This window comes from Zea mays, chromosome 8 (genome assembly GCF_902167145.1).
Source record: "Zea mays cultivar B73 chromosome 8, Zm-B73-REFERENCE-NAM-5.0, whole genome shotgun sequence".
In the NCBI taxonomy this organism is placed as follows: Eukaryota; Viridiplantae; Streptophyta; class Magnoliopsida; order Poales; family Poaceae; genus Zea; species Zea mays.
The window spans coordinates 23,438,064-23,509,563 of record NC_050103.1 but is presented as its reverse complement, the minus strand read 5'-3'; the positions used below and the strand labels follow the sequence as shown (position 1 = coordinate 23,509,563).

At 46.3% G+C, this 71,500-nt stretch overlaps 3 protein-coding genes and 2 long non-coding RNA genes across 25 annotated transcripts in view; 3 read left to right on the top strand and 2 right to left on the bottom strand.

Annotated features, from left to right (window-relative positions):
- The first annotated feature begins 15,004 nt into the window (after nucleotides 1-15,004).
- Nucleotides 15,005-24,302, top strand: LOC103634948 (uncharacterized). Of its 20 annotated transcripts, XR_004851915.1 has the most exons (16): nucleotides 15,066-15,691; nucleotides 15,759-16,814; nucleotides 17,252-17,316; nucleotides 17,399-17,499; nucleotides 17,717-17,817; nucleotides 18,171-18,237; nucleotides 18,323-18,476; nucleotides 18,761-18,919; nucleotides 19,001-19,119; nucleotides 19,684-19,749; nucleotides 20,387-20,542; nucleotides 20,683-20,764; nucleotides 22,003-22,106; nucleotides 23,480-23,569; nucleotides 23,662-23,704; nucleotides 23,963-24,302. It is a non-coding gene; the product is annotated as an uncharacterized lncRNA (long non-coding RNA). The 20 variants fall into 20 exon arrangements; XR_004851912.1 differs by having other exon boundaries at nucleotides 22,003-23,569; XR_004851913.1 differs by having other exon boundaries at nucleotides 20,387-20,581; nucleotides 23,662-24,302.
- Nucleotides 24,303-31,523: 7,221 nt separating this feature from the next.
- Nucleotides 31,524-34,849, bottom strand: LOC103634947 (uncharacterized). Its single transcript, XR_002264236.2, has 2 exons — nucleotides 32,578-34,849; nucleotides 31,524-32,025 (listed from the first exon to the last, which is right to left on the bottom strand). It is a non-coding gene; the product is annotated as an uncharacterized lncRNA (long non-coding RNA).
- A 14,555-nt stretch (nucleotides 34,850-49,404) lies between these two features.
- On the top strand, nucleotides 49,405-50,504 carry LOC100281143 (uncharacterized). Its single transcript, NM_001370716.1, has one exon. It carries the CDS (start codon nucleotides 49,616-49,618, stop codon nucleotides 50,252-50,254), a length of 639 nt encoding a protein of 212 aa, NP_001357645.1. The 5' UTR covers nucleotides 49,405-49,615; the 3' UTR covers nucleotides 50,255-50,504.
- A 14,390-nt stretch (nucleotides 50,505-64,894) lies between these two features.
- Nucleotides 64,895-69,254, top strand: LOC100279762 (putative protein kinase superfamily protein). Of its 2 annotated transcripts, none has more exons than NM_001152720.1 (4): nucleotides 64,895-65,254; nucleotides 66,209-67,527; nucleotides 68,133-68,588; nucleotides 68,706-69,132. In NM_001152720.1, the coding sequence occupies exons 2-4, from the start codon at nucleotides 66,547-66,549 to the stop codon at nucleotides 68,952-68,954; spliced, it is 1,686 nt and encodes a 561-aa protein (NP_001146192.1). In that variant the 5' UTR covers nucleotides 64,895-65,254; nucleotides 66,209-66,546; the 3' UTR covers nucleotides 68,955-69,132. The 2 variants fall into 2 exon arrangements, with proteins under 2 accessions (NP_001146192.1, XP_008654828.1); XM_008656606.4 differs by lacking the exon at nucleotides 64,895-65,254 and adding an exon at nucleotides 65,299-65,566 and having other exon boundaries at nucleotides 68,706-69,254.
- A 439-nt stretch (nucleotides 69,255-69,693) lies between these two features.
- The window catches only part of LOC103634946 (probable serine/threonine-protein kinase At1g54610), a 6,297-nt gene continuing 4,490 nt past the window's right edge, over nucleotides 69,694-71,500 (bottom strand). Inside the window, exons 7-8 of the mRNA XM_008657522.4 lie at nucleotides 71,160-71,500; nucleotides 69,694-70,319 (exon numbers count right to left, since the gene is read on the bottom strand). The exon at nucleotides 71,160-71,500 is cut by the window's right edge and continues 100 nt beyond it. Of these exons, the coding sequence (XP_008655744.1) occupies nucleotides 70,071-70,319; nucleotides 71,160-71,500 (590 nt within the window). The 3' untranslated portion in view covers nucleotides 69,694-70,070. The remainder of the gene's footprint in view (nucleotides 70,320-71,159) is intronic.

The window sequence follows — 71,500 nt, the reverse complement described above, 5'->3', positions numbered from 1 at the left end:
ACGGGGACTAAGTTCTTTGGAACCGAACCTTGGTAAAACAAATCACCGTGTTTACTCGCCTTGATTCTTGTTTGATTTGTTTTTCCTCTCTCGTCGGACTTGAATTTAATTCTAACACTAACCCCAGCTTGCATTGTGTGTTTAAAGTTATAAATTTCAGGTTTCGCCTATTCACCTCCCCCCTCTAAGCGACTTTCAATTGGTATTAGAGCCAGTGCTTCATTAAGAGCCTAACCAACTCGAAGTGGTGTCTGGAGATCACGCCAAGAGGGAGATCATGACCGACGACAAGCCCGCGAGCTCGGGGAGGACTCTCTCAAGGGAGTCCGGCAACAAGCATAAGGAGGAGTCCTCTTTCTCCATCAAGTCACATCGGAGAGGTGACAAGAAGAAGAACATGAAGAAGGTGGTCTACTACGAGACCGACTCTTCGTCATCCTCCACATCGAGCTCTGAGTCGTCCACTACTTCTAAGCGCCATGAGCGAAAGAAGTATAGTAAGATGCCCCTACGTTATCCCTGTATTTCAAAGCGCGCTCCATTACTTTCCGTTCCCCTAGGTAAACCACCATATTTTGATGGTGAAGATTATTGTATGTGGACTAATAAAATGAGGCACCATCTAACCTCACTCCACGAAAGTATTTGGGATATTGTTGAGTATGGAGTGCAGGTACCTAAGGTGGGGGACAAAGACTATGACTCGGATGAGGCCGCCCAAATTAGGCACTTTAACTCCCAAGCCACGTCTATACTCCTTGCCTCCTTGTGTCGAGAGAAGTATAACAAGGTGCAAGGATTAAAGAGCGCTAAAGAAATTTGGGACGTTCTCAAAACCACGCACGAAGGGGACGAGGTGACCAAGATCACCAAGCAGGAGACGATCGAGGGCGAGCTCGATCGATTCGTCCTCAACAAAGGAGAAGAGCCACAAGCGATGTACAATCGGCTCAAGACAATAGTGAACCAAGTGTGCAACCTCGGGAGCACCAAACGGGATGACCGTGAAATGGTCAAGGTTATTCTAAGATCCCTTGTTTTTCGTAATCCCACTCAAGTACAATTAATACATGGGGATCCTAGATACAAACTAATGTCTCTCGAGGAAGTGATTGGCAAGTTTGTGAGCTTTGAACTTATGATCAAAGACTCCAAACACATCGTCAACTTGGAGCAAGGTGCCACCTCTACACCCGAGGTGCAACCCGTCGCATTCAAAGCGACAGAAGAAAAGAAGGAGGAGTCTACACCAAGTAGGCTTCCAGTCGATGCCTCCAAGCTCGACAACGAGGCAATGACGCTCATCATCAAGAGCTTCCGCCAAATCCTCAAACAAAGGAGGGGAAAAGATTACAAGTCCCGCTCCAAGAGGGTGTGTTACTGTTGTGGTAAGTCCGGTCATTTCATAGCTAAATGTCTAATATCTAGTGAAAGTGACAGGGACGAAGACAAGAAGGGGAAGAAGGAGAAGAAGAGATACTACAAAAAGAAGGGCGGCGATGCACACGTATGCCGGGAATGGGACTCCGACGAGAGCTCCACCAACTTCTATTCCGACGAGGACGCCGCCAACATCGCCGTCAACAAGGGACTCCTCTTCCCCAGCGTCGGCCACAAGTGTCTCATGGCTAAGGACGGCAAGAAAAAGAAGGTACACTCTAAATCCACCTCCAAATATACAACATCTAGCGATGAGGGTAGCTCTAGCGATAATGAAGATGATTTACTTGCTCTTTTTGGCAACCTTAACATGGACCAAAAGAAAAAATTAAATGAATTAATAGAAACCATTACTGAGAAGGATGACCTCTTGGAAAGCCAAGAAGACTTCCTTGTTAAAGAGAATAAAAAATTTGTTAAATTGAAAAATGCTTATGCTCAGGAAGTAGAAAATGCAAAAACTTATCTAAGGAGCTTAGCATCTGTCATGATTCAATTTCAAGTCTTAGAACTGAGAATGCTAGTTTAGTTTCTAAGATTGAAAATTTGAATGTTTGCAATGATTCATTTTCCTGTCTTAGAGATGAGAATATTAAATTAAATGCTAGGATAGAAGAATTGAATGCCTACAAACCATCTACATCTACTATTGATCATGTTACTATTTGCACTAGATGTAGAGATGTTAACATTGAAGCTATGGATGATCACATTGCCATGATTAAACAACAAAATGATCACATAGCTAAATTAACTACTAAAATTGCCTAGCATGAGTTAGAAAATAAAAAAATTAAATTTGCTAGAAACATGCTCTACAATGGGAGACGCCCTGGTGAAAGGGAAATGTGCCTTTGGGCCATTTCTAAGTATTTTGGTGATTGAGTGTCAACACAAGTGCTTAAATGTGAATCTATGCCCATGGATGAACAAAGTGCAAATCACAAGCAAAGGAAGAAAAAGAAAAGGAATGAGGTGGCTGTGTACAGCCAAGGGGCTGTTTCGGTCTGGGGCACCGGACTGTCCGGTGGTGCACCGGACAGTGTCCGGTGGTGCACCGGACAGTGTCCGGTGCGCCAGGCTGCCTCGGCCGAAGTGGCCGCTCTCGGGAATTCGCCGACGGCGTACGGCTAAAATTCACCGGACTGTCCGGTGTGCACCGGACTGTCCGGTGAGCCAACGGTCGGCTAGGGCCAACGGTCGGCCGCGGATTCAGCGCGCGACACGTGGCCAAGCCAACGGTCGGAAGGGGGCACCGGACTGTCCGGTGTGCACCGGACATGTCCGGTGCGCCAACGGCTCCCAGATCAGCAACGGTCGACTGCACTGTTTAAGGAAAGAAATCGGGCACCGGACAGTGTCCGGTGTGCACCGGACTGTCCGGTGCGCCCGACGACAGAAGGCAAAGATGGCCTTCCAGATTTGTTCTCAACGGCTCCTAGCTGCCTTGGGGCTATAAAAGGGACCCCTAGGCGCATGGAGGAGGACACCAAGCAACCTTAGAGCATTCTTGATCATCCACACTCAGTCTTTGCGCATTCGTTTGTCATTTTAAGTGATTCGAGCTCCGTTCTAGTGAGAACTTTGAGATAGTCTTTTGAGCTCGATTCTTGGCTGTGTGTGTGCGCATTTTGCTGTGGATTTCTGTGTGTTGCTTCCCTCCCTTACTCCGTATTTCTTTGAGAATCTCAAGTGTAAGGGCGAGAGACTCCAAGTTGTGGAGATTCCTCGCAAACGGGATATTGAAAGGAAAAGCATAACACTGTGGTATTCAAGTTGATCATTGGATCACTTGAGAGGAGTTGAGTGCAACTCTCGTCCATTGGGACGCCACAATGTGGAGTAGGCAAGTTTTGTACTTGGCCGAACCACGGGATAAATCACTGTGTCTACTCTGTGTTGAACTCCTTGTGGTTATCATATTGTGCAAGATCTTCTCTCTAGCCACTTGGCATTAACTGTGCTAACACTTAATCAAAGTTTTGTGGCTTAAGTTTTCTAAGTATACAGGATCACCTATTCACCCCCCCCCCTCTAGGTGCTCTCACCTGGCATTAAGGAAGGCATTGGGTTCCAACAAGGGAACCAATCCAATGTCAAGCTTAATGCCCCTAAGAAATTATCTAATTTTGTTAAGGGTAAGGCTCCCATAGTTCAGGATAGTGAGGGTTACATTTTATATCCTGCTAACTATCCTGAGCACAAAATTAGGAAGATTCATGCCAGGAAACCTCATTCTGTTTCTCATCATGCATTTATGTACAAAAATGAGGCTTCTAGTTCTATGCATACCACTCATATTAAAATGCCTAAAAAGAAAATTCCTGCTGCATCAAATGAACATAATGTTTTTTAAGACTTTTGATGCTTCATATGTTTTAACTAAAAAATCAGGCAAAGTAGTTGCCAAATATGTTGGGGGCAAACACAAGAGCTCCAAAACTTGTGTTTGGGTACCCAAGGTGCTTGTTTCTAACGTCAAAGGACCCAAGACTGTTTGGGTACCTAAGAACAATGCCTAAAATTGTTTTGTAGGTTTATGCATCTGGTGGTTCAAGTTGGATAATCGATAGCGGGTGCACAAACCACATGATAGGGGAGAAGAGAATGTTCTCCTCCTATGAGAAAAATGAAGATCCCCAACGAGCTATCACATTCGGGGATGGAAATCAAGGATTGGTCAAAGGTTTGGGTAAAATTGCTATATCTCCTGACCATTCTATTTCCAATGTTTTTCTTGTAGATTATTTAGATTACAACTTGCTTTCTGTTTCTCAATTATGCAAAATGGGCTACAACTGTCTATTTACAGATGTAGGTGTTACTGTCTTTAGAAGGAGTGATGATTCAGTATCATTTAAGGGAGTGTTAGAGGGTCAGCTATATTCGGTTAATTTTAACGATAACAAAGCTGAACTTGACACTTGCTTAAGCTAAGACTAATATGGGTTGGCTCTGGCATCGCCAACTTGCCCATGTTGGGATGAAGAATCTCCACAAACTTCTAAAGGGAGAGCACATTTTAGGACTAACAAATGTTTATTTTGAGAAAGATAGGGTTTGTAGCGTATGCCAAGCAGGAAAGCAAGTTGGCGTCCACTATCCATATAAAAACATAATGACGACGGACAGGCCGCTCGAGCTACTCCACATGGATCTATTTGGCCCGATCGCTTACATAAGCATCGGCGGGAGTAAGTACTGTCTAGTTATTGTGGATGATTATTCTCGCTTCACTTGGGTGTTCTTTTTGCAAGAAAAATCCCAGACCCAAAATACCTTAAAAGGATTCTTGAGACAGGCTCAAAATGAGTTTGGATTAAGAATCAAAAAGATAAGAAGCGACAATGGGACGGAGTTCAAGAATTCTCAAATTGAAGGATTTCTTGAGGAGGAGGGCATCAAGCATGAGTTCTCTTCTCCCTACACTCCCCAACAAAATGGTGTAGTGGAGAGGAAGAATAGAACCCTACTGGACATGGCGAGGACCATGCTTGATGAATACAAGACACCAGACCGGTTTTGGGCCAAGGCGATTAACACCGCCTGCTACTCCATCAACCGGTTACATCTTCACCGAATTCTCAAGAAGACATCATATGAACTCCTCACCGGTAAAAAGCCCAATGTTTCATATTTTAGAGTCTTTGGGAGTAAATGCTTTATTCTTATTAAGAGAGGTAGAAAATCTAAATTTGCTCCTAAAGCTGTAGAAGGCTTTTTACTTGGTTATGACTCAAACACAAGGGCACATAGAGTCTTCAACAAGTCCACTAGATTAGTTGAAGTTTCTTGTGACATTGTGTTTGATGAGACTAATGGCTCCCAAGTGGAGCAAGTTGATCTTGATGAATTAGATGATGAAGAGGCTCCATGCATCGCGCTAAGGAACATGTCCATTGGGGATGTGTGTCCTAAGGAATCCGAAGAGCCTACACAAGCACAAGATCAACCATCATCTTTGAAAGGGAAAAAGGGAATAACCTTTTCCTAAATGATTTTGGTGGTTGAAATGCCCAACACAAATAATTTGACTAACTAGTTTGCTCTAGATTATACATTCTACAGGTGCTAAAGGTTCAGCACAAACCAATAAAAAGATCAAGTTAGGGTTCAAAAGAAAGGAGCAAAAAGTAAAAACCGAAGAGAACCCTGGTCTGGCACACCGGACTGTCTGGTGGGCCACCGTACAGTGTCCGGTGCGCCAGGGTCGATCGACTTCAAACTTGCCACCTTCGGGTTTCAGAAGCGCCGCTTCACTATAATTCATTGGACTATCCGGTGTGCCACCAGGCTGTCCGGTGCACCAGCGGAGCAACGACTAGCCAGCGCAACGGTTGACTCCAATGGTCGCCTGCAACGTGAACAATGAAGAACAGTGTGTGCAGAAGTCAGAGCAGCCGCACGAGGCGCACCGGACAGTGCACAGTACCTGTCCGGTGTGGCACCGGACTATCCGGTGCCACCAGAAGACTAAGCTCCAACGGTCGAAACCGTCAGAACCCTAACGGTTGGGTGACGTGGCTGGCGCACCGGACTGTCCGGTGCGCCCATCGACCGCAGCCTGCCCCAACGGTTGAATTGGTGGTTGGGGGCTATAAATACCCCACAACCACCTCCACTCCAACCATCCAAGCATTCACTACTCCTCATTCAATACAAGAGCAATACACAATGCTCCAAGACACAAATCAAAGCCTCAAATCCAATCAAAGTCCACAACTCAACTCTAGTATTTTAGGACTTGTGAGAAGATCGTCTTGTGTTTCTTTGTTGCTCTTGTTGCTTGGTTAGCTTTCTTCTTTCTCTCATTCTTACTCTCAAAGCCTTATAAGCAAAGCAAGAGACACCAATTGTGTGGTGGTCCTTGCGGGGTCTAAGTGACCCGGGAAATCAAGGAAGAAAGCTCACTCGGTCTAAGTGACCATTTGAGAGAGGGAAAGGGTTGAAAGAGACCCGGTCTTTATGACCACCTCAACGGGGACTAGGTTCTTTGGAACCGAACCTCGGTAAAACAAATCACCGTGTCATCTGCTTTATTTTCTTGGTCGATATGTTTTCCTCTCTCTTCCGGACTTAACTTTTATTCTAACGCTAACCCCGGCTTGAAGTGTGCTTAAAGTTTGTAAATTTCAGTTTCCACCTATCCACCCCCCCCCCTCTAGGCGACTTTCAATTGGTATCGGAGCTTGGTGCTTCATTAGAGTCTAACCACTCGAAGTGATATCAAGAGATCACGCCAAGAGGGAGATCGTGACCGGCGACGACAAGTCCGCAAGCTCGGGAAGAACCCATTCGAGGGAGTCCGGCCACAAGCATAAGGAGGAATCCGCTTCCTCCATCAAGTCACAACGGATAGGTGACAAAAATAAGAAGATGAAGAAAGTGGTCTACTACGAAACCGACTCCTTGTCACCCTCCACCTCCTGCTCCGAATCGACATCCGTCACTTCTAAGCGCCATGAGCGCAAGAAGTATAGTAAGATGCCCCTCCGCTATCCTCGCATTTCTACGTATGGAGCGCAGGTACCGAAGGTAGGGGACAAGGACTACGATTCGGACGAGGCCGACCAAATTCGACACTTTAACTCCCAAGCCACAACTACACTCCTCGCCTCCATGTGTTGAGAGGAGTATAATAAGGTGCAAGGGTTAAAGACGGCCAAAGAAATTTGGGGCGTCCTCAAAACGGTGCACGAAGAGGACGAGGTGACCAAGATCACCAAATGGGAGACGATCGAGGGGGAGCTCGGTCGATTCGTCCTCAACCAAGGAGAGGAGCCATAAGCCATGTACAACCGGCTCAAGACCTTGGTGAATCAAGTGCGCAACCTCGGGAGCACAAAATGGGATGACCATGAAATGGTCAAGGTTAGATCACTCGTATTTTGTAATCCTACTCAAGTTCAATTAATACGTGGTGATCCTAGATATAAGCTAATGTCTCCCGAGGAAGTGATAGGAAAGTTTGTGAGCTTTGAGTTGATGATTAAAGGTTCCAAACAAATCATCGAGCAAGGCGGCACCTCCACACCCGAGGTGCAACCCGTCGCATTCAAAGCGACGGAGGAAAAGAAAGAAGAGTCTACATCAAGTAGGCTCCCCATCGACGCCTCCAAGCTCGACAATGAGGAAATGGTGCTCATCATCAAGAGCTTTCATCAAATCCTCAAGCAAAGGAGGGGGAAGGACTACAAACCCCGCTCCAAAAGGGTGTGCTAGAAGTGTGGTAAGCCCGGTCATTTTATCGCTAAATGCCCTATGTCTAGTGATAGTGACAGGGACAACAACAAGAAGGGGAGGAAGAAGGAGAAGAAGAAATACTACAAGAAGAAGGACGGCGATGCCCACGTGTGTCGGGAATGGGACTCCGACATGAGCTCCACCGACTCCTCCTCCGACGAGGACGCCGCCAACATCGCCGTCAACAAGGGACTTCTCTTCCCAAACGTCGGCCAAAAATGCTTCATGGCAAAGGACAGCACGAAAAAGAAGGTACAAGCTAGAACCACCCCCAAGTATACTACATCTAGTGATGAGGGTAGTTTTAGTGATGATGAAGATAACTTGCTTAGTCTTTTTGCCAACCTTAACATGCAAAAAAAGAAAAATTAAATGAATTAATAGGTGCCATTCATGAGAAGGATGAACTCTTGGATAGCCAAGAGGAATTCCTTATTAAGGAAACAAAGGCATGTTAAGGTGAAAAATGCTTATGCTCAGGAGATAGAAAATGTGAAAATTTGACTAAAGAGCTTAGCATTTGTCATAACACTATTTCCAACCTTAGAACTGAGAATGTTAGTTTAATTGCTAAGGTTGAGAAATCAAATGTTTGCAATGATTCAATTGTCAATCTTAAGAATGAGAATGCTAGTTTAGTTGCTAAGATTGATAAATTGAATGAATCAATTGCTAGCTTAAAACTGAGAATGATAAGTTAATTTCTAAGACTAAAGATTTGAATGTTTGCAATGTTTCTATTTCCAATCTTAGAAATGAGAATGCTATTTTACATGCTAAGATTGATGAATTAAATACTTGCAAACCCTCTACATCTACTATTGAAAATGTTGTTATTTGTACTAGATGTAGAGACATTAATGTTGATGCTATTCATGATCACATAACTTTAATTAAACAACAAAATGATCACATAGCTCAACTAACTGCCAAAATCAATGAGCATGAGATAGAAAATGAAAAAAAAAATTTTGCTAGAAGTATGCTCTATAATGGGAGACGCCCTCACATTAAGGATGGCATTGGTTTCCAACATGGAAGTAATGTCAAGCTTAATGCCCCTAAAAAATTGTCTAACTTTGTTAAGGGCAAAGCTCCCATGGCTCAGGATAACGAGGGTTACATTTTATATCCTGCTGGTTATCCTGAGCACAAGATTAGGAGAATTCATGCTAGAAAGTCTCATTTTGTTTCCCATCATGCTTTTATATACAAGAATGAGGCATCTAGCTCTAGGCAATCAACCCATGTTAAATTGCCTAAAAAGAAAACTCCTACTGCATCAAATGAACCTAATGGTTCATTTAAGACTTTTGATGCATCTTATGTTTTAACTAACAAATCAGGCAAAGTAGTTGCCAAATATGTTGGGGGCAAACACAAGGGCTCCAAGACTTGTGTTTGGGTACCCAAGGTGCTTGTTTCTAATGTGAAAGGACCCAAGACCGTTTGGGTACCTAAGAACAAGGCCTAAATTGTTTTGCAGGTTTATGCATCCGGGGGCTCAAGTTGGATTATTGATAGCGGATGCACAAACCACATGACAGGGGAGAAAATGATGTTTTCCTCCTATGAGAAAAATGAAGATCCCTAAAGAGCTATCACATTCAGGGATGGAAATCAAGGTTTGGTCAAAGGACTTGGTAAAATTGCTATATCACCTGACCATTCCATTTCCAATGTTTTTCTTGTAGATTCTTTAGATTACAATTTGCTTTCTGTATCTCAATTATGCAAAATGGGTTACAATTGTCTTTTTACGGATATAGGTGTTACTGTCTTTAGAAGAAGTGATGATTCAGTAGCATTTATGGGAGTATTAGAGGGTCAGCTATACTTAGTTGATTTTAATAAAGCTGAAATCGATACTTGCTTAATTGCTAAGACTAATATGGGTTGGCTATGGCATCGCCGACTAGCCCATGTTGGGATGAAGAATCTTCACAAGCTTCTAAAGGGAGAACACATTTTGGGACTAACAAATGTTCATTTTGAGAAAGACAGGATTTGTAGCGCATGTCAAGCCTTTTTACTTGGTTATGACTCAAACACAAGGGCATATAGAGTCTTCAACAAATCCACTAGATTAGTTGAAGTTTCTTGTGACATTGTGTTTGATTAGACTAATGGCTCCCAAGTGGAGCAAGTTGATCTTGATGAGCTAGATGATGAAGAGGCTCCATGTGTCGCGCTAAGGAACATGTCCATTGGGGATTTGTGTCCTAAGGAATCCGAAGAGCCTACACAAGCACAAGATCAACTGTCATCTTCCAATCAAGCATCTCCACCAACTCAAGATGATGATCAGGCTCAAGATAATGAAAATGAAGATCAAGAGGATGAGCCACCTCAAGAGGAGGACAATGATCAAGGGGGAGATGACCATGACAAAGACAAGGAAGATGAGCAAGAAATTCAGGGTCAAAGACCGCCACACCCAAGAGTCCACCAAGCGATTCAAAGAGATCACCCCGTGAACTCAATTCTCGGTGATATTCATAAGGGGGTAACAACTCGATCTCGAGTCGCTCATTTTTGTGAACATTACTATTTTGTGTCCTCTATTGAGCCATACAGGGTGGACGATGCACTAAGAGACTCGATTGGGTGCTGGCAATGCAAGAAGAGCTCAACAACTTCACGAGGAATGAGGTATGGCATTTGGTTCCACGTCCTAATCAAAATGTTGTAGGTACCAAGTGGGTATTCCGCAACAAGCAAGATGACCATGCTGTGGTGACAAGGAACAAAGCCCGACTTGTGGCCAAAGGATATTCACAAGTCGAAGGTTTGGATTTCGATGAAACCTATGCACCCATAGCTAGGCTTGAGTCAATTCGTATATTACTTGCCTATGCTACCTACCATGGCTTTAAGCTTTATCAAATGGACGTGAAGAGTGCCTTCCTCAATGGACCAATCAAGGAAGAGGTCTATGTTGAGCAACCTCCAGGCTTTGAAGATAGTGAGTACTCTAACCATGTGTATAAGCTCTCAAAGGCGCTTTATGGGCTCAAGCAAGCCCCAAGAGCATGGTATGAATGCCTAAGAGATTTTCTTATCACTAATGGCTTCAAAGTCGGTAAAGCCAATCCTACTCTCTTTACTAAAACCATTGCAAAAGATTTGTTTGTATGCCAAATTTATGTCGATGATACCATATTTGGGTCTACTAACAAATCTACATGTGAAGAGTTTAGTAGGATCATGAATCAAAAATTCGAGATGTCTATGATGGGGGAGTTGAAGTATTTCCTAGGATTTCAAGTCAAGCAACTCCAAGAGGGCACCTTCATCAGCCAAACTAAGTACATTCAAGACATTCATAACAAGTTTGGAATGAAGGATGCCAAGCCCATCAAGACACCCATGGGAACAAATGGGCATCTCGACCTCGACACGGGAGGTAAATCCGTAGATCAAAAGGTATATAGGTCGATGATAGGATCTTTACTCTATTTATGTGCATCTCGACCGGATAGTATGCTTTTCTATAAGCATGTGTGCCAGATTTCATGCAAATCCTAAGGAGGTTCACCTTAGGGTCGTAAAGAGAATCATGAGATACTTAGTTTACACTCCTAAGTTTGGGCTTTGGTACCCCAAGGGATCTACCTTTGATCTAATTGGATATTACGATGCCGATTGGGCAGGGTGTAAAATTGATAGAAAGAGCACATCGGGGACTTGTCAGTTTCTAGGGAGATCCCTGGTGTCTTGGGCTTCAAAGAAACAAAACTTCGTAGCTCTTTCCACCGCTGAAAAAAAGTACATTGTCGTAGGTCATTGTTGTGCGCAATTGCTTTGGATGAGGCAAACCCTTAGGGACTATGGCTTCAAATTGAGCAAAGTCCCTCTTCTATGTTATAATGAGAGTGCAATCCGCATGGCAGACAATCCTATTGAACACAACCGCACTAAGCACATAGATATTCAGTATCACTTTCTGAGAGATCACCAACAAAAGGGGGATATCAAAATTGCCTATGTTAATACCCAAAAGCAATTAGCCGATATCTTTACCAAGCCACTAGATGAGAAAACCTTTAGCAAACTTAGGAATGAGCTAAATATACTTGATTCTCGGAATTTTAATTGAAACATTGCACACATAGCCCATTTATATACCTTTGCTCATGTCTCTTTCTTTTGGTACAAATGCACATTTCTTATTCTTCTTGTGCCAAGACTAAGACTAATGTGTTATCAAGTGTATTTCTATACTTAGTCTTAGATTGAAAGGGAAGTGGAGTATTCGGCAAAGACAAGGCTTCCACTTCAAACTCTGACGGTATCATTTAACCTTTGCCACTACTTCACAAACTCTCAATGGTATAATCTTCACTCATATTTATTTCATCATTTGGGAGAAGGTATTAGGCCGCAAATGGGGAGAAAGTTGCATGGGGGCTCCAAAGTTCTCCGTTTTTGGCGATTAATGCCAAAGGGGAGAAAATATTAGCCCAAAGCAAAAGGACTGCACCACCACCATTTCAAAAAAATTCTAAATGAAATTTTCAATTAATGTATTCTCTAGAGGTATCAATTGGTATTTATGTTTCACTTGATTTGTCAAAATAAAATTTCAAAATTGGTATCTATTTCAAAACCCTCTTGAAAGCTAAGAGGATAATTTCTTCAGGGGGAGCTTTTATTTAGTCAAAAGAAAATCATTTGAAACAGAGGGAGGAATTTCAAATATGCTTCTTGCAATCTTATTCATATATCTTTGACTATTTGCAAAAAGACTTTGAAAAGATTTTCCAAAAGAATTGCAAATGTGGTCCAAAATGTTAAATAAAAGAAAAGCAATCCATTCATACTTAGTGAGACTTTCAATTGGTTTAACTCCAAGTAACCTATGCACTGTCATCTCAATTGCAAAATAGTTACATTTCTGCACTTTATATTTGCTTTGGTTTGTGTTGGCATCAATCACCAAAAAGAGGGAGATTGAAAGGGAAATTGGGTTAACCATTTCCTATAATTAATTTTGGTAGTTGATGATCAACACAAACACATGGACTAACTAGTTTGTCTAGAATTCATCTATTACAGGTGCATAAGGTTCAACACAAACCAAGAAAAGAACCAAGTTAGGGACACAATTTTATTGGAGGAAAAGGACTTGAGTGTGCTGAAAATTGGTGCACCGGACTGTCCGGTGTGCCACCGGACATGGTCCAGTTCACCAGGTCGTACAACTCCAAACCAGCCACTCTCGAGAATTCCAGGGCGCGCTCCGCTATAATTCACCGAACTGTCTGGTGTGCCACCGGACTGTCCGGTGAGCCAACAGAGCAACGGCTCTCTGCGCGCCAACGGTCGACTGATAGGATGAACAGTGCAGCACAGTGTCGCGCAGAAGTCAGGGCAGTGAAGTCAGAGGGGCACCGGACTGTCCGGTGTGGCACCGGACTGTCTGGTGCAGCTAGAAGACAAAAGCTCCAACGGTCGACCAGCTCAGAACCCTAACGGTTAGATGATGTGGCGGCGCACCGGACAAGGAACAGTGCCTATCTGGTGGCGCACTAGATTGTCCGGTGGCGCACCGGACTGTCCGGTGCGCCCATCGCTTGCAGCCTTCACCAATGGCTATGGAAGTGGTTGGGGGCTATAAATACCCCCCAATCATCTCATTCAATACAAGAGCAAAAGACTCAACTCCAAGACATATCAAATAGATTGAATCCTCTTTAAGCCTCCAAATCAACTCAATTCCATTAGGGACTTGAGAGAGGGTGTTCTTGTGTTCTTTTGTTGCTCTTGTCGCTTGGATTGACCTTTTTCTTTTCCCATTCTTATTCTCAAGTACTTTGTAAGCGGACAGGAGACACCAAGTGTGTGGTGGTCCTTGCGGGGTCTTAGTGACTCGTGAGATTAAGGAAGAAGGCTCACTCGGTCTAAGTGACCGTTTGAGAGAGGGAAAGGGTTGAAATAGACCCGGTCTTTGTGACCTCCTCAATGGGGACTAGGTTCTTTGGAACCGAACCTCGGTAAAATAAATCACCGTGTTCACTTGCCTTGATTCTTGTTTCATTTGTTTTTCCTCTCTCTTCGGACTTGAATTTAATTCTAACGCTAACCCCGGCTTGCAGTGTATGTTAAAAGTTATAAATTTCAGGTTTCGCCTATTCACCCCCTCTCTAGGCAACTTTCAAACACACACTCTCTTCTTATGTATTCTCATAAGGCACTATCATACAACACACACGAGTAGCTATTCCTTACTTGATTATCTCTTTCGTGGTACTTGTGAGGCTTTGACCTCTATTGGAGTGTTGCTCTAATGAATAGGAGTGAATATCCAACTCTTGTATTGAATGAATAGGAGTTCATATGTTGAATGTGATGGTTGGGGTTCTTTTTAGCCTTCAACCACCCATATAGCCGGTATGCCTCATCTGCCAGTACTGCGCACTAGCGAACGGTCTGTGGCTAGAACCCGTACAGTTCGCAACCCTCCAATGGTCAGATTTGATAGCCCAACGCCTATAACTGACAATCCAATGGCTACGACTAATAGTTCAGTGGTTATCTGCCCTTGATGACATCACACGGACAGTCCGCCCTTGGTCCTGAACGATTCACACTGTCCTCTAAAAATTATTTTCCTCAAACTTGCCACATTTAGGCTGAAGCAAATCAACACAGGCAGACCATCCGCGAATTATAGTCGGACGGTCCATGTAGGAGTTCGTACGGTCTTCAATTATGCTTTGGACGGTCCATGATTGAAATGAATGAAACAACAAACTTCTTTGTGATTTCTAATCATAGTACTCTGGATGGTCCGGTATTGGGGTTGGACGGTTCACGCTTGGCAATTCCAGAACTTGAGTTTATGGCTTTTTGTCAACTTTGAAGTATCTTCTCCAAGTTGATTTGGATATTCTTGAGGGTGTTCCTATGACTTGTACAAACGTATCTAGAGACTAGCCAACTAGTCTAAGTCATGGATTTTGGTCATTTTGATTCCTTTAACTCATACTCCCTCCGGTGTAGTATTAGATGTTGTTTTAGGCAACTTTTCACATACCAAAGAATGAGTAATCGGGGGATAAATGTCCAGTCGTACCCATATTAAATAGGGGTCCAATGTCCTCTTTGGTATGTGTGTAGCCAACCATGCATGCAAAAGCATGGGGTAAAACTGGACATTACTGCTTTCATATCTTTACTACTATTAAGGCTGTAAGGGGTAGGCTGCCTCCCCTGGTTCTGCCTTCGGTGAATCTGCACCGTCCGCTCGCTTCCGTAAATCTACACCGTCCGTCCGCCCGCGCCCACATTCGTCCCCCGCCTCCCCCTCCCCCACCCCGCCCACGTTCGTCCCCCCGCCTCCCCATCCCCCACCCCGCGTGAGCCGCCGCCGCCGCACCGAGCCCTCCGCCCCCGTCCGTCTCGCCGTGACGCGCGCGGCTCGCGATAACTTCCACCAGATAACTCCCACGTCCTACCCGCGCTCGTTCATTGCTTTCACGAGGCCAAGGCCGCCGACGCCCCCGAGGTCGTGGTTTAGGGGTCCCCTCCCCGCCGCCGAGTACATCGAGTCCATGGACAGGGCCAACGCCGCAACCACAGGGCCCACCGCCGAGTCCGCGCGGGCGGGGCGCACGACTCCATGGACAGGGCTACCTCCCCGTTCGAGGGCGACTCGCCAATGTTGCAGTCGCAGGCCCCGCCGTCAAGTCCACCGAGCGGGGCGCACGACTCCATGGACAGGGCCACCTCGCCGAGGAGCGGCTCCGCCACAGGCCGATCCGACGCCGCAGCCGTAGGCCCCCGCCGCCAAGTGTGCCGAGCGGGGCGCACATCCCTCGACGTCGCCTTCTTCGACGACCTCTCGTCGAGTTCACGACGCCAAGAAGGTCGTGCCCGACGACAAGCTTGCTCAACGCACCGGGCGCGCGCTCCATAGTACCAGCGTGATGTCGCACCGCCATCCACGCTCGACGCATCCAGCTCCTTTGGCGTCATCTAGGTGCTCCTCTGCCCGATCCCGGAGGTTAGTTTCTTTCTCCATTTCTGCGTAGATATGCTCTGTCGTGCATGACGGTCGTGGATTTGTTTAGGTTCAAAACACCTCACCTCAATCCAATGTTAACAAGCTTGGAGGACATCACCAACGCACCATATGCAGATCTTCTCTCTATTAATTCAATGAGGAAAGGAAAGGGGACTTAGAAATTAGTCTTGGCAAATGGAGGGGAACGTCTCAATGACCGAGGCACATTTTTTCTTGTTAGTTAGCTCATGGTATGTTAAAAGGTAAGGACCTCAATCCAATGACCAGAATGTGTCCATCTTTAAAAGGTAAGGAATTGGTTAGGCTTCATATTGTCTCTCTTTTGATTGGTATGTTACATGATTCTTCTCCAAAAACAAATGCATAATCATGTGTTTAACAACATTCTTGTTTATCCTTGTCTTCGAAAAAACAGAACGTACTAATTTTGGCCGACACCAAGATCACTTATTGGAATAACTTTACTTATGATCAGTAGCATTACCTTTTTTTGATGTACAATATATTGGATGATCAGTAGCATGTGAGCAGTTTCTAATAAAAAGGAAGCTGCAATGATAACTTACGTTCCTAATATGACACATTGTGTTTTTTAACTTATCACACTTGTTGTTATGTGCGAGTTGTAGAGAATTCAAACTGAGCAGAAATCCATGTATTGCTGGCCACACAGGTAATCTATTTCCAACCCTTGCCAATTGCCATTGCCATTGTAATATTTTTTTACGGCAGTACTAGGAATTATTGCATTGGGAGACTGCTCTGCTAGAGGAAGGTTGGGGCTCACTAAATCCTCTTTGGTCTGATGCGAAACAAGGGGAGGGACTCATCCTCCATCTCCCCTCGCCACCGCGCCAGGCGTGATGCTTCGTCTCCTCCCCCCAGGAAGCCATTGTAGATGGCACTGTCGGCCAAGGGCAAGGAGGTCTGCCACAGGTCCTGTGACGTCCTCGACATCAACGCCGATGAGTGGGGCAACGAGAATAGGAGCATGACCACCGAGCTCAGGGAGCAGCAGTACCGGCTCAGGAAGGCACTGGAAGACCGGGTGCAAGTCAGTAGGGAGACCGCCAAGATGTGGCGATGGGACAAGCTCCATCAGGTAGAATTGGCTGACAACCCACAGGTTGATTTTAACCTCTGAATAAAAGTATAATACAAGCAATGTGATATGCTTTTTAATGAATGAAAATTGGCTAGGCAATCTCTATCATGAAATGGCTGATTTGTGTGCTTAAAGGTTATGGTTACAGAAAATTTGGATACACTGAAAAATTTGAATTATCTTTCATAGTGTTATACTAAATTAAATTATCAAGGGAGGTAACAAGACAAAACAATGTCTGATGTTTTTACTTCTTAGCCATGTGCTTGGGAGAGATGGCTACTCAAGATGATGAAAAACGTGTAAGAAAACTGTTGGGTGCCTTCACCATTCATGATTATTGTGTGTCTTGATGAAAGGAACATAGTAATATCATCATGACTATTGACATTAGTTATTTGTTCTAAGCACTATGTATTTCAATTTCCTTGTAGATATGGATTGGAGGACCTTACAAAACCCAACAAGCTCAATTCAAAATTCAAGAGGAAGTACTAAAGTTATGATAGTTTTGTATTTTATATGTACTTTATTTAAATATATTTCTGCTAGAACCATGTTGTGTTGCTGTTTGACGACAGGCCGAATCGAGATCTAATGTGTGGGCGGAGGAGGCAAATAAATAGTGGGAGGTCGGGGACGCTGCGCTCTGGCCTATGGACATGAGACTGAAATGTGATCGGTATGCTATCAGGAAAGACGAAGTTTTAATCCAAACAACATATTTGGTATAGAAGTTTTGGAGCTGAATTCTTTTCTGGTGGGGATATAGCTGAGTAAAAAATTAGATTATAGAATAATATAGTGATGTGCAAAAATCAATGAATTGGTTCTGGGTCTTATACACTATCTAGAGACATTTCTAGATTTTACCATGTTGTGTTGCTGTTTGACGACAGGTCGAATCGAGATCTAATGTGTGGGCGGAGGAGGCAAAGAAATAGTGGGAGGCCGGGGACGCTGCGCGCTGGCCTATGGACATGAGACTGAAATGTGATCGGTATGCTATCAGGAAAGACAAAGTTTTAATCCAAACAACATATTTGTTATAGAAGTTTTGGAGCTGAATTCTTTTCTGGTGGGGATATAGCTGAGTAAAAAATTAGATTATAGAATAATATAGTGATGTGCAAAAACCAATGAATTGGTTTTGGGTCTTATACACTATCTAGAGTATTTCTGGATTTTACAATATATAAATCCAATTGTTAATGCTCATGGCCTATTTTAGTGGAAATGGAAGATGCGCTTTAAGATTTCAGAACTTGTGTTTTTGGGGTGGGGAAGAGAAAGGATCCATTTGTTGAGTTTCTGGAACATTGAGCTACTACTCTGCTACTGTTGGCCACACAGGTTGTTCTGCTATTGATTTTTTGCACGGATGGAATGAGAATTGGGTCGCCAAGGACGAGCAATTCTGGTTGGTTGCTTGCTGTTATTCTCGTATTTGCTTGGCCTTCCATTTGTGTATTTTTTCTATTATTTATACCCTTTTGTCGTTGTAGGCACATGGCTATGTTGGTTGTCTCAGTTGTCTTTTACAATGCCACATTCTCTTTCTCGGGTCCATCTAAACATGACTGTGGACTCAACCTATTTTACATTGTCTTCACATCGATTCTTGTTTTTTCATTTGCTATCATTTCCCTGCACCCGAAGGTACCGTCTCATAGTCTGTTTTCTTCCTTTTATTGATTTTGCCTATGCTTTTATTACTTGATTCAATCAGAAACTATTTCTTGATAAGCTATACTGGATGTGCTCGCGGTTTTGGGCTGTATTATATTTGCAATTTTATATGATTCTTTGGGTTGGTTCGATCGTTTAGATTTCATCTTGGTCATCACATGACCATGCTTTCCAACAACCACTACTATACATTTCTGTTAAATGTATCCATCTTTTTGTTCTAAATAATGCTTTGTATTATTCTTCTATTTTAGAGGTGTTACATGAATATGCCAATTTTCAAACTTGAGGCTGCGACACAGGAATGTATAGTAGATAACTGAATCACGACTCTCGAAGCTTTTTCTCATTGGAGCCTACTGTTCCCTCCGCTATGACTGAAGGCCCCACCATACAATCAGATAAAGCATTAGGTATCAATCCACTCTATCCCTTTGAACGAGAGCTTGTCCTCGGGACCGACGCGGCTACATATCTTCTCTTCTTGACTGCAGCGGGCTTGCCACAGTGGCCTTGGCCGTAGCAGCAGCACGCCACGAGCAGCGACGCCAGAGAAGAGGGAGTTCCAAATGGCGATTACAATGAAGATCAGACGACAAAAGACATGAGCGAGGTGAAAATGCAGCTATCCCTTAATTTATAGATATATTTTTTCATTGAAGTTTATTAACTCTATTGAGTCTATTGCAAACCATGGTTTCAAATGCATCATGGCGAAGTTTATCAATAACACTTTATTGCTGCTGCCACCACCATGATGGTACAAGCTTTACAAACCATGATTTCTTTTAGATCCAAAACTTGAAACTTCAATTTTATCAATCAAATAAGCAAGTGAAATTTGAATTCCCTCCTCCTTTTCGTTAATGGGAAATTCTATTAAACTCATCGATCTTTTAGATCTGATGTTGTTCTATAACATGGCTGATCACTGTGCGGTTGCATTAGTTTTCTTTCTCATGTCTTGAGATAGTTGTCTCGTGCTTCAATCATGTATTAATAATAATGCTTTCAAGTGCTTGATGTGAAGCAACTTTGACTCTTTTGCACCCTAAACAATGCCCTGGTCTCAGCAGCGTAATAAATTCATAGTGTCCCCTCCTCATTCTGTGTGTTTTTTTGATAAAAGGAACATGCACTTAACTTATTTTGGTCCATGTTTCTTGTTTCTTTGCAGTATTAGTGTCCAATAAACTAGGTGCTGGAAATCCACATGCAGCACACCTATCAGTTTATGTTTCAGGTATTATGTACCGATCTGAGGGCCTTTTTTAGCTGTCATCACAGTATTAGCGCGTTGTGCATTAATATTTTATCGAATAATTCGTGTGTCGTCGCAACTCACGGGGATTGTGTTGTAACGATGAGTATTTTATATGTTTCCTCACAAACTTTCCCACAATAGGGTACCACAACTTGCTATTTCTAAGTGGATCCAGTCCCTTCACGAAATATTTGCAAAAATGTCGAGTTACTTGCAAATGCTTGTGCAGAATTGTATCGGTTGGCAGTTTGTTTTACTTCTTCCATAAACTTGCTCCTTTCTGTATCCTATCTTTTCAGTGTCTCATTTGTTCATTCATGCACATGTCGAGTTGTATTTTGTCACTACAAGTACAATACAGTCAGATTCCTCACTGCACCCCACCCGTCCACCCATTTTTGGGAGAAATTTAAATGCATTTATGTACTGCCAGCAAAAAAATTAGCTTGTTTGCTTTCAATTGGCCAATTTGGTGGTGCTACCTTGAATGCTTTAATTCCATTCACATTTTGTATTAACATGATGTGTTTATTTTAGCCTTGCCTCCACATCAAGAAATTGGAATGCTTTCACTTTCACCTACCATGACTGATGTATATTTGTTACTGGGAGCTAGGGCTTATTGGCTGCTCCGCCGAGGTCATGCAATGGCCCTACTGGGAGCTCGACGAGATGGACGACACACTCACCTACAGAGGGGAGCTAGGGTGTGTTGTGCATGCCTGCGAGCTGTAGAGAAGAGGGGGCAGTCTGGATCCGAACCCTCAGCAAGGTATTACATTCACCCGCTCCCCCACGCCAACGTCCTCCAGTACGTGATCTCATCTAAATTTGTTCAGTGTTAACGGTTAAGTTACAGAGTACATGGTCTTTACAATTCTCCTTCTTAGCTGTATTTTCATCTTTCTGCAGGATTTTGCAGCTCCTACTAGAGAATGGCATTAGAGTAAATGAACTAACAAGGATAGAGGTTGCTCTCGTCGTCCCATAAGTGGTAGGGAGCTCCACGTACAAACTTCATTTTTCTTATTCACAATATGATTCATTGTTAATACAACAAAAGAAATTTGACAAATTGGACAGGTTCAACAATTGTGGGTGTGTCCATTCACCAGTACAACTGAATGCTTTATTTATTCCCATATAGCTTTGTGGGTTTATATGTCTGAGTTATCCCTACTGTACATAAGTAGGAGGTGACCGCTACACTATGTAATTGAAAAAATAGGGATATCAGACCAGGTTTCCATTGACCAATATTATTATTTTTGGTTGTGCCAGTACAAAAGACTATCCTGTTTTCATCAAAGCTAGATTTGGCCCAGCTTGATACCTGCAGGATGCCAATGCTATTATAATCTATTGTTGGATGCCATAAATTTATCATTCATGTCTTCTGTTTTGTGCAACGATAAGATTGATTTTAATGTATATGGACAAGATATTTAGATACAATCACACAATTAAACTTTTAGCTCTATCTGTGGAGCAACTTTACTTTAGACAATGTATGCCGCCATGGTAATTGATGTTTTGTTGTTCATAGTATGATTCGATGACTACTATATTTAATTACTTATTGACAAAACATGAGCTATTTCAGAATACATGGAATTAAAATTTTAAGACAATAAGTACAAATATGAGTTATTTCAGAATGCATAGAATTAAAATTTTAAGACAACAAGTACCTGGTAACAAGTTAATGTTTTTCATGTTAGGGTCAAGCTTGCAGCTGTATGAAGTTTTTTTCTGTTGTATTATGTCTCCATGACTTCATAGAGTGTCTTTTTTCATGTTTAATCATTACTTAGGTTTTATTTTAAGAATTCCCACATCACACTTTTTTATTTTGTTTTCCCTGTTCCTTTTTCTCTTCCTTTCCATTCAATTAATGGGATGTTTGATACCTTACGATTGCACCAACCAGTTCAATTGTACTTCAGATATCATCTTCTTTGATTGTAATCTTTTGCATACTCTTGTTGATGGTGCTACCATATTCTTGAAACCTTCCACATTGTCCATCTGAGCATTCTTCTATCTCTGGATTTGTCCCTTAACAATCACTTGCTTTGAGGTTCCATTTGGATACACATGACTAGATCCAGTTTAAGATTATTGTATATCTTTTGTTCTAGCTATTTCTGTTGTTTTTCTTTCTATCCATACATTATCAATTTGATGATCCTGACGATGCCCCTGAGGTGCATACACATGATCTCGCAACAGGTGCAGAAAATGGCACCCAATTACTGCCCTCGAGGTGTTGTTAGACTTAATGGGTCACTACGCGAACAGTCAGTGTAGTTCTATGCATGCATCTACAATAACAGGTTAGTAGTAGTGTATTTGTGCATGGACCCCATGTTTTCCTTTTCATTGAAAATTGAAAGCTTGTTCTTTTTTTACTGGAAGATATGGTCTCTTTTGACACCATGAAATGTCGTAGATTGTCTCTCACCTCTGCTTTGCTTCAGTACCTGTCTTTTTTCCCATGTCCCTAAATTATAAGCTATGTGTGGTGTGAGCTGTGCCTGCTTCCAACACTTGGGTTAGGTTCAGTGTCAAGTATGTAGATTATACTTAAGCACACGACATGTTCTTCCTCTCCTCATCGCAATATGTTGATTGGATTAGATTTCATTTTGGCATATTTTTATAATATTTGTCTTGCTGGCAACACCATCTGGAACCCTTTCGTGAACCAGCATGAGTGGACAACACTGGTGGGTAGCCACATGCACAAAAAAGGAAAAAATGGTCTTTTTCCTTCATGATTTAATTATTGTGCCTTCACATACATAGGGTTGAAATTGTCCTCCATTAAAACTCTTTTGGTATACATGCATACTGAGAAGTTGTCATATTTTCTATAATTTTATAACTACTAATTATCGAATAATGTCTTAGGGACCGTCTGTTTCCCTTCACTTTGAGAATTGAAATCTAAGTAATGGAATAGGCTATCTTTTTAAAATGTGACATTCCATAACTACCTGCATTCTTTATTTGACCGACAATCTTATAAAAGTGTATGTAGATATGTATGTAGATGTTTATGTAGATGTGGATGCATTCTTCTATACGAGCTCCCCTCTAGCATGTAACTTGTGTAAAACCTCAAGATAGTGAGTTATATTTTGTCTTGATTATTGTACAGGGCTACATGCATGTTGTTTCATTACTAAGAGAGAGGAAACATAGCAGTAGCACACAAGTTTTTCTTGATTATTGGTATATTCAGATCAGTGCTATATTGCTAAGTTTTTTTATTATTGGTATACTCAGATCAGCACTTAAAAGAATCACAGACTTAAATCACATTGTAGAGAGTTATATTCAGATCTGCACTTGCTTTTTTCATGCAATGTACTCATAGCAGTAGCACTTAAATCATTTCAGTGACTCATTCCATGACTTAAATATATATTTTTAGATTACTTCTCGTTTCTTGCTACATGTTTACGCGCTAGCTGTTTAAGTGCATCTGGTCGACCTTCTTTTTATGAAGTGCTTTTCATTGACTGCTTTTGTGTTACCTGTTTACGCGCTAGCTGTTTAAGTTGCACAGGCGCGAGACAAATGGGGTCGTAGCGCCATCGTTTTGTTGTCGCGTGGTCATGATATTCCATCGGCGAACATCGACAACTCTGCCACGCACATGAGTATTTGTGTTCAACCTTTAATGGTGGATCTGTTTTTTTAGAAATGTGTCAAGAGAGTTGAGAATGATGATACTGGTCACCAAAACTGCATTGGGTAATATTTTGATTACTGGTCATGCATCGACAAATGTGTAAGTATAAGTACTTAATTCCAGCTTGCACTTCACCATTTGTCATTGTCAAGCTAGAAATAACAAATTTTCTATGAAACATGCCTCTGCAGGTAGCACCAAAGCTCTTTAAGAAGCTCAAATCATTTATGCGATGTGAGGCGACTTTTAACAAAGTGAATCGAATTTGCATACCTTACACCTTTGAAAAGTGTCTGAACTCGTACATCTTGGAATAAAACAACAATTTTTTGTTGACAGCATGTGTGTTTCTTTGGATTGTGCATAAATTTCCTGTGCATGAATCTGGTGTCAATCTTGCTCTTTTACGTGCTATTTTGTGAGAAAATATATTATCAAATACTTTTTCTATAAAGAGAATGAACCTAGGTCTTTTTGTTTTGCCATCTTCAGAAGCTCGAGTCGTCCACTGGTGGCTTATCTTCTCTGCCTGGTGAGAGCTGGCACTACCGTTTGGTGTCGTGACCTTGCTGATGCTTGTTCGCCTAGTGAAGAGTTTGGGGCATATTCAGTTTTACAGAGTTTGGGCCATCACCCATCAGGCTGGAGCTTTATAGAGTTAATGAACACGAAGTTGAGTTCAACATGCAATTTCTGCCGTGCTCTTCACTAACCACCACACATGCACATTGACATGATGTAAACAAAGAACCGATTTTGTTGGATTTGATTGTGTATTATGTGCTGTAAATATCTGTTTTATATGATTGTCCTGCCACCTGGGCTGCTGTAATTTGATGGATATGGTAATTTTTATGATAAAATATGGACATGGTATAAAGATTCATTTTTAATCTGGCGCCTTACTAATTGCTGTCAGGCTGCCCCAACATAAACTTGTGATATGGTGTTGTGTTTGTTTGCTGCTTTCAAGTTGATCTGCAGTTATGTTTTCAGTAGCTAGCAACTTCAGAGGTTATGGCAACAGAGAGGTCATGGCACTAGGTGGGCGCCGGCTCTCACCAGACGGGGAAGAGAAGCTGATTGAAACTAACCCCTTGTTGCGTGACAAACTACAATTTCCTGGACCGAAGAACTCTAGGTGGGTTTGGATTGTGGAAATGAACTGCTATAAGGATATTGACATGAAACAAATAGCATGCTGACTGATGCAAGATATTGACGTACTCTCAATTGTGTATTTAGGTATTAAAATGTAGCTATCTCAAATATCTGTGAACTCAAGTGAATGTCCAGTTTGATAGCTATTACTGATTCTTTTGATGTGTTGTTTGTTTGATAGCTAGATTAAAATAACAAAATTTATGTATGGCTAGGTTCACAAATGGATTACGAATTTTTTCTCATAACAATATAACACACATTTGTACATAAGTTATTGTAGTATTATATGTTTCTGTTGCAACGCACGGGCACTCACCTAGTCATATAATGACATCTTTTGTTACACTACACTTATTCATCAAGAATGACATCTAATACTACACCGGAGGGAGTTTTCTGATTTTTGCTCAAGTTAGAGTGAAACTTTGAATCTAAGTATTCCAACCTCTCTAGATAAATCAAATAGGTTTCTAGGGGTGTTGAGAACTTATCCAAAGTGTAGGATTACCGCAAGTTTATCTTTTCCAAAGTTTACCCCTTTTGGCTAGATCTGGATTTGAGTTGTTTTCTGATGTAGAAACATAATTGTTAGTCTTATGAACCTATGAACAAATACTTGGCAAACTAGTTAGTCCAAATGATTGTGATGATCATCAAGCAACAAAACAAATATATAAATGGATTAAGTCCCATTTCCCTTTCAAATATGAGCTTGTGTTTTTTGCTTAGATGATCAGGATTGTAATTGTTGGGGACTTGTTCTCAAATGCTATGAGTTAAGAACAAGACAACACAAAATGTTAAAGGTTAAAGCCCTTCGTCCTTTGAAGCATTATTTCCCTTGGGATATAATGATCTTCAGACGAAGGTCCTGAAGGACTAGCCTTCATCATTACAATATGTGTTAATGAAAAGGAGAAGCATACGACATATAAGAAAAATATGAATAATCATATACCATTATCGATATCTCATTATTATATCATCACGAATGAAGATGAACAATATTGAATTACATTTATACCTTTGGCTTGATAGAAGGTAAAAGTCCAAGCGTGATGCACGAACGAGTACAAGTCGGCGTGAACAGTACGAGGGTACTGTTCATCTATTTATAGGCACAGGACACAGCCTGTGTGAAATTACACTCATGCCCTTCATGTTCACTATTAGCTCAAGAGCAATCTATTGAGGACTAAATAGCCTTTTCCTCCTTAAGTTGGTTCCTCTTTCTGCTAATGAGCCGAAGCTCCCTTTCGCGCAGCTTCGGCACTGGTTCAACCTTCGTTCCGACCCTGCTTTCCTCATTCTGTACAACTTCATCCCAAGTCCGAAGATTCCTGTACATATATTGCACTTGGGAAACATTGTTAAATCATGTTTTTGAGGACCTTCGAAAGATGAAGGCCCCCAACAGTAGCCCCTCGCAGTATTAATTTGTTATAACAACAAATTCAGACTACGACATGAACGAACGCCTTAAGCCGAAGGTCTGAAAAAACACCTTCCCTTTGCTAGAATAGCAACAATCAATGACATACGGGGCCCTCCAAGTTGCAGCGTGCTAGGTGTATAAATATGACCTCACACCGGCAGCATTTGGTACGCTGCTTGTGCCATTTGCATCATTTTCTCAAACTTTTAGCTCTTGCTCACTAGCGCTCGCTAGATTTTCAAGTTTTTTGAGCTTTAGTTTAATAGAGTCGTTTTCACCATGTCTGGGGAAAAATGACTGAGAAGGTAAAACTAACTGAAGAAACGAAGCTGTTTGAGGAGAAGAAGGTTGCAGATCCTTATATTGCTGGATTTATTGAGTCCATGGCGAAAACAAACACAGAGAATATTACTAAAGAGATACTAGAATGTTTATCTGAAGATACTGGTGACAGCGATAGCTATGATGTGGAAAGTGGGGATGAAGATTCTAAAGATCGGCCCTAGCGACCAAGCCATACTGTCTTCGGAAAATCGACCATTAAACATAGTGATCTTGAAAACATGAGAGGAAGGTACTTTCGAGACATGTCTATCGTGAGGGCTGGCGAAGACAACAACGTTCCTACCCCTGAGGAAGATGAAGTTGTTATCTACCGAAGCTTTTTTATGGTTGGGCTTCGGTTTCCTTTGAACAAGTTTGTAGTTGAATTGTTGAAGATCTACCAGATCTTCTGTCATCAGATCCCCCGAAGCTATAATGAGGATGGGGATTTTTGTCTGGGCTGTAAGGAGTCAGGGGCTAGAGCCAAGCGCGAAGTGCTTCTGCAGTATGCATGAGCTCTTATATGAGACGAAGGCTACTGGCAAAGAATAGTACCATAACAACTTTGGTTGTTATGGATTCATTGCTCGCCCTAATGCAAGTAACCCGGTGCCAACATTCTAGAAGAGATGGCCCGGAGCCTAGATGAAAGAATGGTTTTATGTGAAGAATGATTTAAAGGCAAGGGAAGACATTAAAGAGATCATTCAGCGCCCCATCTGGTCACGCTTCGGCCTTCGAAGGCCAAAGGTAGAAATTGATGACGCTATCGAAGCGTGTCAGAGGGCTTTTATCACTATTTGCTCCTTCATTGGCACAAGAGATTTGATTCAAGAACATATAGCCTTTAGGGTATGGCCGCTTGTGGAAAGTTGGGAAATGCCGAAGGAGACCACCGCCGACTCTGGTGAGGGTGGTCTGGTTCGACTGAAATATACCTTCAGATTTAGGGAGAAATTTGATGAGCCAAACGACAACTGGCTGATGTGCATCGAAGCTACTAGTGATGAGCTGCTTGGAGCATACTCCAAGGCTAAAGATAATGCCTTGTCTGCAACCTTTGGTGGCCGGGGCAAGAAAAGATTAAACAGGGTATTCGATGCTATTGGCTTTGTATACCCTGATTACCGCTACCTATTGCGAATACAAGAGAAAAAGAGGAAGATTGTTGCTTCGGTTACCCCACCTGAGCCTGTGCCGAAGAGCAAAAAGGTGAAGGTTATGACCCACCGGCCACGTTACATTGAACCGGTCGTAGTGCCTGAATTTGGCGGGGTCCTCCTCAGCAGCCGAAGCAACAGAAACTGCTCTGATTGCACAGAGCACTGAAGAGGCAGCCGTAATGCTGAAGGTACCCATAGCCGAGCTAGTCAAAGATAAGGTTGATAAGGCTGAAGAGTCAAAGGTTGAAAAAAATAATGCAAATGCCAAAAATTCTGAGTCCTCCGATAGAGGCAACACTATCGAAGATGCAAAAGGCTTCTGCTGCAACTCCCAAGAGAAGGAGAATGGCCAACGTACTCGATGTTGTGCTGGAAACTACAAAGGTGCTAAGCCCTGCTCCTGCAAAGAAAATTTCCCAAGCTGAAGCCAAATCACAGGCCGAAGCTGAAACTGGGCAAGCAGAATCCGAAGCTACGCAGGCTCAAGGTAAAACCGAAGCTGGGCCTTCAGTGCCCACCGAGACGAAGCTTGTCGCGCCTGAAGAAAAGACGGCAGAGCAAATTGCTCTTGAAAAAATCGAGACTCCTACTCCCGAAGATTTGATCGAAAACATTGACTTCATCATTCGACATGCTTCGGGGAAGAAGTTGTCCGAAGAAGAAATTCTGGAAGCCAAGCATTATGCGCGAAAACTGAAATATCTGAAGGGGGCCTTGGTTTTTAACGGGAGTAATGAAGATGATTTCTTATACTGTCTCCCGGACAACAAAGAGATATTTGTTTGCCGGGAGATAGGTAGAAGCATGGGGTTCCCGAAGCTAGAAGATGGCCTTTCAATTCTGTCGAAGGATGATCTTGCTGACAGCCTAGCATACAACAGTATGAAGGTATAGAAGTTATTTTTGAACTTGAGAATAAAGTATTTTATTTGTCGTACTTAATTCCTTCCTCCTCTTTCAGGGCTTAATTCTTAGTAATGCCCTTAGGGCGCAGAAAAATGTCGAAGACGAGGCTATACAATGGCCCTTAATAACCTTCGTTCAGAAGTGATTGAATTAAGAAACGAAGGTCTAGAAAAGGATAAAATTCTGATTTCTTTGGTAAATAAAGTAAAAGAGGACGAAGCTAGTTATAAAACTCAGGCAGAAACCCATAAAGCAGAAATTGAAGATCTTCGCAAACAGCTGGCCGAAGCTAAAGAGAGTTGCGCACTCGCACATGCTAACCGAGAAATCAGCGAGTATTGGAAAAATTATCTAGAGAAAAATGTTGAAGAACTTCGGTAATCCAAGGAAAGATGCTTCGAGAAATCCTTGGATTGTGTGAAGAAATTGAAGACTAGCTTCGCCAAAGTGGGTGCATACTCTGCCGAAGAAAACTTCGTGCGAGGCAACCCCGAAGGCGTTATTGAATGGATAAGTGGAGAGCCCAAAACCTTCGAAGAAATTTTAAGTGATCGTGGGGATGTTTGCGCGTTTTCCGGTGTGCGGGGAATTTCAGCCATCTTGGAGAAGGCGGGATGCGACCATATTAAAACCATGGTCCAGACTGAAGCTGTCTTCTCCATAGATGATACAAAGGATCCTTCAGCTGAAGCAACATTGATGGGCGGAAAATTCTATAATGATATCTGGGTGAATGGTGGCCGAGTGATGGCCCATGAAATTATGAAGAAAAGTGAAAAAGATACCCCTGACGCTCGAGCAGAAGCAAGTCGAGCTAAAGAAGCTGCTGAAAGCGAAAAGCGCATAGGTATTATTTTTGGTTTTTAGCTTCAACATTTTGTTTTTGTGGCTTCGGACTAATTAATTTTTCCTACTTCAGCTGAATTATCTCCGTCGTCGGAACCGTACGATCCCTTAGCAGATCCAAAAATGAAGGAAGCACTGGAGATCATAAACATGGCTGAATCTATTGTCGACGAAGTCGTTAACAGATTACTGCACGAAGTTGCAGTGAAAGTTCTTAAAGAGGAATATATTTTATTGTAATAAACATTTTTGAGAAACTTGATGTACATAGCAGATGAAGAAAGATTAGGTTTCTACTGTAACAAAACTATGTAATATTTGGGATGTGTTGTGGCCTTCGGTTGTGATCATCTTGAGTAAGATGACTCACTTCCTCAGTAGCTTCATCAATCTTCTTCTGAAGGTTGGCCAGCCGAGCCATCTTCTCTTTTTTCCTTTGGACCTGCTGGTGAATGATTTCTAGGTCCCTGATCTCCTGGTCCAGCTCCTCCTCTTGAAGTGTTGGACTGGTTGCCTTTCTCTTCTGGCTTCTAGCCTCTCGTAGAGAAAGAGTGTTTTGATTTGTGTCCAGCGGCTGCAATGCAGCCCCTGGCGCTGTTATCTTCTTCGGCGGCATGACGAAGGTTAATGCTTTGTCGAAGGTTGTGGAAGTGAGTACACCGGAGGTGGGCGCCAATGTTGGGGACTTGTTCTCAAATGCTATGAGTTAAGAACAAGACAACACAAAATGTTAAAGGTTAAAGCCATTCCTCCTTCGAAACATTATTTCCCTTGGGATATAATGATCTTCAGACAAAGGTCCTGAAGGACTAGCCTTCATCATTGCAATATGTGTTAATGACAAGGAGAAGCATACGACATATAAAAAATATGAATAATCATATAACATTATCGATATCTCATTATTATATCATCACGAATGAAGATGCACAATATTGAATTACATTTATACCTTCGGCTTGACAGAATGTAAAAGTCCAAGCGTGATGCACGAACGAGTACAAGTCAGTGTGAACAGTACGAGGGTACTGTTCATCTATTTATAGGCACAGGATGCAGCCTGTGTGAAATTACACTCATGCCCTTCATGTTCACTATTAGCTCAAGAGCAATCTATTGAGGACTAAATAGCCTTTTCCTCCTTAAGTCGATTCCTCTTTCTGCTACTGAGCCGAAGCTCCCTTTCGTGCAGCTTCGGCACTGGTTCAACCTTTGTTCCGACCCTTCTTTCCTCATTCTGTACAGCTTCATCCCAAGTCCGAAGATTCCTGTACATATATTACACTTGGGAAACATTGTTAAATCATGTTTTTGACGACCTTCGAAAGACGAAGGCCCCCAACATTAGCCCCTCGCAGTATTAATTTGTTATAACAACAAATTCAGACTGTGACATGAACGAAGGCCTTAAGCCGAAGGTCTGAAAAAACACTTTCCCTTTGCTAGAATAGCAACAATCAATGACATACGGGGCCCTCCAAGTTGCAGCGTGCTAGGTGTATAAATATGACCTCACACCGGCAGCATTTGGTACGCTGCTTGTGCCATTTGCATCAAACTTTTAGCTCTTGCTCACTAGCGCTCGCTAGATTGTCAAGTTTTTTGAGCTTCGGTTTAATAGAGGCGTTTTCACCATGTCTGGTGAAAAAATGACTGAGAAGGTAAAACTGACTGAAGAAACGAAATTGTTTGAGGAGAAGAAGGTTGCAGATCCTTATATTGCTGGATTTATTGAGTCCGTGGCGAAAACAAACACATAGAAGATTACTAAAGAGATACTGGAAGGTTTATCTGAAGATACTAGTGACAGCGATAGCTATGATGTGGAAAGTGGGGATGAAGATTCTAAAGATCGGCCCTGGCGACCAAGCCATACTGTCTTCGGAAAATCGACCATTAAACAGAGTGATCTTGAAAACATGAGAGGAAGGTACTTTCGGAACATGTCTATCGTGAGGGCTAGCGGAGACAACAACGTTCCTGCCCCTGAGGAAGATGAAGTTGTTAGCTACCGAAGCTTTTTTAAGGCTGGGCTTCGGTTTACTTTGAACAAGTTTGTAGTTGAAGTGCTGAAGATCTACCCTCTGCTATGAGCCTTAAAAGTTTTAAATGTTGTAGCTTAAATAGAATGTAATTATTTTTTCTTGTAATGGCATGAAGCATAATGATGGCAAACCAAAATAGAATGCAGGTAACATATGACACTAATTTAAAGTTTATGTTGTGACAATCAACTCATAAAGAAGAACAAAAAAATAAAGAGGATCTTCCAATCTTGTACATATTGTAAAAAATCAAACAGACGTCACTACAGGTTTTTAACTAAATAAGTCTGTACCAAAAACCTATCAAAATATGACTCACTATACATAATAAGCCAATGCATATATCATTGTCTTGCATGTCAGAGTGTAAAGGGCAGTGCATTTTAAAAGGTACTTTGTCACTGAGAAGGATACACCAAACCTGCATAAGAAAAACACTTCGAACTCTAAGTAATTGGTTACAGAAATAACATTTATATGCAAAATAGCTCAACTAACAAAATGGCTACTCACTGCAGAAGGGTCACTCTCATAGAAAACCTCAAGGCAAATGTTCCATGCATCACCACATGCCTCCTAAATGCCACCCTCCACAAAGGTCGCAGAAGATATTAAACTCTCCATCTTAGCTTTCTTATCAGTTACAGATGTCATTGCAATAGAATCACAGCCCTAAAACAAAACAGGAAAAAAGAAGCTCATAATCAACAATTTAATTGGCCCACAGCCTAAAATTGAGTCATTGAGTTGAGAGGAAATAAAATAATGTTCAGCTAGCTATAAGTATTTATTATGGCATAAAAATTTAAAAAATATTTAGGAAGTTTTGAGGCATTCAAGTTATCATATGTATCTTTTATTGAACACTCCATAAGGAACTAATTGCACATTTTCAAAGACAAAAAAGTAACCTTTAAATCTTTTAGAGATATTTCACGAGCTCTAAATAATTTTTTTGGTTTATAATGTCCCAAACACATCTCTATATCCTAATTGTTCTTTAGAAAATCTGATTCCTTATATGAGTAAACGAATGAAAGGCTTTGTACTACTTCTAACAAACAGAATTATATTTCTAAATGACATAGAAGTTTTCATTTTTTTGATGAAATGCCACAAACTGCACAAGCATGCAATAATCTGCTTTTGAAAAAAATGATAGAAAACAAAACACCATGTTTGAGCCATGATTTAAACAGTTAAACATAAATCAACACAACCTACCAAAAGTGCATTCTCACTCCCACCGCAGCGTTGATGGACTTTCCCGATCCAATCAGCAGATTTGCAGATGCCACTGCAACTCCAGTGGAAGGATGCAACACACATGTTCCTACCTGCGTCTTTCCATTCACAGTCTGCACGAGTTTGCCAAGCACAATCAGCTCAAACGGACCACAGAATGTGGCCGGAATTACTCTAATCCATTCACATCAAATTGAAGCTAGTGCATGTTAGGCAAGGAACCGTTTCAGCTGACAGCTTCGCTGGTCTTGCGCATGATGCGTCTTTGCCACTATGATTCTCGGGTAAAATGTTTCTTCATTTTGGTGGGGCTATTGGCAGCTTCAGATTCAATCACGCCATAGGTGTAACACTCAAAAGGAAAGTTTAGATGTCTCATGTCATGACAGACTATGAAGATGGCCAACACAAACAATGTTGACAAGCACATGGTACTGACAGCTGATGGCACACCTACTCTCTGAAGGTGTCAAGGTGACCATCAACTACCCGAAATAGTCTCATTTCCCGAAATAATTCATACAAACAGATCATGCACGCTGCATGCAAAAGACCAACCGCCGACAGAGTTGGAACTTGGAAGCAACTAAGTCTAGTATGCTAAACAAACAAGCACAAAGGCGTCAGGTATACCCGGTGGCTTGCTGCAGCAAAGACGGCGATCATCGACGTCCAATCCGATGAACCAAAATCCCATTGGTACGTCTTCATTAGCGTTTTTGTGCAGAACATGCCTGAAAATGTCACCGTCCAACCATGGTCAATGATACCTTGCATCTCTACCGATGTAGGAGGCCATTGTGGAGCATTCGAGTAGAAATGTCTACTGGTTGACTGCTATGTAGGAGGCTAGAGCTGCGACGAAGTATTAATATTGAAACACATCGATGATGTGTACATTTTTACCGAATGAATAAACATCGTAGTAACTGAATTGGCCTGCAAATGAAACCTTAACAATCAAAATCACTGATTTTAATCTATGAAAAAATTTAATACTGCCAGCACTATTATGAGAACTTAACCCAAAGCACCTCGATGTTTATTTATAAATTACATACTATTTCCAATATCTAAGAAAACCTAAAATACCCTGTAACTATCTAACTATTGTAGCCACCACCACCACTATTGTACTGATAAGAGGCATAACCAAAATTTCCCTTTAGGAAGGACCAACCTTATATATAATACCAGTAAATAGAATATATCATCGCTAGTCATAACAATTAACACATGTATGCAATGAGTACATAATAAATTTTAACTTATTATAAACTAACCCTCTTATTTTAACCGTAGATATACAAGCAAAAAAAATCTTGGGGGCTGCTAGCCGCCTTGTCTACGCCACTGGTACTAACTGTACTATGAAATGAAATATTAATCCTTAGCCAACAATGGAAGCACCCAAAATCATATTAACCACTATTGCACTCATAAAAAACTAACCTGAAACAACCCCATCTATATCATGTATTAAAAATAACCCACCACTATCACTAAAAAACTAATCTAAAAATACCCCTACATACCTACTACTATAAATTATCCACCACTGCAATTAGAAAAAAACAACCCATATCGTCAACCTTACAGTTAATAAAAGAGATCCAAATATGGAGCAAATAAGGGAATGCAATTATGCAAAACAATTTATCCAACATATATGTTCATTATAGATGGTATACATTCGAGAGGTTAGAGTTACAATTCACACGTCTTATTTGATCCATGGTAAGCCTTTTTTGAGAGACGGGGCATTCCTTGTTTTGATTAATCAGATAACGGAAATACAACAACTGATTCAGCCGATTCAGTTGATGTCGGGCTTTATACGAGAGGATGAGTGACCAGACATGATTCTCAAGGACTTCTAGAAATAAGAAAAGTAGCTCAACATCTTTGAGCCAAATCAGAAACTTACATTGGCAAATCTTCTACAATCTTAGGCAGGCGTAGTAAAGATTTTTGAGAAACAGATGGAGGAGTTGAATGATCAGGACAAACCTGTTTTTTTATGGTGATCAGGACAAACATGTTACTCGGTTTCTCCTTCTTCTCTTCCTCCTTTCCTTCCTCCACCAAGTCCTCTTGGTTGAGATAGCAATGCAGCATGGAGTTCTCGAGCTTCTTTGGTCCGTCATCATGCTTGTGAACCTAGAGTCCAGCGCCAACATGGCCTCCTTCCTCCACATCGGCCGAAATCGCGGGCCCATCTGCGCCGTCGTGAACTGGTCGTCCTCCATCGCCTGCCCCATCTTCTCGCGGTCTCGCCTTAAGGCAAAGCAATCCCAAATTGCAGAGAACTCGGTATCAAAAATAAGGAAAACACGAGTGTCGGGGACCATAATTAGGGGTACCCCAAGACTCCTAAATCTCAGCTGGTAACCCCCATCAGCACAAAGCTGCAAAGGCCTGATGGGCGCGATTCCGGTCAAGGCTTCGTCCACTCAAGAGACACGATCTCGCCACGCCCGAGCCCAGCCTCGGGCAAAGGCATCCGACCTAGGAGGATTCACGACTCGCCCGAGGGTCCCCTCAAGCAACGGACGCACCTTTGACTCGCCCGAGGCCCAGCTCGGACAAGCTTCGCGGAGAAGCAACCTTGGCCAGATCGCCACACCGATCGACTGTATCGCAGGAGCATTTAATGCAAGGGTCGACTGACACCTTATCCTGGCGCGCGCTCCTCAGTCGACAGAGCCGAAGTGACTGCAGTCACTTCACCGCTCCACTGACCGACCTGACAGGAAAACAGCGCCGCCTGCGCCGCTCCGACTGCTGTGCCACTCGACAGAGTGAGGCTGACAGCAGCTAAGTCCAACCTCGACGCCGGACGACGGACTCCGCCTCGCCCGACCCCAGGGCTCGGACTCAGCCTTGACCTCGGACGACAGACTCCGCCTCGCCTGACCCCAGGGCTCGGACTCAGCCTCGACCTCGGACAACGAACTCCGCCTCGCTCGACCCCAGGGCTCGGACTCAACCTCGACCTCGGAGGAGTCATCGCCTCGCTCGACCTCGGGCTCGGACCGACCACGTCATAGGGGGGCCATCATTACCCTACCCCTAGCTAGCTCAGGCTACGGGGAACAAGACCGGCGTCCCATCTGGCTCGCCCCGGTAAACAAGTAATGATGGCACCCCGCGTGCTCCATGACGACAGCGGCTCTCAGCCCCTTACGGAAGCAAGGAGACGTCAGCAAGGATCCGACAGCTCCGACAGCTATACTTCCATAGGGCTCAAGCACTCCTCCGACGGCCACGACATCACATGAACAGGGCGCCAAAACCTCTCCGACTGCCACGACGGCATGTACTTAGGGCTCAAGCTCCTCTCTGCTAGACACGTTAGCACACTGCTACACCCCCCATTGTACACCTGAGCCCTCTCCTTACGCCTATAAAAGGAAGGTCCAGGGCTCTCGTACGAGAAGGTTGGCCGCGCGGGAGAACGAGCTGCCGCACAGTCTCTCTCGCTCTCGCTCTCTCCCACGCGGACGCTTGTAACCCCCTACTGCAAGCGCACCCGACCTAGGCGCAGGACAACACGAAGGCCGCAGGTTTCCCCTTTGCTGTTTTCCCCCCTTTGTGCTCCGTCTCGCGCCGACCCATCTGGGCTGGGACACGCGGCGACAATTTACTCGTCGGTCCAGGGACCCCCTGGGGTCGAAACGCCGATAGTTGGCGCGCCACGTAGGGGCCTGCTGCGTGTTGACGAACAGCTTCCCGTCAAGCTCCAGATGGGTAGTTTCCAGCAACCACTCCAACCCGGGACGGTGCTCCGTTTCGGGAGTCTTGAGTTCATGTCCCTCGACGGCAGCTACGACATGATACTCCTTCCTCCGCCGCGCGACAACGACAATGGCGGCTGTCAGCCCACCCGCCGGCGGCGGAATCGACGACGTCTTCCCCACGTGGCGGAAGAGCAACATCCGGGTCTGTCCCGTCACCTTCCCCGCCGACGGAGGAGGAGGCGGGGCAGGCATGGCCAAGCAGGAGGCGACACCTCGTCGGCTGTCGAGCGAGTCGACGGCGCTGGCGCCCCAACGGGGGACACGTCGGGCGTCGACCTCGCGTCTGAGACGAAGACGAGCGTCGTTTCCCCGCAACACGCCAACTCCAAGCTGACGGACGACGCCAGCACGCTCGCGAAGGACTTGCTGGGCGTCAGCCTCGTACCTGAGACAACGGTGCAGTCCGTCCCCGACGCGACTTTGTCACCACCCGTCGATCAAGAGGTACCGTCCGTTTCCCGTTCCATGCCTTTTAGATTCAGCTGCGACCCACCAAGCGACCCCGCTTCGATGGACGCTTTCATAAAGGCATGTCCAAACCCTCCGGGGTATCATATGCGGTCAACCTAGGACCGACTGACGGCCGTCTCGACCTATGGGCCTCTGGGTTCTGAGGAAGATGACGAGCCCGACTCTGGTTGGGATTTCTCCTGGCTCGATAACCCTAGTGCCATGCGGGACTTCATGACCGCATGTGACTACTGCCTCTCCGATTGCTCCGATAGCAGCCACAGCCTCGGCGACGAGGACTGTGGCCCAAGTCACGAATGCTTCCACGTCGATCTAGGGGGTCTCGACAAAGGCAACCATCTTGGTATGCCGGAGGACGATGATCCCCCTAGGCCTGCGCCACGCGTTGACATCCTTCAGGAGCTAGTTGTGGTCCCAGTCCCTGCGGGGGGTCAGGACGCACAGCTAGAGCAAATCCGTGAGGTACAGGCCAGGCTCGACGAGGAAGCAGGACAACTTGTGCAGCTTTGGCAAAATATCGGGCAGGAGTGGGCAGGCCGAGCACCGGCCGGAGAAGCGCGTCATCTGGCCCAGGACGTCCAGCACCGCATCGCCGACGATGCCAGGCGAGGCTGCCCCCGGCTTCCAGTGGGGTCGGCCAAAACCTGGCTGCAGCAGCGATACTACTCCGAGCGATGCCGGAACCATCCACCACCGAGGGGCGACGTATCTAGGGAGAGCTCAAGAATCTCCTGGAAGATGCCACGGTCCGATGGGCCGAGAGCTCTGCCTCCCGAAGGCAGGGGTACCCCCCGGAGCATCGCGCCGCGACTTCCCGATTCATGCGGGAAGCCTCGGTCCACACCGGACACACGCGGAACACCGCGCCTGCGGCCCCGGGTCGCCTCGGCAACGAGCACCACCGCCACGACCGTCGAGCCCACCTCGACGAAAAGGTGCGCCGAGGCTACCACCCCAGGCGTGGGGGACGCTACGATAGCGGGGAGGATCGGAGCCCCTCGCCCGAACCACCCGGCCCGCGAGCTTTCAGCCGGGCCATACGACGGGCGTCGTTCCCCACCCGGTTGCAAACCCCGACTACTATCACCAAGTACTCAGGGGAGTCGAAGCCGGAACTGTGGCTCGCGGACTACCGGCTGGCCTGCCAGCTGGGTGGAACGGACGATGACAACCTCATCATCTGCAACCTTCCCCTGTTCCTCTCCGACGCTGCCCGAGCCTGGCTGGAGCATCTGCCTCCTGCGCAGATCTCCAACTGGGACGACTTGGTCAAAGCCTTCGCCGGAAACTTCCAGGGCACATACGTGCGCCCTGGGAACTCCTGGGATCTTCGAAGCTGCCGCCAGCAGCCGGGAGAGTCCCTCCGGGACTACATCCGGCGATTTTCGAAGCAGCGCACAGAGCTGCCCAACATCACCGACTCGGATGTCATCGGCGCGTTCCTCACCGGCACCACTTGCCGCGACCTGGTGAGCAAGATGGGTCGCAAGACTCCCACCAGGGCGAGCGAGCTGATGGACATCGCCACCAAGTTCGCCTCTGGGCAGGAGGCGGTCGAGGCCATCTTCCGGAAGGACAAGCAGCCTCAGGGGCGCCAGCCAGAAGACGTCCTCGAGGCGTCCGCTCAGCGCGGCGCGAGGAAGAAGGGCAAGAAGAGGTCGCAAGCAAAACGCGACGCCGATGACGCGGACCTTGTCACCGCCGCCGAGCACAGGAACCCTCGGAAGCCTCCCGGAGGCGCCAACCTGTTCGACAAGATGCTCAAGGAGCCGTGCCCCTATCATCAGGGTCCCGTCAAGCACACCCTTGAGGAGTGCGTCATGCTTCGGCGCCACTTCCACAAGGCCGGGCCACCGGCGAAAGGTGGCCGAGCCCACAACAACGACAAGAAGGAGGATCACAAGGCAGAGGAGTTCCCCGAGGTCCACGACTGCTTCATGATCTACGGTGGGCAAGTGGCGAACGCCTCGGCTCGGCACCGCAAGCAAGAGCGCCGGGAGGTCTGCTTGGTAAAGGTGGCGGCGCCAGTCTACCTAGACTGGTCCGACAAGCCCATCACCTTCGACCAGGGCGACCACCCCGACCACGTGCCGAGCTCAGGGAAGTACCCGCTCGTTGTCGATCCTGTCATTGGCAGCATCAGGCTTACCAAGGTCCTCATGGACGGAGGCAGCAGCCTCAACGTCATCTACGCCGAGACCCTCGAGCTCCTGCGGATCGATCTGTCCTTGATCCGGGCCGGCACGATGCCTTTTCACAGGATCATCCCCGGGAAACGCGTCCAACCCCTCGGGCAACTCGATCTGCCCGTCTGCTTCGGGACTCCCTCCAACTTCCGAAAGGAAACCCTCACGTTCAAGGTGGTCGGGTTCCGAGGAACCTACCACGCAGTGCTGGGGAGACCATGCTACGCTAAGTTCATGGCCTTCCCCAACTACACCTACCTCAAGCTCAAGATGCCGGGCCCCAACGGGGTCATCACCGTCGGCTCCACGTACCGACACGCGTACGAATGCGACGTGGAGTGTGTGGAGTACGCCGAGGCCCTCACCGAATCTGAGGCCCTCATCGCCGACCTGGAAAGCCTCTCCAAGGAGGCGCCAGATGCGAAGCGCCACGCCGGCAACTTCGAGCCAGCTGAGACGGTTAAGTCCGTCCCTCTCGACCCCAGCAACGACGCCTCCAAGCAGATCTGGATCGGCTCCGAGCTCGACCCCAAATAGGAAGCAGTGCTCGTCGACTTTCTCCATGCGAACATCAAAGTCTTTGCGTGGAGTCCCTTGGACATGCCTGACATACCGAGGGATGTCGCCGAGCACTCGCTGGATATCCGAGCTGGAGCCCGACCCGTGAAGCAGCCTCTGCGCCGATTCGACGAAGAAAAGCGCAGAGCCATAGGCGAGGAGATCCACAAGCTGATGGCTGCAGGGTTCATCAAAGAGGTATTCCATCTCGAATGGCTTGCCAACCCTGTGCTTATGAGAAAGAAAGGAGGGAAATGGTGGATGTGTGTAGACTATACTGGTCTAAACAAAGCATGTCCGAAGGTTCCCTACCCTCTGCCTCGCATCGATCAAATCGTGGATTCCACTGCTGGGTGCAAAACCCTATCTTTCCTCGATGCCTACTCAGGGTATCACCAAATCAGGATGAAAGAGTCCGACCAGCTCGCGACTTCTTTCATCACACCCTTTGGCATGTACTGCTACATTACAATGCCATTTGGTTTGAGGAATGCGGGTGCGACATACCAAAGGTGCATGAACCACGTGTTCGGAGAGCACATTGGTCGAACGGTCGAGGCTTACGTCGATGATATCATAGTCAAGACGAGAAAAGCCTCCGACCTCCTTTCCGACCTTGAAACGACATTCCGGTGTCTCAAGGCAAAAGGCGTAAAACTCAATCCCGAGAAGTGTGTCTTCGGAGTCCCCCGAGGCATGCTCCTGGGGTTCATCGTCTCCGAGCGGGGCATCGAGGCCAACCCGGAGAAAATCACGACCATTACCAACATGGGCCCCATCAAGGACTTGAAAGGAGTACAGAGGGTCATGGGATGCCTTGCGGCCCTGAGCCGTTTCATCTCGCGCCTCGGCGAAAGAGGCCTACCTATGTACCGCCTCTTGAGGAAGATCGAGCGCTTCACTTGGACCCCCGAGGCCGAGGAAGCCCTCGGGAACCTAAAGGCGCTCCTTACCAGCGCGCCCATCTTGGTGCCCCCCGCTGCCGGAGAAGCCCTCTTGATCTACGTCACCGCTACCACTCAGGTGGTCAGCGCCGCGATCGTGGTCGAGAGACGAGAAGAGGGGCACGCATTGCCCATCCAGAGGCCAGTCTACTTCATCAGTGAAGTACTGTCCGAGACCAAAATCCGCTACCCGCAAATCCAGAAGCTACTGTACGCGGTAATTCTGACGCGGCGAAAGTTGCGACACTACTTCGAGTCTCATCCGGTGACTGTGGTGTCATCCTTCCCCTGGGGGAGATCATCCAGTGCCGAGAGGCCTCGGGTAGGATTGCAAAGTGGGCGGTGGAGATCATGGGCGAGACTATCTCGTTCGCCCCTCGGAAGGCCATCAGGTCCCAAGTCTTGGCAGACTTTGTGGCTGAATGGGTCGACACCCATCTTCCAGCAGCTTCGATCCAACCAGAACTTTGGACCATGTTTTTCGACGGGTCATTGATGAAAACAGGAGCGGGCGCGGGCCTGCTCTTCATCTCACCCCTCGGGAAGCACCTCCGCTACTTGTTGCGCCTCCATTTCCCGGCGTCCAACAATGTGGCCGAGTACGAGGCACTGGTTAACGGGTTGCGCATCGCCATCGAGCTAGGGGTCCGACGCCTCGACGCTCGTGGTGACTCGCAGCTTGTCATCGACCAAGTCATGAAGAACTCCCACTGCCGCGACCCGGAGATGGAAGCCTACTGCGATGAGGTTCGACGCCTGGAGGACAAGTTCTTCGGGCTCGAGCTCAACCACATCGCCCGACGATACAACGAGACTGCGGACGAGCTGGCTAAGATAGCCTCGGGGCGGACAACGGTTTCCCCGGACGTCTTCTCCCGAGACCTACATCAACCCTCAGTCAAGACCAACGACACACCCGAGCCCGAGAAGGTCTCGGCCCTGCCCGAGGCGCCCTCGGCTCGGCCCGAGGCACCCTCGGCCCCCGAGGGTGAGGCACTGCGCGTCGAGGAAGAGCGGAATGGGGTCCTGCCTAATCGAGATTGGCAGACCCCGTACCTACAATATCTCCACCGAGGAGAGCTGCCCCTTGACCGAGCCGAAGCTCGGCGACTGGCGCGGCGCGCCAAGTCGTTCGTCTTGCTGGGTGACGGGAAGGAGCTCTACCACCGCTGCCCCTCAGGCATCCTCCAGCGATGCATATCCATCGCCGAAGGTCAGGAGTTATTACAAGAAATACACTCGGGGGCTTGCGGTCACCACGCAGCACCTCGAGCCCTCATTGGAAATGCCTTCCGACAGGGTTTCTACTGGCCAACCGCGGTGGCCGACGCCACTAGGATTGTACACACCTGCCAAGGGTGTCAATTCTACGCAAAGCAGACCCACCTGCCCGCTCAGGCTCTGTAGACAATACCCATCACCTGGCCCTTCACTGTGTGGGGTCTGGACCTCGTCGGTCCCTTGCAGAAGGCACCCAGGGGCTACACGCACCTACTGGTCGCTATCGACAAATTCTCCAAGTGGATCGAGGTCCGACCCCTAAACAGCATCAGGTCCGAACATGCGGTGGCGTTCTTCACCAACATCATCCATCGCTTTGGGGTCCCAAACTCCATCATCACCGACAACGGCACCCAGTTCACTGGTAGAAAGTTCCTGGACTTCTACGAGGATCACCACATCCGGGTGGACTGGGCCGCCGCAGCTCACCCCATGACGAATGAGCAAGTAGAGTGTGCCAACGGCATGATTCTGCAAGGACTCAAGCCGTGGATCTACAACAACCTCAACAAGTTCGGCAGGCGATGGATGAAGGAACTCCCCTCGGTGGTCTGGAGTCTAAGGACAACGCCGAGCCGAGCCACGGGCTTCACACCGTTTTTTTCTAGTCTATGGGGCCGAGGCCATCTTGCCCACAGACTTAGAATACGGTTCCCCGAGGACGAGGGCGTACGACGACCAAAGCAATTGAACCAACCGAGAAGACTCACTGAACCAGCTGGAAGAGGCTCGGGACATGGCCTTACTACACTCGGCGCGGTATCAGCAGTCCCTGCGATGCTACCACGCCCGAGGGGTTCGGTCCCGAGACCTCCAGGTGGGCGACTTGGTGCTTCGGCTACGACAAGACGCCTGAGGGCACCACAAGCTCACGCCTCCCTGGGAAGGGCCATTCATCATCGCCAAGATTTTGAAGCCCAGAACGTACAAGCTGGCCAACAGTCAAGGCGAGGTCTACAGCAACGCTTGGAACATCCGACAGCTACGTCGCTTCTACCCTTAAGATGTTTTTCAAGTCGTTCATATACCTCGCTTACATACAAAGTCTAACCATCAAGGAAGGGTCAGCCTTGCCTCGGCAAAGCCCGACCCTCCCTCGGGGGCTAGAAGGGGCGAACCCCCTCTGCGTCAAAAGTTTCCTCGGAAAAAGTCTTTCTGCCAGAACATCTTTCGTGCTTTTCGACTACTTCGAAAGTGGGATCCTGAAAACGACGGAGTACACGTAAGCAGGCAAGGCCGACGGAGCCGAGGGACTCCTACGCCTCCGGGATACGGATACCTCACTCATCACCTTCTGCGATAAGTAACTCACGCTCGGATAAGCGATTCCGCTGACCGAACAAGTCTTAATGCTCGAAAACTTTTCTGCCGAAACGATTTTTCATGCCTTCTCGACTATATCGATAATAGAATCCAACGGACGAGTAGGAGTACACGTAAGCGGCAAGGCCGACCGAGCCGAGGGACTCCTACGCCTCTGGGATACGGATACCTCACTCATCACCTTCCGTGAAAAGTAACTCTCGCTCGGACAAACAATTCTGTTACCGACAAATAAGTCCAGATACTCGAAACAAGGGGAAAAGAAACACAACTTTACAACACGACGATGATATGTTTGGGCCTCGGCGGCCGCAAAAAACATACGCACACTACAAGATAAACTGCTCCTGCAGCATCAGACATCAGTGGGGGAGCAGCAGCACCCTCGGCGTCGACTCCACCTTCGGCGGAATCCGACCCGGCCTCGGACGGCAACACGGTCGGAGGATCTCCACCTCGAAGGAACCTGTTGGCACCACGCCTGGGCCATCGCCGCTAGGGTCTCCTCCGGGAACCCGACCCGAGCAGACGGCTCAACCGGCCGCTCCGTAGCCTCAGCCAGCTGTCCCCCGAGGACGTCAGCCCGGCTCATGGCCTCGGCAACCCGACTCCGGCGTCGGTCCCGCTAGTGGACGGCCCGGCCAGGCTCCGACCGATGAAACTTCTTTTCGAGCCAACTCTGCCTCTGTCCGTGCTGGCACCGCTGCCTCCGGCTCCGGCTCATCACAGAGCGGCCGAGGGTTCCTTTAACTAAGCAAGAGAAGCCTCGGGTGGCAAGGCCGACCAAGCCGAGGGACTCCTATGCCTCCGAGATACGGATACCTCACTCGTCACCTTCGCACGAGGCAACTCACACTTGGTTAAGCGGTTCAGTTAGCCGACAGGCGAGTCCTAGTGCTCGAAATGAGGAAAAAACATGGCTTCACGCCAAAATACATACATGTTCAGGCCCCGACAGCCACAATGAACAGACACCGGCACTCAAGGTGCCATTACAAACGGAACTCCGGTTCCGCCCCCACAGGTACGAACAACCCCCCACATTAGAGGGCCTGCGGGGCGACGAAACCCCAGATGGCTCACAGCCGCCCGCTCCGGCAGCAGCGACAACGACCTCCGCTCCGAGTGGCCAAATAGCAGCAGCGACGACCTCAGGGCAGACGCTGCTGCGACAAGGCCCTCGCCCACGTCCCCACTCGAGGGGCGAGGACAAGCAGAAGGCCGTAGAGTCGGAGGTCAGTCCGCGGGTGGCTCCGACTATCTCGTCGACGGAGAAACCTCTTCCGGCTGCCTCGGTGGGAGGTGGCACCAGAAGCAGCGCCGAAGCCACTCAGGCCGGAGAGCCAGACACGCGGCAGCTGCCAGCGCCACGAACGGCGAACACCCTTCCCCCCGATCACTGAGGGAAGGAGCGGGCCGCTGCCCGCGCGGAGACAGGCCCCAACTCGGCGCACTCCCCTACACAGCACTGATGATGAACATCCTTGAAGCTGAGGGAGGGGCAGAGGCCACAGCCCGGCTCGCTTCTCCCCACCATCAAACTGGTGGTCACCGTCTTGGGTGACCACCGGCGAGGGGATGCAGCCGGGCTGCCTGATGAAAATCCTTGAAGCCGAGCGATGGCTGAAAGGTACCAACTTCCGCGAAGTTGCGTTCCTCCAACGGCGACAAGACGAAAGCAACGCGAGCGCTCCCCATCCGGGGGCTCGGAAGGTGGAAGGGCGCGATGCATGAAGGGAGTCTGAAGACATAGTTGCCACCCAAGGGGGTCACCCTCCTTTTAAAGGCGACTCTCCCCACTTGCGTCCTCAGCCGTCGCGGGCTGAGTCTTCACCAACACGCTCCAAGGTCTTCCCCCTATGACATGGGGGCTGGGTCCCACGCGTCATGCAAGCTGGCCCAGGGCAGAAGAAGCCAAACCGCCGCGTGCGGTGCGCGTAACTGCCCAGCGGTTACAAGCGCTCCTCCACTTTCGCTCAGACCAGCGGGTGAAAGGGCGGACCGCCATGCAGGCGGCATGCAACCACACCAAGGGGGCGCACCCTTTCGACTCTGACGCGTCTAGCATGGAGGCCCAGGCCCACACGTCATGTAACCGACGCGCCGGTTACTACGTGCGAGAAACTGCACCGCCACTTGCGCCAGTACCGCGCCTTCTCGACTGCGGAACCGGTGCCGTGACTCGAGGCAACCCTGCGCATGGCCCAACAGTGCCAACCGAGCACGTCGATCACGGGTCAGTCAGCCGCGGGAGAAGGCGCGACGGTCGATATGGCCAAAACTGGGCCGGCAGTAATGGCAGCGGCAGGCGGGCGAAAGCAGCGGTCAAGTCGTCTGTAGGCTCACGTCCCCTCCTGGGACAGCGAGAGAGCCCTCTCCCACGGAGCGAAGACGACGCGCCCGTGTTCCGTTCCTCGAACGGCTCGTGCACACACAACGGCAGCCCCGCGAACCACTCGTCCCATCGCATTAACTCTGTGGCAGGACAGGCGGCACCTTTGGCAGGCGAAGCAGGCGACGTTTCACCTCCGCCATGATGACCGCATCAAAAAGGTACGCCACGTCATTCAAATTCATATCCCTTTTTCTCTTCCCCTTTCTCTCTCTTGCTACAGGGACCGGGAAAGGGGATACTCCGAAAGGGATCCTTCTCCGCGAAGGAAGCGGGCCCCGAGCCCCCCTACTGATCAGAGGTTCGAAGGCTGACCCCTCGGAAGGGTTCAATAGCCGCCTCAGAGCACTCAGGCCCCGAGCCCTCCTACTGATCAGAGGTTCGAAGGCTGGCCCCTCGGAAGGGTTCGACAGCCGCCTCAGAGCACACGGGCTCCGCGCCCACCACTGGTCAGAGGTTCAAAGGCTGGCCCCTCGGATGGGTTCGACAGCCGCCTCAGGCCACTCGGGCTCCGCGCCCACTACTGATCAGGGGTTCGTAGGCTGGCCCCCGAAGGGTTCGACAGCCGCCTCAGAGCACGCAGAGCGAGGGATGACTCTGGGTACGTCTGATACATGGCCGAGGCTTGGGCTACGCTCCCGAGGTACCCTAGGATATTTCCGAGACCAGCAGGAGCGATTCTGTAACGGAATCCAATCAGAGGGGGGCATCGAGCCCTCGGACCCTATCAAACGGGGCCGGGTCCAGCAAATCACCTGCATGTACTTTTGGAGCGCGCCTCTGGGCCACTAACCGACCCTTATCGAATGGGGCACGGGCGTCCACTCGGATCACCCGTTAGCAACTCACTGGAGACACCATGTTCGGCGCCCTCTGAGGGCAACATGGCGCTTCCCCCCCCCCTCCTCCTTGTGGAAAGGCGATGCAGGGGCGTAGGAAAAAAGTCGAATCTGTCCTAGACCGTCCTCTCGCTCTGTGCAGAGGCTTGGGGGCTGCTCTCGCAAACCCGACTCCGGCCAAACCGTTGAAAGCGTCAACATACCAGCCCAAGAACATGGAACCTGACTATGCACTCGGGCTACGGCCAGCTCGCATGAGGGAACAACCAGACCGGCCAAAGCATCATGAAACGCGCTAAGACCTCGAAGGAGTCAAACCACTCCTCCGAGGCCTCGGGGGCTACACCCGGCGGGTGCGCTCGCGCGCACCCACCGGAACGAAACGCAACCGAGAAAGGTCGGTCCCCTTGCAAAAAAGTGCGACAAAAGCCTCCAAGCGAGTACTAACACTCCCTTCGAGGCTCGGGGGCTACTGTCGGGGACCATAATTAGGGGTACCCCCAAGACTCCTAAATCTCAGCTGGTAACCCCCATCAGCACAAAGCTGCAAAGGCCTGATGGGCGCGATTTTGGTCAAGGCTCCGTCCACTCAAGAGACACGATCTCGCCACGCCCGAGCCCAGCCTCGGGCAAAGGCAGCCGACCCAGGAGGATTCATGACTCGCCCGAGGGTCCCCTCAAGCAACGGACGCACCTTCGACTCGCCTGAGGCCAGGCTCGGACAGGCTTCGCGGAGAAGCAACCTTGGCCAGATCGCCACACCGACCGACCGTATCGCAGGAGCATTTAATGCAAGGGTCGACTGACACCTTATCCTGGCGCGCGCTCCTCAGTCGACAGAGCCGAAGTGACCGCAGTCACTTCGCCGCTCCACTGACCGACCTGACAGGAAAACAGCGCCGCCTGCGCCGCTCCGACTGCTGTGCCACTCGACAGAGTGAGGCTGACAGCAGCTAAGTCCAACCTCGACGCTGGACGACGGACTCCGCCTCGCCCGACCCTAGGGCTCGGACTCAGCCTCGACCTCGGACGACGGACTCCGCCTCGCCCGACCCCAGGACTCGGACTCAGCCTCGACCTCGGACGACGGACTCCGCCTCGCCCGACCCTAGGGCTTGGACTCAACCTCTACCTCGGAGGAGTCATCGCCTCGCCCGACCTCGGGCTCGGACCGACCACGTCATAGGGGGGGCCATCATTACCCTACCCCTAGCTAGCTCAGGCTAGGGGGAACAAGACCGGCGTCCCATCTGGCTCGCCCCGGTAAACAAGTAATGATGGCACCTCGCGTGCTCCATGACGACGGCGGCTCTCAGCTCCTTACGGAAGCAAGGAGACGTCAGCAAGGATCCGACAGCTCCGACAGCTGTACTTCCACAGGGCTCAAGCACTCCTCCGACGGCCACGACATCACATGAACAGGGCGCCAAAACCTCTCCGACTACCACGACGGCATGTACTTAGGGCTCTAGCTCCTCTCTGCTAGACACGTTAGCACACTGCTACATCCCCATTGTACACCTGGGCCCTCTCCTTACGCCTATAAAAGGAAGGTCCAGGGCTCTCGTACGAGAAGGTTGGCCGCGCGGGAGAACGGGCCGCCGCACAGTCTCTCTCGCTCTCGCTCTCTCCCACGCGGACGCTTGTAACCCCCTACTGCAAGCACACCCGACCTGGGCGCAGGACAACACGAAGGCCGCGGGTTTCCCCTTTGCTGTTTTCCCCCCTTTGTGCTCCGTCTCGCGCCGACCCATCTGGGCTGGCACACGCGGCGACAATTTACTCGTCGGTCCAGGGACCCCCCGGGTCGAAACGCCGACAACGAGGCAATAAGCAAGGTCGGGACGATCTTCTACCAAGCCAGAAACTCTAACCAGTTGGACGGACAAGAACAGATAAATGATGAGCCAGCGCACATGGATCCGGTGCACAGGCGGCAAGGAAACAAAGCAAGAGAAATTAGGGTACGAAGAAAAGGAACGGACGACGACGACAGAGTCAAGGAGGAGAAAGGAACTCCTGCCACCAGGCCGAGGGAAAAAGCAAGACACCGGCGAAGGGATTCCATATATGTTGGTAGAAAGTATCGGCATGGGCGATAGGGTGGAAGGACGGGAGAACAGCGATCCGACGCTGTTGGAAACCCACCCGCGACGCGGTGGACGTGGCGGACTCGGAATAAGCACGAAGGAAGACACGGGAAGGCACAGATTTGTGGGATTTTGGAATCCGGTGAACAATCCCTACCTGCCGGTATGGTCACACGTAGCGAAGCACATCGGCGCGTGTCGGACGACGAGATCCAAGGCGAGACACGGACGAGGAGGGGCACTCGCCGAGACTAACAGCAACGCGCAGGCCTCCACGCGCGCGCCGTCTCTGGTCGGAGCGTTCCGATGAAGATTTGACCACCACGCAAGCGTCACTGTCCCCAATCCGAGACGTCTAAACGATGGCACGACGGACGGAACAAAGCCCTTAGCGACGACAGCCACGTCCGAGTGTCCGACGCAGCGCGCGGATGCCAATGCGTGGACATCGGGAGGCGTGTCGCGGCGGCGATTTCCACGAGAGCATGAACGGGACGATATGTGCTGAGACTGGTCTGATGGCGTCGCTTTGTTGTGCGGACCCACACACACATCGAGCGCATCGATACAGACCCACACGCCAGAGCAGACCACACACACGTCGGCGTGCAAGAGGCCGAGCGTACGTGAATCGCTCAGAAGCCACCAATCCCGTGTATCTTTTAAAATTTTGGAAACTAAATAAATAAATAGATAATTAAATAAATATTTTGAGACGTAGGAAGTATCGCTAGAAAAGGACAGAATCTACTTGGAATTCAAAAACACATCGATCCAGCTCACCAGCAGCGTCGTTCCTTCTTTTTTTTTTAATGAACATCCTGCACAGATTGACCTACCAGTACAGGTCTAGAGCGCTGTGTTTGCATCCTCTCAGAAGTCAGATCTGAGCCAGTGGCCACGCCACACATGAAGCAGAATAGTATTCCAGTTCCAGGTCCAGGCATGCTCAAGCAGCCAAGCACTCATCTCATCCCCTCCAAGCAATTGATTCCAGATCCCAAAGCTCCAAAAATTCCACTCCCGAAAAGCCCATAAAACCCCATGACTCTCTCTCTCTTTCTCTCACCCTGTCTTCCTCACTCCCAAGAGAAGCCAGCCAAGCCAAACCTGCCAAAGGCGACATTTTTCTCATGGACTCCGGCGCAGCCACCGCCACCCGAGAGCGCCACCCGCCGCCCTCGCCGGTGCTGATGCAGATGTCGATGCCCCAGGCATCGGCAGACCCGTCTAACACATTCCCGACAACGTTCGTCCAGGCCGACACCAACTCCTTCAAGCAGGTGGTCCAGATCCTCACCGGCACGCCGGAGACCGCCGAGGCCGCGGCGTCGAGCGGGGCCCAGGCGCCGCCTCCAGCCCAGCAGAAGCCAGCGCTCACGCCCCCGGGGCCCAAGAAGCCGGCTTTCAAGCTCTACGAGCGGCGGAGCAGCATGAGGAGCCTCAAGATGCTCTGCCCCCTGCTCCCGGCCTTCGCCGCCGGCGACTCCGTGGAAGGCTTCTCCCCGCGCGGGTTCTCGCCTCGCGGGATCGAGCTGCTGTCGCCCAGCATGCTGGACTTCCCGTCGCTAGCACTCGGGAGCCCCGTCACGCCGCTGCCGCCGCTGCCGGGCTCCCAGGAGGCTGCGGCCGCCGAGGACCGCGCCATCGCCGAGAAGGGGTTCTACCTCCACCCGTCCCCGCGTGGCAATGCCGGCGCCGGCAGCGACCTACAGCCGCCTCCCAGACTGCTCCCGCTCTTCCCCGTGCAGTCGCCGACCGCCCGGCCGTGACCCGCTTCTTGTTCTTGGCTTCCCACTCTCTTCCTCTAGGGTCTAGGCGGCTCGCTCTTGCTCTGTATGCTCTGCTACTCGCTGCTGATCACGGCACTCCTCAAGGTTGAGGACGACCACCTGATCTATGGATGATTTGCTCCCCTCGCCTCCCCCCTGTCATGGCCTTTGGGATGATGATTCCTATATGTCCAGTCCCCATGTTGTAATTTTGGTGTTTGTAACAGTAATTCGGCGCATAAGAGGGATTAATTGATCATCTACTTCGAGTGCTCTTGCTCTCTGTCTCTGATGAATCGTATGCAGATTTTAGCTTGGCATGTTTCACCCTTCCTTGCTTCATTCACATGCTTGCTTTTGACATGGTTTGGTGGGGACAAGCTTGTAGATGAAGCTGTCAAAACTCACTCAGCACAGCGTGAGCCAAGTGGATGCTCAAGTTGACATTGTCTATTGCAGGTAAAATATCAAAGAAAAAAAGATGGTGAACATGAACCAAACTCCCAGAGGGTTAGAACTTAGAACTCGTCGGACTTTACATGTCTATAGAGGTTTTATCAAAGGTAAACAGTGTGGGTGTCACTGACACGCACACAGTGAATAAACTGATCAAGTAGGTGGTTAGTCCAGTGATCTGAACAGGAGGCCCTTAAAGCCTTGTTTGGAGGAAGTGGCGGCCGCTTATGCCCATCCATGGAAATGGATGAAGGCAGACATGCTCGAAACAGAGCGCCCAATAATTGTCGCCTTCTTTCTACCGAAGTCTGCACAAAATCTGCTCTAAACCTGGGGTGGTAACATTTTCGATCTGCATTGGACCCTGGCATAGTAGATAGAACAACAGAAGGGGGCCACCCCTACAAAACGGCATCTTTTCGTAGGAGAGGGAAACCAAAGTGAAATGCCCAGCATATTTTTTCTCATCATGTTGGCTACTGCTACTGGTGGTGGTGGTGGAGGAGGAGGAGGATGGAGTGGGAGTGGAATATGGGAGTGATCAAAACGAGTAGAAAAACAATGCACTTCTGTTGGTGGAGTGGTGAGCTCCACCATTTGCATTGGGGCAGAGTATTTTTCTGAGAAAATAGATATGAATTGGAGCAAAAGCTAGCAGCTTTTGAGGAAAAGCTGGGATTTTTTTTCTTTGTTTTCTGGAGGGGGGAAGAGGAAATTTGTGAAGTTGTTGAGACTTGAGCGCTAGTGAGAGTGATCCACTTCAGTGTCAGCAGCTGAGTTCAGTTTCCCACTCCATCGGCCATCATGGAATGCGTACTCCATCATGATGCATATGATCCTGTAGCAACAGCGGGGAGCTTCAGGCAGCTGCCCTGGCCTGTCATGCTAATGAGCGCATATCCGTCAGATTCGTTGCCCTCACACTCACACAGACATCTGCTGGCAGCTTGGGACAGGGTCTCCATCAGACCATTCCCCTTGGACTTGGTGGACCCGTCGACTTTGATCGAAGTACAAAAGCGAGTGAAATGTAATTGAGTGCTTTTGTGAACCACCCAAGAAAAGCAGACGTTAAATCCAATAAACATCCTTGGGAACTCCTAGAGATAGAAACCCAAATCAAATATATTAGAGCTCCTGCAAATATATCTAGAAGCTTCCAAAAAAAGTAGATTAGTTCTAAAATACAAGGATATAAAACATCTAGAAAAATCCTAACACGTTATAATCGATGTCTAATTGTGACAATTATCCATGACAAGAACACGACATACAACCGACATTTATGAGCTCGAGGACCTAAGTGATATAAAGTGTCAAATTCTATGGCCACTGATGCATTTTACTTGAAACAAGCTAATAGAGAAGAATTTCATATTGCAAGCGGGCTCCAACATTAGAATGTAGGGTATAAAATAAGAAGACTCTTCACCAATGACCACACCTCAGGAAATTGAGACACCTATAGTAGATGGATCGAGGCATTAGCTTGAAAACTTCATTTATCGGCTATAGCCGAAGAAAATACATTGTTGAAATCAAAATTGGAACTTGGGAGTTGTATGGGCATAAATTTAGCCAGGAAGCATAATTAAAGGTACAGAAGACTATATAGTAAGGTTATTGACGTGTGAGGCATTCAAGAAGAGTGGAATATTGGAGGAGCTGATTGAGAGTACGATTAATAAGGTAGACAACAATGGTAAATGCTTCGATCTAGCATTTTAAGTGGCATGGATGTGTGGACAAGAATGAGAATCCCAATCTTAAATATGTGGCGATACTTATGCTCGGTTGAGCCACTTTATTGGTAAGCATAGGGATAGAGACATGATGGGATATGTCATCTTGCACAAATAAGAAAATAAGTTTATGATATTTGTCTCACACTGAATATACATTGCAAGAAATTTTCTATTGAATTGATGCTCAACTAGGGCTTAAAATTCTCAGAATATCTGAAAGACTTGAGACTTATTCGTTAAGGGAAAGATCCATGTGAACTTACTATTATCATCAATAAATGATATAATATTTATGGTAATTGAGCTAGAGGGTAGGAGACCAAACATGAGAGAAGATAAGCTCTAAAGGATAATGAGACACACTATTAGATTTATTATGAGGCAACTGATGACTTTTTGCCATTTGACGAGCATCATATGCTCACTATTGATAGAACTCATCCAAACATAAATGACTAAATCTACTAGTAACATTTTCAACTATAGAAACCAAGACATTACCTAAAACTACTATGACACTTGGTGAAATTTTGTTTTGTTGTATGGAATACTTGCTTGGTGTATGATGAGGATGGTAAATGTTTTGTTGTATGGAAGATTTGCTTGGTGTATGGCGAATATGGAATAGGGTAGAGCCCTTCATGACACTGACCTTTAAGAAGATTTCTCCTTATGGTCTAATCCGTGATAAAGAAGACATAAGGATGAAATTCAAGCCTTTTGAATTGTCTTTAGCAAGACGATGAACATAATTAAGAATTTTACTAGTGTTATTAGGAACATAAAGAATATTATTTGAGGAAATGATTATGACTTGGAATTTTAACAACCGAGTGTCTAGTATGGATAATCTTTATATCTGCGCAAGTTGTCACGTGAATTTGGTCAATCCCTTTGTATTTATCTTGGACCGCTAGCTTCTCAAGTTATCCCATGATATGGTATGTACTCATGTGTTTGTGCACCAATTGGAATTAACTGCATAAGATGTAGCATATCTGACGTGATGCTCATGTGGGACAAAGTCCTCAACAAACATGTGCCAACAATTGAGAACAATATGTCCCCTCTTGTAGTACCGAATTTTTTGTATTTTAGCCATTTTTCGGAAAAAAATTCACGTTTAGATCTTAAAAAATTTTAATGTCATTTTTGGACCCTTTGCTCGGCGCCATAGCCTATGGCGCCGAAGTAACACAGCTCGGCGCCATAGGCTATGGCGCCGAGGTCTTGTTGCGTTGGCACAACCCAGACGCGTGGCGTCGACGTGGCACCGAGCTCGGCGCCACAGATCTTGGCGCCGAGCTCGGTTGTGTTATTAACATATTTGTTGCAAACATAAGCACAAAGCCCATCTAGCCCACTTAGTGGAGCACAAGGCTTCAGACCTTGTGGTCATGGGTTCAAGCCCCACTGTTTGCATTTTTATTTGTTTTTTTTATTTATGTCACTGGTGTGTCCTTTCAAATTTATTTCTCACCTAGATTTTTTTATCTAGCCACTACTCATTTTTTTAAAATAATTCATTAGATATATTTTTTTTGTCTTGGGGCTTTTACAGAAAACTCACAAATCTAAAGCCACAACAATATAAAATATTTTCATATAAATCAGATCGGTGCCATAAATTCTGCACATGCAATAACGGTGAGCCATAGCCACCGAGCCAAATTTACATATCAGCAGTATATATGTTCAACTAAAGCTTATGGGCATATTCAGAGTATGAAATGAAGGCGCACTAAAAAACAACCTAAGAAACATGATGTTCTTTCTTTTAGAGAGTACGTCAACCACCACTACAAATGATTCTTGCAGCCCGGCCTGTGGAGGCTTTCGAAACTGACACGAAACAACTGTGTTTTCATGGTGTTCCTTGGAGAGACGAGGTCTTTACTCTTGAACATGGCAGAAATTTTTAGCAAAACTTCAGTGTAAGTATAGGTAAATTATATAAGTTGAACTGACTTCAGTGACAAAACAAAGATAAAAAAAATTTAGGCGAGAAATAAATTTGAGCGGACACACCAACGACATAAACAAAAAAAACAAATAAAAATGCAAACTATGGGGCTTGAACCCACGACCACATGGTTAGAAGCCTTGTGCTCTACCAAGTGGGCTAGATGGGCTTTGTGCTCATGTTTGCAACAAATATTTTAATAACACAACCGAGCTCGGCGCCAAGATCTGTGGCGCCGAGCTCGGTTCCACGTCGACGCCACGGCGTCCGGGTTGTGCCGACGCATCACGTACCTCGGCGCCATAACCTATGGCGCCGAGCTGTGTTACCTCGGCGCCATAGGCTATGGCGCCGAGCAAAGGGTCCAAAAATGCTATTAAAATTTTTTAGGGTCTAAACGTGTTCTTTTTTCCGAAAAATGGTCAAAATACAAAAAATTCGGCTTGTAGTATAGCTGGTACTTGGGCCTAGTATTTATGTTGCTTTTTTGGAGTTGTTGCCGCGAGCTTGATATTATGGATGTATTGTATCTATTTGTTGTTGAAGTTATGTCCTTATGATCTACCTGTGTGGCCACGAGGAGCGTCACTGTCATGTCCTTGCTCCCCCTACGACCATGCATGGCTTACCGAGTTTGCCGAGAAACATGAGTCGCTATCATGGAGAAGTGTGTTATTTGCTTCTACACAAGAAGTTGGGAGTAGACCTCTCCCATCGTGAGTGGCTTTGAGTCGGTCATTAGGACCATCAAAATGGAGCTGAACTCCATGTCGAGACCGGAGGGAATATAGGGGATGAGTTCTTCATCTTCGATTGGCATGTCGGTGAAGATCATACATTAGCAAGTGCTCAGGCTTTGGTCACATATTCTACAATGTACTTGTCATCTTTCTTCAGCTTGGTTAGGAAAATTGTTATGTTGATGAAACGTTCCCTAGTCATAGAGGAAAACACTCCGTCTATGGTGCTCCATGTTACGTTATGGTGGCGTTTATCGCCACCCTTGTCATGACATCTTTTGTCATGGATGAGAGAAGGTATACATGTACTTGTTGATCTATTGTATACCACACTTCATAACCAAAGTTGATGATGATGTCTTCCTTGTAATTCTGGTGTACCTTAATTGTAGCTTGCAGTGTCAGTGACACTTTGATGAAGTGGCTTCTTGGTGTGCTCCTCACACCAATGCCATGACTTGTGTCTTACATATACCATTGTTCGTCTTGTTAAGCTTCTCAATAATGTTATGATTAGCTAGAAAATCTACGGTTGAGGAGGTAGCCATGGAATTAAGGTCATTGGATTATTGAGTCTAATTAGATGATATGATTACCATATCACAAAATAGAGGTGGTTACAAGTGTTGCACCTTCTACATGGCCAACACCACTATATTTTATATCTAGGCTCCAATGCTTTACATGATCAGCTAGTGTTGCTAAGTTGATACAGTTTGTTACACAATTAATCTATGACTTAAGCTATTAGGAAAAAGTGTCGTAAAAGGAATAATTGGTCTACACGTGTGTATCTTAACAGGGGGTACATTATCTAATTTTAAAGTTTGAGTAAAAAAATATAGTGCTAGATAATTGTCAGAGAGGAAATTCTTCGGCCGGGTGGCGGAACGCACCCGCCCTAAATCCTAAGATGAAGAGGGGGGCTAAGCGTTTTGCCTGTCTGCTAGATGGTGGATGAAAACATGGGAGCACACAAGGGTTTAGAGTGGTTCAGACCACCGGAGCGTAATACCCTACTCCACTGTCTATGTGTTGTATTGAGTCTGAGAGCTTAAGGACTTATGCGTGAGCCTGAGCGTCTAAGTTGGTTTGGAGAACTTGCTTTGTAACATTGTGTGTCTTCCCTTTTATAGCCCAAGGGAGGCACATACAAGGATGCTGAGCCTCGACATGTGGGCCCAAGAACATAATGGAAGGAATACCTGGAGTAACTAATGCAAGCAACGCCCGTGCAATCTCCTGGCGCCATGATGTCCGCAGCCAGCGCAGTATTGATGTGTGGCGACAGCTTCCTTGGTAGCGTACTAGTAATGATGGGCATAGTGCACGCGACAGTATGGTTGTGTCACCTGCCAGCAGAATGGACAGTCACGCCGCCTGGGAAATGGACAGGTCGCTGCCCGCCTATGGAATGGACAGGTCACCGCCTGCCAGCGGAATGGACAGGTCGTCGCCTGCCAGCGGAATGGACATGTCTCATTAAATGCAGAGGCGGCATAGCCCTGAGGCCTTACGTCAGGCTCCGCACGTTGGCTTACGTCACGTGTAGTAGGCCACGTGGCAGCATCGGGTCTTCGCCTGGACGGGGAGCAGGAGTGTATGCGGACAGGTCCGCACCAGACTAGGTCTGGACACGTGTCGGTACCGGACCCCCGCCTGGGTTCTGTTCAAGGCCCATGTATGTTCTGACCTAGGACCTTCGGACCCCATTGTGGGTGGCCCGAACTCTATACGGGAGGGTCCGGATCCCATTCTAGGGGTCCGGCTTGCACACGTGGCAGTCCTGGATCAACCCTGGGGGTCCGGACTGCATATCCAGAGGTTCGGCGCTCTCCCATTGGGGTCCGAACTCACTGTTGATGCCTTTGAGCATATCACCTTCTCTCGACACGTGGCGGCTCCGGACCTGCCCATGTGGTGGAGTCAGGCACTGCTGTGGACCCAGAGTGGTTGCCCGAGACTAGGGCGAGTCGTGGCCTGGTCCCACACACAGCAGTACAGCACCCTTACCACACGACTAAGAGATAGCCGCGTGGGCACTGCAACTTTATACAGTATTAAGATGTACCCTAGTTTCAGGGTACCGACAATAATAATTTAGGAATACAAGAAAGATATACTCCCTTCATCTTAATTTATAATTCGTTTGACTTTTTAACCTTATATTTGACCAGACTGTCTTATTAAAAAATTTACATTTATTATCAATTCTAATGCGATACTGTTTAGCATATAATATATTTTAAATATGATTTTGATTTTTTCTAAAAAAATATCGAATAAGACGAGTCGATCAAACTTGACACCAAAAAGTTAAATGAAGTATAAATTGGGATGGATTGGGTATACTTTTCTAGAAAACAAAATAAGCAGGATAACCGATCGATCGAACTGCCTCCTCCCTACGTACAGAAGATGACATGCATGATGAGTTTAAAACCGATCGATTTTACGCACAAAGTTACCGCATGCGTTGCATGCACCGAATTTTTTGTATTTTGGCCATTTTTCGGAAAAAACACACGTTTGGACCCTAAAAAATTTTAATGGCATTTTTAGACCCTTTGCTCGGCGCCATAGCCTATGGCGCCGAGGTAACATAGCTCGGCGCCATAGCCTATGGCGCCGAGGTAACATAGCTCGGCGCCATAGGTTATGGCGCCGAGGTACGTGCTGCGTTGGCACAACCCGAACGCCGTGGCGTTGACGTGGCACCGAGCTCGGCGCCACAGATCTTGGCGCCGAGCTCGATTGTGTTATTAACAGTTTCGTTATAAAGAAAGAGCACAAAGCAATCTAGTTCAGTTGGTGGAGCACAAGATTTTATACCTTAAGGTTGGGGTTCGAGCCCTACAACTCACCTAAATTTTTTATATTTTAAATAATTCATTTTTTTAACGCGGCCACTAGTCCAGGACGACGCGATCACTTTCACGCGGCCGGTCCGTCACAGACCGCGCGGTGTATACGTGACGCGCCGTATGCGTCCGCGTGCATGCTCCAGAAGGCCACTAGCAGTAGCAGGCGTCTACGCCAGAAAGCGATCACTCTCGCCGCGGCCGTTCATCGACCGCTGGCCACTGCGGTGACTCTGACTTGTGTGTGACGCGCCGCATGATGGTTCAGGGGCTGTCCATTTGGCCATGCCAGGATTGAAGCCGGAAAAAGTAAAAACTGTAGTTAATTAGGAAATATACTCATGTGCACATTACGAAAATATTTATGCATTGTATAAGGGGTAATGGGCCATGTCTCATGACTCATGAGTGGGAGAGAGCACACAGCCTTATGGCTTGTTTGTCTTGGTACGTGTTTGGTTCGAGGGGGGAAAACTGGAAAAGTTACTGTTTCAACGAAAGTATACGACGACATTAGCTGCGGCGATGAAATGAGAAGTGTAGTAAAAAATAAAAGTGTTTTTTTATCTTTCCGCCTCAGGTGTTTCCTCCCTTGCTGTTGCGTTTCAGGGGAGCATGGGGTAGCGTCCTGGGGGTATATGGAAATAGTTTTTTTTCTTCACATATTTTTTTTATAAATTTAAACTGATGAGACTATAAAATTAATGTATTGATTTATATAATAATCCTGCAATCTAAATAGTATATCTAATTAGTTATTTAAAAGATTAAAAAAATTAGGGCGAGTTGTAGGGCTTGAACCCCCAACCTCATGGTTTAAAACCTTGTGCTCCACCAACTAAACTAGATAGCTTTGTGCTATGTCTTTGCAACAAAATAGTTAATAACACAACCGTGCTCGGCGCCAAGATCTGTGGCGCCGAGCTCGGTGCCACGTCAACGCCACAGCGTTCGGGTTGTGCCAACGCAGCACGTACCTCGGCGCCATAACCTATGGTGCCGAGCTGTGTTATCTCGGCGCCATAGGCTATGGCGCCGAGCAAAGGGTCCAAAAATGCTATTAAAATTTTTTAGGGTCCAAACGTGTTTTTTTCCCGAAAAATGACCAAAATACAAAAAATTCGGTTGCATGCATGTGCTGACACGGTTTTACTGGCGGCGGCACGCAGCGTATACACTGTACAGCAAGAGCGTAGTGGCGCGCGTCGGCAGGCGTGGTGTCAGCCTTGCTCTGCATGCATGGTTGCAGAGCGCATGCATGCATGAACTGAACTGCGCGGTAACATCCGGTAGGGTCACAACTCACAAGTAGTACAGTACGTACTAACATCGGCGTTCCATCTCAAAATTCGAGCTCCAAGTGGCAATGATCAATGCATGCATGTACTCCAATCAGTAGAAGACAGGTACCCATGCATTGCAAACATATATATCTCGAAATTTGACTGTACCGTACTGCCCATACATTTCAAAAAAAAACATGTACTAATACCTCTTATTCTCGTATATTTATCGTCCACTAGTTTATTTTTGAACTGGAGCAATAATATATGTTACTGCTTGCTACTAGTTGTGTATACGCAGTTTTGAATTTTGAACATTTACTAGGAGTATTGTATTTTAATTTGTTGCACGGTGCTGTACCGGTCAGTCATCACACGGTCGGGGAGCTACGCCGTGTGGTATCAATAATGTGTATTTATTACGTACGTGTGTTAATAAACGTATGACTAACTGGAGCACCCACATTAAATTGGTCGGAACAATCGCAAGATGGATCGAGCCGTTGCTGCACGTACGTACTACGGTCACCTACCTACGGGAACCAATGTCACGGACCGGTAACATCGATATAGACGTAAAAACGCAGCAAGCTTGTCTTTCCCACGAGACACGAACTATACGTTCGTGTAGATTGTTAAGTAGACACACCTGAAGGCTGAAGTTTACTTGCGCGTGCATGCATGTGTGTATATACACAGCCCATATATGATTATTATGTGAATGGAGTTGTTATAAAATCCTAAGGGGCGTGGATTCTATTGAAGCTATATTTTTATATGAGGCTATATATATAAACCTCTATCCCTTTGGTAACAAAAAATAATTATAGATCCACCTACATCTTTATAGCATGTGTACTCAGTTTCTTTGTATGGGAATATATCGTGTTTGGTGCACATAGTAAACATGAACTAACAATGTTTACAAAAAATCTAAAAAAACATACATATTATTTTTTTATCATACTTCTATTATATACAGAATTTTAAGTTCAAATTCGTTATACTTTATCTGTAATAAAAAAGAGAAAATTTCTGACAAGTTTAAATTAAAAAATCTGCTAAAATGTTCTTTTTTTATTACAGCTAAAATATAACGAATTTTAACTTAAAATTTTGTATATATAATAGGAGTGGGATGGGAAAAAATATAGCTCTTATGTTCGATAGCTAACACATGCATGCTGAAAATTAGCGAGTTGATCGATTTCCTACAAAAAAAAAAAGATTCTATTGCCTGTGTCAACACACCAAAGCAGTAGATGTCTGAAGACCGGAACATACCATAGGGGTCATGTGTCAGATTAGCAACAAGGGAGCTTATTAATTAGCAGGCAAGGCATCGATCGGTGTGGACGTATATACGTCGTGATCACCGACCAGTATAAAAAGTCGACTAGCTAGTTTAATAGCAAGCATAGTAACAGTTGTTTGGCATCTGATCCGTGTCTCCCGTCCCGTCGCAGCAAAACGGAAAACACCACACCACCCTGCAAAGCAAAAGCTGCCTTTCAACCGGACACCCATCCATGGAATGGATCGCACAATTTCTTTTGCAGGACGCAGTGCGTTATTAGCTGAATGCTTGATGGATGGATGCTGATGTGCGTGATGCATTGCACCCTAGCTAGCTGCTATAGTAATACCTGAGTATGTTTCGGAATCTCACCCCAACAATTAATGATCCAGGATGCATGCATGTAGAAACTCGACAAGAAAGCTATCGGTGTTAGGTGCAGATGCTCATTGTTACTAGTTCGGTCCAATACCTTCCTGATGGAACGAAGGTTCATGTCTCTCAGCCCAATTCATGCTTCCACCAGATTACTCGTCCTTATTTGTTATTTTAAACTAGTACTATGTAAACAGTATAGTATAGTGCAAAACAATGATTTGAACGGCTATATCCACAATCTACCGGCCATATAGTCTAAAGAGACTGAGATGATGCGAAAGGATGATAAACAATCTGACATATATACTTTTAACAAGCTATCAACGCCAACTAGGAATGGAAATGGGTCGAATCAAACCACGACCTCTGATATTTTCCTTAAGATTAAGGTGTTGTTTAATTCAGAAGTTGTTAAGAGGATGGTAATCAGATCTCTTACCGGTGGTAATAGTTACTAGTTATAATTAAAATCGGATAGTAGTACCTATTACTGGAAAGAGCTCAATCAACAAAAATATCGGTGTCCCTTACTCCATATAATCTGTTTGCGTTATATTTCAGTGAACCAAACACCGCCTAAGATCAACTAAGAGCCAGTTCTGAATACCAATTCCATGCCCGGTCATTAGGAGCGAAGATTAGAGGGGCCACTCCTGCTGTTGCAGCCCAAGACTTACATGATATTACATGCTATTATATTCCAAATTTATTAACATTATTTGAGAAATTTTATTTGTCTCACCAAACGATACGGCGACAAGGAGCGTAAAATCGCTAGATTTTAATTGAACCATACATAAAAAAAACAAAGTGTATGATATAATGCGTCCACCTACCCAAACGGGGCCTGTTGGGCTGGGCTCGTGACGCCTCGAACTCCTAGATCGATCCACCTAACCTCTTAGATGATGGCCCACGTACAAAGCTCAGTGGTCCACAAGCCCATCAGCAATGACCCATTTTGAAAGAAAAAGGCTTTTATATAATGTATCGTGTCATTCTAAGTTTTTTATAAAGTCATCTAAGTTTGATAAAAAAACAGTTATAGAACAAACGTTAGGCTGTTAAATAAAGGTTGTTAAATAACTTTTTTTAAAGTTATCTAAGTTATCTAAGGTTGTTAAATTTGCTTGTTTTTGAAACGTTTCGACTAAAAAGTTAGAACAACTTATAATTTGGTGAAACGGAGGTAAGTTTGCTTCACCACCTAGAAACCGTGTGAAAAAAAAAATTTCAAATTTCAATTTGGATCAAACTTTGTTGGGCTATAGATGTTAGATACCCATCAAATCTCTATAATGCTAGATTTTTAGATTAACTTTGTGTTTCTTTGTGCTAGTACTGTCGTATCCTGAGGATCAAGCAAACTGACACTAGTAGCTATCCCTACTAATCGCTCAAATATAATAGCATTATATGAAGGTGCATGAGGATGTGTTTGGCTACGACGGATCACTAATCATATTCATAAATCTTATGGTTTTGACACCACAAATAATTTCATAATTATCTATAAAGGTAAGTGACATGTATTGCACAAATAGAGACGAGCTATATTAAGAGTAATATGGCTAAGTATATTTCCCCTAAAACTTTCTATCCTCACTACTCCATAATGAGGTTGAGATAAAAAAATCTTGCAATCTAAGTCTTATAATAAAATGTCTGATTTGTTTGTCAAACATTTACGTACACCTACAATCTTATTCAAAAGATATGTTCAAGATATAGGAATAATACACTTAAGAAACGTGTAGGGCTCAGGGGGAAACACTTTTGAATGTTATCCCTTACTATTCAACCCTGAAGATCGTAAGCTATGCAACTCTGAAGGTTCTAGTTGTCTTGAAAACAATCATTGTTCTTTTTTATTATTCTGAGTTTTCATGAAGTTTCCACACATATGGTTTTTGACGAGGCAATAAGGACAATATGTAAAAGCGATATTATACGCTATTTCTCTCCAGTTTTCTTGTCACTAGTATTTTTGTAGTTTTAACGAGATATGAGTTCGTTGTGGTATTCATCTATGAGAAAATGCTAGAAAACCCTGCGAAAGATTAGTGGGCTAATACCAAATATACTCTTAAGAGTTCTATCGTTCTATATAATAAAATTGTGCACCCTAATAATGAATAAAAAGAGATCATCCAATATTGTGTCTTGTCTCTTTATGTTTGCGTCCTTGTAGGAAAAAAAAACGAGAAACGAGTCCATCTATATCCTCCTTATGTCATTTTATTATTGATAGAAGGATTTAGGATTTATATCTGAAATCTACATATAATAACTGAGTTGTAGCTAAGTGGTAGGCTCGGTGATTACGAGCTGACCGGTCCAAAACTGAAAATAATCTCCGTTCCTCGTCTCAGGCCCGTCTCCGACGCTTCTGAACCTCAAATGGCAGTAGCATCTCACTTGCCACAGGATTTCCATCCTCTGAAACTGTCAATGATATACATCGTCCAATTCCGAAACTGTGGATTCTTCAGGATCATAAGCAGACATAAATAATCACATATATAAACAAACAGCAGCAGTGGCCAGTGGTTCCCCTCTTTCGTTGTCCTCATGCATGTGACAGAGTGTGAGCTAGGGGAAAGCCGAAGTCAAACGAACTTCGGTGGAATGGACCTTGTGGCTGGCGTCAACGAACGGTGCTGCTAGCTAGCGTGGTGCAGCAGGAATCTTGGGGACTGCTGAACTCGTCCACCCCCGGCTGCGAGTCCCAACAGTTTTGGGATCCCTACGCTTAAGCATGTGATGGAGGAATTAATTAGAGCATGATGAGATGCGATTGGGATCGAGTCAAACAGAGTTGCTGCTTCACTTTGCAGAATCACTTTCTACGCACACACAAAAAGATAGTTCCCCTTCAAGATGACCTAATGGTAAACACGAGTATACACATTACTAGGAGTTGGGAAAATTGTCAAAAGAAGAAAAAAAAAAGATCTAAGGGCTAGTTTGGAAACACTAATTTTCCATGGGATTTTCATTTTCCCAAGGGAAAATGAACTAATTTCCCTTGGGAAAATGAAAATCCCATGGGAAATTAGTGTTCCCAAACTAGCCCTAAGGCTGCTTCTAATCCCGTAGGTGGCCCCGTTTGATTAGAGGGACTAATCTGTTTGTCCCTAGTTTGACAAACAGAAGGATTAAATCATGAACTAATTAGCTTCAGTTTCTAGTCTCTCATATGAGTGCTAAAAGGGACTAAAGAGCAATATTTACTCCAATTATTCTTGCCTAAAAAACTAGCGTGAAACAAGAAAAGGGTATTTCAGTATTTATGTATTGCATTTAATATATTTAGAATATGTTTAGTCCCTATAACCAAATAGGGTATGGACTAAAGTTTAGTATATATACTAACATTTAGTACTAGGACTAATGAAATTAAACGGGGCCTATATCTACCGTTGTATATGCTATCAGCCGTATTATTGACTCTACTATCGACCATTACCAATCTTTATATAACGCGACGCTCCAGTGTGCAAGCTTTATTATTGGTTAACAACCACCTCATTACCATGTTAGCTTCTTTTTACAGACTTTTAGTTGACATAAAACACGCCATTTTAATGAAACTTAATTAAACAAATAAAAACTACATAGTTCATAAAATATAAAATAAAAATCTATAATTTATAAATAAAATTTTATAACTTAAACATAAATACATAATCTCTGTTGAAGGAGGCTTTTAATATTATGGTTCTATATTTTAAAAATGCAACTCTATTAGATAATCTTATAATTGGAAAACCGAGCCTGATTCAAGGGCTCAGGGTTTAAACAGGCTCCAACTGTGGTATCCGTATTTACGCTGACGGGCCCAGCAAGAGAAGAAAGGAAACCATAAACCTGCGGCTCCATCGAACTCTGCAGCCAGCCTGCGTGCGCCGCCCTAGCTTCCGTCGTCGTCATCTTCTTCGTCGGAGCCTCGGAGGATACGAGGGGCCCCTGCGCTTCGCTACATTCTCAACGAAGCCCCTCTCGCAGCGGGCAGAGGCCGTACGGCGGTGCGTACCCCACCGGCACGGGGCCGCGTTTGCAGGGTGCCGCCGTACTACCACACAAGGCGCCCTTATTTTTCCCTTGTGCGCGCCCGCAATGCGCTCTTGAGATCCCCGGCTCCTCCTCCTCGGTCTGCTTCTCCTGCTCCGGCTGCTGGCCCTGGCCACCTACCCGGAGCGGGAAGAGCGGCGGGAGCCCTGCATTTTGTTCCGGTTCTCCGCGTGCCTCATCCGCCCGCCCGCGATCCCCGGGAGGTTAGTTTCTCAGCTCCGATTTTTTGTTTTGTGGTGCCAGCTCGAAAGATTTTCCTTTTTGTGTGTGGTTCCTTCCAGGACTAGTGCCAGCTTACCTCTCGGGGTGGGCGGGTTTTGGTCGATTTCCTTCTCAAAAGGCAAGTCCTATGGACGAGGATTCATCGTCCCTTCGCGATCTTGTTGTTGTTGCTTGGCTTGGCTGTTATTAAAGTTTCTACCTTTGAGCCCCAGATTGGTTTTGCTTGTGGTGGGCAAGCGCATCTATACACACTCCTCGCTTTTCGACGCCATCGACGCGCAACTCCGTTTGAGGTTTGCGTTCCGTTCGTGCTTTCGATCGCCAGCAAGTATCATCACTCTTCATTTTCGATAGATTAGATTGAAATAGTTTTGATTTGCGTGTCGATTTTACATTGGGGTGAGGCATGTCTCAGGCTTTTAGAAGCCGCAATCCCCTTTTGACTGAATGCTACTTTTGGATAAGAAGACGTCCTTTGTTTGTGCATTTGTTTTCTTCGCAAGCATTTACTGCTGCAATTGCTCACTGTTTGATGCGGCGACCCATGGAAAGTCGCAAGGATAAACCTGACAACGATAGATCTATTGTACGCAGTCTGGCGATTGGTCAATCGCAGACGTCGTGCTTGGGCCGGTCATCCTCATGCTGTTGCAGTTCCTCATGTTTCAACGCGTACTATATACTATTTGTCAAAAACCGTGCGTCTGCAACCCGTTTCACACCTGTTTTTTTGGGGACGCCCAGTGACAATAGAAACTAGAAAGAGTCAACAGCCCGCAATTTTGAATTATTGGTGTCTATTATTTTGAATCGTGTATTGGATACTTGCTACCGTTGAACTAGCCATTTTTCTAGTGCAATGATTGCCAATATATTAGTTGCCGTTGCTCAACAGATTCTGTTAACAATTTTGCCTCCCTATTGCTGTATTTTAGGACTCTTGGGAAGCCCTCCCTGTACGTGACTACTGGGACCTCCACCAAGCTCTTCAAGTTCCAGGATCAGTTCCTCTGTATTGGGCAATCTCTAGACCTCTGTAGATTATCAGCCTGATTCACAACTTGTTGCAGGTGCAAGAATTCGACTGCAGATTTTAATCGTGATTGACACGATTCCTGGTTTGAGGGCATCTGTTGGTGTTTCGAGCTAACAGGCTCCTTTCTCCCTGCTCGAAGTTTCACTTACTTCAACATGTGGTTTCTATGGATCCAGACTTCCAAAGTTGGAATCTGATCACTCGCGTCAGTGCTTCTCAGCTCCCTTGTTTGCCGTTATGGAGGAGCAGAACTCGTGGCTCAGGACCAAGTTCTCCAATACTGTCTATGCTAGGGTGGATCCCCGGAGAGTACCTGTTGCTCCGCTTAGCAAGGATGTTGAGCGGAAACTGCACAAATTCTTCAAGATGAAGAAGACTGTATCGATGCCTGTTGATCGGGATGATGGAGACACAGGGACTGCATTCAAGCACTGTGCTAGCTTGCCGCTAGTTCGATCCCAGCCTCAGCTTGACAGGGAAAAGGTCAACAAGCCCGAGAGGGCGAGCCTGGAGATTCCTTCAAGCTCCCAGATGATCTCAGAGAGTTGCAAGACTCCAAAAGCAAGGAGCCTGGTCAAGACCCCAAGTTCGATGATGCTCCTGAGCTACTTGAACAAGTCACCGTCAAATCAAGGGCATAGTTCTCACAAGGCTTATGGATCCAGACCGAGATCGAAGTCCCCCCTTCCTAGTATTGTGCCTTCCGAAGTGTTTAGGGAAGCAAAGTCTAGCAGCCAGAGGTTTGCAAGCCCTCCTCCACAGCGAGGAGGATCTGCAAAGAGTATATATGGCAAGTCATTTGGTAGGCAGGTCTCTGATATGGGTCAAAGTCCTAGATGGCGCTCAACTCCAGTTGTATCTGGTAAGCACAAGTCTCAAAAGGATAATGCTTGGACAAGGAAATACAGTGGTGGAAGGAGGGTTAGTGCAGTGAACCCTGCTGATGATCGAAGGGCACAGATGGTTAGAATGAACCAGGCAGTGCAGACGACAGTTGATTGGACACTCGATCCGTCCAAGCTGCTCGTGGGGCACAGGTTTGCTAGTGGAGCATATAGCCGGCTGTACAGGGGGTACTATGATGATAATCCAGTTGCGATCAAATTTATCCGCCAACCCGATGATGACGACAATGGGAAGATGGCTGCAATGCTTGAGAAGCAGTATAACAGTGAGATCAATTCATTATCTCACCTGTACCACAAGAATGTGATCAAGGTAACAGTTAACAAGCATGCAATCAGTTTTGTCGATTACTGCATCGTGTTCTTAGGCCCTGCTTGGAACCCCTAGAGCTAATAGTTAGCCAGCTAATAAATTATTAGCTAGGTTAAGCCAGCTAATGAACTAATTGTTAGTTGTGAGGTAGCTAACAATTAGCTGCAGTATTAGCTGATGGTGTTTGGAACCTAACAACTAAATTTTTAGTAGCTAACTATTAGTTTTAGAGGTTTCAAACAGGGCCTTAGTCTTATGTCTCCTGCAAAATGGTTATATACAAGCGCATGTGCTGATTTTACATTACATTCTTATAGCCATTATTGATATCAGTTTAAATTAATGCTACTGATTATGGCTTGTGAAGTTGCCTCTGCTGTTTTTATAAACAAATTAAACTGGTGTTACCATTCTTAGGAACATTGAAACTGCTGTGTTAGTGCACTCTACTGCTCAGAGTATTTATCAATAAGTTTCTCTTTGTATGGATTGTTTGTAATGAGTTGAGCTTACCAATTACGCATAACACATTTCAACTGCATGTAGTGTCGATTGCTTTGCAATGCAACCACCTTTCTCTGATCATTTTTTTTCTGCTAATGCAGCTTGTAGCAGCCTACAAATGCCCACCAGTTTTTTACATTATTACCGAGTTCCTTCCTGGAGGCTCAATAAGGTCATACCTAAACAATCCAGAGAACCACCCCATCCCTCTAGAGAGAACCATATCCATCGCTCTGGATGTCGCTCGTGGCTTGGAGTACATACATTCTCAGGGGATCGTTCACCGTGACATCAAGCCCGAGAACATTCTCTTCGACGAGAACCTCTGCGTGAAGATCGCTGATTTCGGCATTGCCTGCCAGGAGGCCTTATGCGATGTGCTCGTGGAGGACGAAGGCACTTACAGGTGGATGGCGCCCGAGATGATCAAGCAGAAGGCGTACAACCGAAAGGTCGACGTCTACAGCTTCGGACTGCTCTTGTGGGAGATGGTGTCCGGTAGAATCCCTTACGAGAACCTGACCCCTTACCAGGTGGCTTACGCAGTAGCCAACAGGGTAATGGTTTCTTTCTTGCTCTGATTACTTACAACTAAAAGTGAATTTCTTCGCGCAGTGACTGTCTGTTGTGGCGAATATATCTCTTACGTGGTGATTGATTGTTTTTTTCCCCAGAAATTGACGCCAACAATTTCCCCAGAATGTCCACCGGCCCTCAGATCCCTGATTGAGGAGTGCTGCGCCTTGCGGCCTGACAAGAGGCCCGACTTCTGGCAGATCGTGAAAGTGCTGGAACAGTTCCACTCCGTTCTCTTGCAGGGTGGCTGCCTCGACATACCGAAGAGCGGCCCCGGCACCTGCCAGGATCCCAAGAAGCGGCTCATGCGGTGGATTCAGAAACTGAAGCCGAAGCATAGCGCCTGAATAACTAAACTCTTATAGTTGTAGCATCGTTGCAGCCGCAGTTTTTGTCAGGTTGGGTATGCTCAGTAGTTTAGATCTCGATTCAAGGAACCAGCGTTCCAAGGATGCTCTTAGCTGTGCATCCGCTGATCTGCAATATAGATCTTACAGTACATGGTTATGCTTTTGCGTTTTTGCCTTCTCCCTTGTTGAATTTATCATGGTACCGTAGCATGTGCCTCTCACTCGTTGAGGTGGAAGCATCAGGAAAAGCAAAAGGGCGTATGCTTAATACAATTCTTGCGCCTTTCCGTTCTGTTATTAGCAGCTGCCCTGCCGTGCTTACTTGTCGTGATGCTGATATCTGAGACAGCAACTTCTGGTGGCTGCTTGACTTGAGCTCCATTATCCTTGAGGTCACAAACTATGGTATTTTCAGTTTTTCACCATGTCATGTCGACAGTATCATTCTTTTTGTCGTGTTGAGAGGTTTTTCTGAATCTGGTTTCGTATCCATTGGTTTGCACTATGGTCTCTTTGACAACGATTGTTGTACAAACAAACCTTAGATGCAAACGCGCAAAAGCATCCCAAACTTTTTAGATCGTTGAAGCTGAAGCCGCTTTTTTAGAAGGCCGTTGCTTTCACTCACATAGTATAATTTCCGCGGGCGGCGCATGAACTCAGCTTTCCGCTTCCAGCGCTCCAAACAGCTGAAAATGGAGGATCCCCTTGGTCCCAGTCACTGAGCATCTCGTCGAAAAGGTCAGCATATGTACCTACTACAAAGCTACCAGACTAAGACTTGTTCTATATGCACCCCAACAAGGTTACAAGAACAGCTGCTTCAACAAAGCTCCCAGGTCTGAGATTTGGTGAAATCACAGTGAAGAAGGGTTTCAGTTTCAGGCTCGGCGAGCAAACACTTCAACCAAAGCCCACCTGATGATACATGACTCACTCTGGTCACCGAGACACTCCGCCAATAAACAAATCACCTCCCCCTCACCTTCACACCCTCTGCTTCTCCCACCCTGTACATAGCATGGCATAGCATAGCATAGCGTCCCACCACCCGAAACCAGCACAGGACCGAACAAAAGGTTCCAACTCCAACCGATCTTGTTGGAGAGCGCCTCACTGTTGCACGGCCTGATAACTGGAGCGGCTGGAAGGGAAGACCGGGATGGCGCCAAAATCGGCGGGCCTCATGCCGCCCTGGTGATGTCCATGGTCCCTCCTCGCTCTCGACTTCTCCACCCGGGTTCGCCGGAAGACTTCTTGGATTTGCCGGTCGTTCTCTTTTAGCATCTCGTCGACGACGCTGCCCGAAGGGCAGGTCAGGGGCCCAGAATGGTGGATCTTGTTGCCCTTGGATCCGTAGCCCTGTTTTGTCAAAGCCATGAAATGGTCAGTCTTTTCCCCCAAAAAAGTACCAACAATGAACTAGAAGTAGGATATGAATGAGGTTAGCTTTCATTTAACCCTTTTTCATGTTTCATTGAACACCACAATGATTTCAAGTCGGGCGACTTGCTAGTCGATACACCTGGGCGACCAGGCGACTACTCGCGATTAGGACGACGACTAGGTCGACTAATCAGGTCTTAGTCGACCTGGTCGTCCCTACAGCGCTCCTGCATATTTGCAGGACCTATGTATATAATATTTATATATATAGCAATGTAGCATATAGAAGGCAACACCAAACTAGGAGTCTAGGGCACTAATTCATATGATGACTAATTCAGATTGCAGAACATGAACAATTGAACATCAGTTACTACTCAGTAGTCACTAACTCACTAATTCATATGATGAAGAGTTGCAGACTTACTAGTTACTAGATAAATGCCAAGTACAAACTTACTATTGACCTAAACTAGGAGTCTAGGGCAACTAATCGCCCCCATCCAAATTGGACGACTAATCGCGTTTAGTCGACGACTAATCGGACGACCGAACGATTAGTCAACCAGATCGGGTCGGCCTCCCTAGTCGTGCTAACAGAACTGACTAGCCCGACTAATCGTGACTAATCACGATTAGTCGGACGACTTGAAATCACTGGAACACCAAATAGCTGGGTTTGCTAGCCTATATACGTTTTTTGTTTGGCAATGCATGCTAAAATACAGTTCTGAATGAACACTGCGATAAGCATGGCCGAAACAGAACAACCAAGCTTTTCATCCTTCTGTGTTTCAGGTAGGAAGTTTTACTTACAATAGCTCCATCAGCCCTAATAGTGTTCCTGTCATCCTTCTTCGGGAACACTTGATCGTACTTCCCACTGTTACTGAGATGCTCATTGATGGATTCCGACAGCCTCCGCCCATGAGAAAATGCTCCAGCTTGAGCAACCATTGTCCAACTACTATCATCTGCTCGGGGACCTGTTCTAGATGACACAACCACAGGGTGGTTCGCAACACCAGGGACCTGAAGTTCATCATTTTTGCCACCTCCAGCCTTTGATGGCTGACTCTGATTAACTAAAGGCCCAGAATGAAAGATCCTGGTCGGGTAGGCATGTTGCGGGTCTTCGGAAGACTCGGTACCAGGAG

Excerpts from the sequence above, each read along its gene's own strand:
- LOC100281143 (NM_001370716.1), top strand. The coding sequence starts at position 49,616 with ATGGACTCCGGCGCAGCCACCGCCACCCGAGAGCGCCACCCGCCGCCC.
- LOC100279762 (XM_008656606.4), top strand. The coding sequence starts at position 66,547 with ATGGAGGAGCAGAACTCGTGGCTCAGGACCAAGTTCTCCAATACTGTC. Across the intron at positions 67,528-68,132 it reads ACCACAAGAATGTGATCAAG|CTTGTAGCAGCCTACAAATG; the intron begins GTAACAGTTAAC and ends CTGCTAATGCAG. Across the intron at positions 68,589-68,705 it reads CTTACGCAGTAGCCAACAGG|AAATTGACGCCAACAATTTC; the intron begins GTAATGGTTTCT and ends TTTTTTCCCCAG.